The sequence below is a fragment of the Populus trichocarpa genome, chromosome 6, assembly GCF_000002775.5.
Source record: "Populus trichocarpa isolate Nisqually-1 chromosome 6, P.trichocarpa_v4.1, whole genome shotgun sequence".
Lineage (NCBI taxonomy): Eukaryota > Viridiplantae > Streptophyta > Magnoliopsida > Malpighiales > Salicaceae > Populus > Populus trichocarpa.
Genome location: NC_037290.2, coordinates 441,787 through 513,451, shown reverse-complemented (window position 1 = coordinate 513,451; position 71,665 = coordinate 441,787). Strand labels below are relative to the sequence as shown.

Here is a 71,665-nt window from a genome sequence, read left to right as displayed (position 1 = left end):
AACTTTAAAACTTTATCTTCATGTCCCTTTACTTCATAACTCATTTATTGCTCAATATAGACCTCTACTTCAAGAAAGACATTTAGAAAAGCTGATTTGACATCCTTTTGATAGATTTTTCATCTATGTTTGGTAGTTATGACAATGATTAATTGAATGGTTTTCGATCTAGCAGCTAGAGCAAACACTTCATTATAGTTAATCTCATACTTTTGACTATAGTCTTTTGCCTACCTCTCCACTTCTCCTTTGACATTTTCTTTTTCTTTGTAGATCCACTTGACACCTAATGACTTCTTTCCTTTTGGTTTAGGAACCAATTTTCATGTGTCATTTTTCGCAATTGATACAATCTCCTCATCCATAACAATTCTTTATTTTTCATCCTTTATTGCTTCTTCAAATACTACAGGATCACATGTAGCAAGGTAATAATTTAGTGTTACATCATCATCAATATAATTAATTACTTCATACAAGTCAGCAAGGCTTCTCATCTTTCTTGGTGGATTAGATGGGCTGCCACTATTGAAATTAAACTCTTAAAAATATCTAAAAGTAAATACACTTTTAAAAATATCTAAAATAAAAGTTACGGTATTCCAAAACGAGACCTTAGTCGCTACAACTCTTAAAAGTAAAATAATTGGAATTGTATTTCAAATAATGTTTCTTGAAAATTTTAATTTTTTTTGTTTAAAATTAATTTTTTTTATATTTTGAATTATTTTAATGTGTTAATATAAAAAAATAAAAAAATATTAATTTAATATATTTTTAAACAAAAACAATACTTTAAACAACCCCTAGACTCTTCCAAACAATTGTATCCGAGAATAACCACTCAGCAAGATACTCTCTTGCCGTCCGGAGAAAAACAAATTTGACAATTGTCCAAATGTTGTTGGCAGTATATAGTAAGTGGGGGGCATGACAGCAAAGCCATGACCTCACTTTAAGGCTACGTTTGGTAATTAACGGGATCGCACCTTAGCATGACTAACAAATAAAATGCAATGCAAAGCTCAAACCCAGACGTCTCTCACAGCCACAAACAAAAGTAGTATTGTTTGCAAACTCATTGAAGCCTACTGCAAAATGAAGAACGCTGAGCTAGTCTTCATTCCAGCACCAATTATAGGTCACTTTGTATCCGCAGTAGAGGTAGCCAAGCTCCTTTTAGAACGTGATGAGAGGCTTTCAATCACCTTCCTCGTCATGAAATCAAGTTTAAGCACCAAGATTGCTCGTAGCTACAATGATTCAGTGATTGCAGCCTGCGGTCGTATCCGGTTCATTCACTTGCCTGAAGTTGAGCTTGATCCAAACCTACCCAGCAGGTTTTTCATTTCTTTGATTGAAGCCCAAAAACCTCATGTCAAAGAAGAAGTCTCTAAGCTTGTGATTGAGTCCGAGTCAAGCCCTGACTCGCCTCGAATTGCTGGGTTTGTTCTTGATATGTTTTCTACATCAATCATAGATGTGGCCAATGAATTTGGTGTTCCCTCTTATATTTTCTTTACATCTGCAGCAGCTTTTCTTGGTACTACGTTCTATATTCAGGCTCTCCATGATGAGCAGAAAGTTGACCCTACCGAGTTCAAGAACTCGGATGTTGAATTGGCCATGCCGTGTTTGGCGAGTCCCTTTCCAGCAAAGGTTTTACCATCTTCGGTACTTGGCAAAGATTTCCTGCCTCTTTTTCTTCGCCTGTTTAGAAGGTTGAGAGAAGCCAAGGGAATTATGGTAAATACATTTTACGAGTTGGAATCTCATGCGATCAACTCATTCTCTGATGGTAATTATCCTCCTGTTTATCCAGTTGGTCCCCTTTTGAACCTCAATGGCCATGAGCATGATGTGGTGTCAGATATTAGAAAAGATATTCACAGGGATATCATGCAATGGCTTGACCATCAGCCTTCATCTTCTGTAGTCTACCTGTGTTTTGGGAGTATGGGAAGTTTCGGTGTGGAGCAAGTGAAAGAGATCGCATGTGGATTGGAGCAAAGTGGACACCGATTCTTATGGTCTCTACGTCAACCTCCACCAAATGGCAAGATGGAAGCTCCGAGTGATTATGTGAATCCTGCAGAAGTCTTGCCTGAAGGGTTCTTAGATCGAACATCCGAGATCGGAAAAATAATAGGATGGGCCCCACAGGTAGATATCTTGGCTCACCCATCTATAGGAGGATTTGTATCGCATTGTGGGTGGAATTCTACACTGGAAAGCATATGGTTTGATGTTCCAATTGCTACATGGCCAATGCATGCTGAGCAGCAATTTAATGCTTTCCTAATGATTGTTGAATTCGGCTTAGCAATAGAAATTCAAATGAATTATAGAAAAGAATTTAATATGGATGCTTGTGAAATTGTTAGTGCCGAGGAAATAGAGAAAGGAATAAGGTGTTTAATGGAGATTGATATTAAGAAAAAGGAGAAGTTGAAGGAAATAAGCGAAAAGAGTAGGAAAGCTTTGATGAAAGATGGATCCTCATACACTTGGTTAGATCGTGTGGTTCAAGATATGATAGACAACATGCCATAAAAAGATAATGGTTCTCATCAAATTAAGAGATGGTCACCCACTCAATAATTAGTCATCAAATCAATAGTTTTGAATTTAGTTTATAAAAGAAGGCATTTACTATACATTTAGATATCTTGGTTTTCAGATTAAGATCACTCTTTTTTTTTTTTTTGTATTTTGTAATATTCAAGTTTTATTTCATGTTATATTAATCTCTTATTTATGTTTTTCATTTCCTTTCCTTTACTTAGTTAACTGATATCATGTTTATGTTCTTATATTGTTTATTTATGTTTTTCTTCTTCATTATGTTTAGCTAAGTTAATTTTGTCAAGGTGAAAAAGGTACACTAATGGTGTAAAAATAAGTATAATATAAACTCAACAGGGACTTTAATGTTTCTAACATGCTTTGTATTAATTTGTTATCTTACTTACTCATAATACCTTGCTTGTTAAATGGTTAATCTAGATTTGTGTTGTACAACCCTTGGTACAACAAATACTTGACACTTTCATAGCCTATTGTATGGTATAACCGACACTTGTGCTATGAAAGGAACTTGATTTGTTGTTAACATAAGTTCTCACCATGAATACCTGACCACATTTACAATTATTTGCATTACTAAAAAATAATAATTAATATAATCATGTTAATAATTTATAATCCGATTGTAATCTTCTTTGTGTGTGGTTTCCAGTTGAGTAATAAAAAAAGTTTATACTATACTTATTTCAAATACTATTAGTGGATCCTCTAACCTTGACAATTATTTCATCCTTGTTTAATTCTTACATCAATATCACATCTCAAAAGTTCTCTTCAACTCCTTATCATTTGTTGTTTATAATTTTATATAGTTCATCTCCTTGTTGTTCGACCCCGGTTTTGCCGGGTTATTTATTACTTCGACACTCTTGCACTTGGGATAAAACATCAATTTTTTGATCGTGTCAAGTTTTTGGCGCCGTTGCCGGGGAGGTAAGTTACTTTAAATTATATATTATATTTTTCTTTTCACTTTTATTGTCTTTCTAATTTTTGTTTCTTCCTTTTCTTTTCTTTTTGCACTTGCATGAGAGTTTGGTCACACATATTAAATGATAGACTTTCTAGGAAATCCTCATCATTTTTAGAAAATATGGCCGAAGAGGATAATCAGTCGCTCCATAATGAGAATAATCGAGTTAGAACACTTAGAGACCACATGAATCCTACAATAACAAGTGCACCATCATGTATAATTTTCTCTCCTGATGCATCTCACTTCAATTTTAAGCCAGACATTATTCACATAACAAACAAAAACACTCTTATGACCTTTGGGTTCTAATTTTGTTCTTTAAGGATCATAAACTTTATTATACGTGCCCGTGCGGCGTTCAATGATGTTTTTCATCGTTGTTTGTTCGATTTGAAAGTCACCACTTAGTATTTGATTGAAGGTTACTAGGAAACCCGGATATACTAGTTTTTGTCAGAGAATCACGGGTAAGAGACTAGTTGTGGCTATGGAAGGTATTAGCACCCCTAGCACACTCTACCTGAGGTAAGCTGCTTCGTGATTTTGATATGTTAAAGAAATTGTAAAGGTTTTGTCTTTTCATCGGATATCAGGAATACATCTTACATATAAACTCATAATCCTTATCCATGAGCAAATCCAAACATTAAATTCTTCTTTTATCTTTTTTAATCAATTTTTGTCCTTTTGGTTTTATAATTAAAAACACATATAAAAAAAGAGTACAAACACCTACACACCACTTTTCACTATTTTTACTCACACACACTTAGAATTACATGTTACAAAATATCAAAAGTTCAAAATAAATCAAACAACAGTAATCTAAATATACACATCAACGTTTGAAAATTACAAAAAAAAGCCTCGGGAACAGTGCTGGAAGGTTTCTGGACACGTGAACAGTGGCGGCGCGTCTTCTCCACGCGTGGCCGCCACTGGCGGCGCGTTGGTTCATGCGCCACCGTGAGGAAAAAGCCGGGAGACAATGGGATGTTGCTAGGTTTAGGGTTTCTTCCTCTTTCTTTTTATTTTAGAAATTTTTCCTCCCCCCTTTGTTTTGTGTAGACATATATTTATAGTAAAATGTTGCTAGGTTTCCAAATTGGTCCCTCAACTTTTTCTTCTTCTTCTTCTTTTTTTTTTGCAAATTTTGATTTTTTTTTTGTATTTTGATTTTTTAAAAAACCAAGCATTATCAACGTCGACTCAAATGAGGAAAATCAATAACTTTGAAAATGACGCGTTAAAAGTCGAACGCATTCAAAAGACTTTTAAAATTTAAATTCTTTTGAGACGGCGTTGAAAATGCTGAAAACGATGCAAATATATCAAGAATGCATGTTTTTGGGGTTTTCATTGTTTTTTGCTATTTTTGTTTTTTTTTTTCTCAAAAATTTATCAAAAAACTAGATAAAAAATTAGGTAGCAACAAACTTTATAAAAAACTACACAACCCCAAACTTTATAAGGAGAAACATTTAATTTTTAGATGATACTCTATTATGATTGTGACATATAGTAAGTAAAGCTTTACCCCATAAATTGTGTGGTAATTTAGCATTAAAAAACATGGCATTGATTATATCCATTAAGGTCCTATTTTTTCTGACAACAAGTCCATTATGTTGTGGTGTATAGGGTGTTGTCATTTGATAAATTATTCTGTTTTCCTCATAAAATGTTGAAAACTCCCTAGAAAAGCATTCCTCCTATCACTTTTTAAGAATTTTAATTTTCCTTTTCTTTTTATTTTCTACCATTTTCTTGAATTCTTTGAATTTTTCAAAAGCTTCATCTTTAGTCCTTAACAAGTGACATATATAAACAAGAATAATCATCAATGAAAGTTATGAAATATTTTTTCCCACCCCTTGTTAACATACCATTTATTTCAAATATATCAAAATAAACTACCCAAGTAATTGAGAATTTCTTTCAACTTTAGAAAAAGGTTTTTTTGTCATCTTTGCTTGAATACATACTTTATATTTGTCATTATTATCATGCTGATATGAAATATAATCATACTTGTCATCACCCAATTTTGGGTGATTCCCCAAAATTCATTTCTTTCCCAAAAAAATAAAAAAAAATAAATAAAAAATAAAAAATAAAATAAAGGCTGGCAATGAGGAGAAAGCCGACCAAGAAAGGCTGCAAAATAGGCGAAAATCAAGCTGTAATTTTCAGAAGAATTTCAAGGCCCAAGTGTACGCTGTTATGCCCAAAAATAGAAAAATACAAATTCAAAGGTCAAATTAAATGATTATTGGACGAATTTGCATAAGAATTAAGTCCAATGACATAATTAAATTTTTAATGGGCCAATTTGATTTAATCATGGGCCAAATTGAATTTTAATTATGTTCAAGAATTAATTTGGGTCCAATTGAAGGATTTAATTAAGTGCAAGGGCTTAATTATACTTTAAGCGGGTCAAATTAATTTGAGGGCTTAATTGGTGAAAAATTAAGTTTGGGAGCTTAATTTGGACTTAATTGAAAAATCAGAATTTTAAGAGACCCAATTTAATTTTTACCAAGTGAATTGATTGAAATTAGGGGCCAAACACAAAACTTGAGGGACCAATTTGGAAGCCCGAAAAAAACTATTTTGCCTATAAATAGCCTTCATTTTCAGCTAAGTAGGGGGGGCAATTTTGACAACATCAGAGAAAAATACAAAAAACCTAACCCTAAACCTATCTTTTTCTCTAGAGCCGCCGCCCCCAGCCGGCTTTGATTTTCTTTCTCAGAAACCGGCCGCTCAACCCATTTTTGCTGGCTGCCTCTCCATCTCCTCCACCAAGAGCAGCGGCAGCAGCACTCAGCAACAAGGCCAACCACCGCGGCCACACCTGGAGAAACCCACACCTGTAGCAGCTCCTTCCACTCCGCTCCAGCTCCAGCTCCAGCAAGCACCACAACAGCAGCAGTGTCTCCTCATCACAGCGGCGCTGTCTCCAGCTCCTCCCCCCAGCGGTGGCAGCAACAACCCACAGCCGGGTCTCTCTCAACCGACCCCCCACTTCCCTCCGGGTCAACGGACAGACCGACTCCATCAACGCCGGCTCTACAAGGTCACACGGCAGCAAGCCACCTCGCCATCTCCCTCAACCTTTCCCCACAGACCAGCAGCTCCATGGTCCAGCGACCGACCACCTGAAGAAGAAGAAACCGGATCTGCAGTGAAGCAAAACAGACCGTTGCTTGCGTTTTTTGTGTGTTTTGCAGGTGACGGTGACTCTCACCGCCGGCGGAGGAAGACAGGGAAGAAGAAGACGTTCCCGATCCACTGATTTTTGGTCTCCATCAACGGCGGCGCGTGAGCCCACGCGCCGCCAGCTGTTCCTGCCTCCAATTCCTGTGCAAAAGGGTTCCTGTGCAATTTCTGGAGTTTTGGGGGACTGATTTGTAAATTTCGGATTATTTAATGTAATTTAGTATAATGTGTATTGTGGATGTAAAAAGGGAGAAAAAGAAAAAAGAAGAAAAATAAAAAAAAAGAAAAAGAAAAAAGAAAACAAAAGAAGAAAAAATATAATAAAAAATGTGTGTTTGTGCTTGTTTTTTTTATTATGTTATAAAAAATAAAAAAAGGGCAAAAAAAAAAAAGAAAACAAAAAGAAAACAAAAAATGCATGTTTGTGTTTATTTCAGGGATCCTTTTATAATGAGACGACAAAAGAATAAAGAAGGATTTAATATTTTGATCGGATCACGGTGTAGAAGTACAAACTTGTACGAAAGTTGTATTTCTAAATTCCGATGAAAAGACAAAATTTTTAAAACTTCTTTAACACATCACATTCACGAAGCAGCTTACCTTAGGTAGGGTGCGTTAGGGGTGCTAACACCTTCCCTAACCACAATCAGTCCCTTACCCGCAAATCTCTGACAAGACCAGTCAACCTGGGTTTCCTAGTAACCCTCAATTAAATACTAGGTGGCGACTCCCAACAAAACCAATTCCAATAACAGAGAGAGAAACCGCCATCGCCAGGAAGTGGACGCCGCGCGCGGGGTTTTTCCGACGTGCGACAATACTTACACATATATTTCAAATATCTATAATTTAGATGTTCTAATCTAGCATGTCAAAGAAAAGAAGTAGATTCAACCATATAAGTAGAAATAACATTGATTTTATTAATACTGAATTTAAACATGTCATCACAAGAATAACCGTTTTTTATAAACATACCACTCTTAGTTACAATAACCTTATCAGATTCTAAAACAATCTCGAACCCTTTCTTGCTCAAAAGACTAGCAAATACAAGGTTTTTTTTTCTAATTTTTGAAAAATGAAACACATTGACTATAGATAATTTTTGCTAATGAAATATTTTAAGTTAAATTGAATAATTGTTATTCAGTCTTATCCTAACAATCATAAATATTAAAATTAATTATGAAAATTAAAGAAATAAATTCAAAAAACAAATTAATCTCACTGGTGACACGATCAAAAGATTTGATGTCTTCTCCCAAGTGTAGGAGTGTCGAAGTAATAAATAACCCGGTAAGACCGAGGTCGAACCACAAGGAGATGAACTATATATAATTATAAAGAAAAGAAAAGATTTGAAGAGAGCTTTGAGATGTGATAATGATGTAAGGATTTAAACAAAGATAAAACAATTGTTAAGATTAGAGGATCCACTAATGGTATTTCAAACAAGTATAGTATAAACTCTTTTTATTACTCAACTGGAAACCACACACAAAGGAGGTTCCAATCGGATTATAAATTGTTAATGACACGACCAAAAGATTGATGTCTTCTTCCAAGTGTAGGAGTGTCGAAGTAATAAATAACCCGGCAAGACCGGGGTCGAACCACAGGGAGGTTAATTATATAAATTACAAATAACAACAACAACAACAACAACAATAAGTTGAAGAGAGCTTGGAGATGTGAGATTGATGTAAGGATTAAACAAGGATAAAACAATTGTCAAGGTTAGAGGATCCATTAATGGTATTTCAAATAAGTATAGTATAAACTCATTTTATTACTCAACTAGAAAACACACACAAAGGAGGTTCCAATCGGATTATAAATTGTTAACATGATTACATTAGTTATCTTATTCGAATAATGCTAATACTTGTAAATGTTGTCAGGCATTCATGATTATAACTTATGTTAACAACAAATCAAGTTCCTTTCATAGCACAGGTGTCGGTTATACCATACGGTTGGGCTATGAAAGTGCCAAGTATTTGTTGTACCAAGGGTTATACAACATAAATCTAGATTAACCATTTAACAAGCAAAGTATTAAAAGTGAACAAGATAACAAATATAAAACATGTTAGTATCAAACATTAAGGTCCATGTTGAGTTTATATTATACTTATTCTTACACCATTAGTGTAACCTTTTCACCTTGACATGATAAACTTAGCTCAACATAATGAAAGAGAGAAACATAAATAAACAAGGAAAGGAAATGAAAAGCATAAGTAAGAGATTAATATAAGCAAAACTTATGCATCACAAAATATAAAGAGAGAGCAAGAGCATGATCTTGATCTGAAAACCAAGATGCCTAAATACATGGCAAATGCCTCCTTTTATAGGCCAAAATTCAGAACTATTGATTTGTTGACTAATTGTTAAGTTGGTGGCCACATCTTGACTTGGTAACAATCTTTATCTTCTTGTCTGCCAAAAACGTCATTGATAACGTCATAATTTGAACAGACTTAAATCATGAAAGTTATAGGAAATTGTCTCAGCTTTCTAGGGCAAAAAAGTTGAGGTCATTTGGACTTCTAGAACTTGAGATATGGGCTCAACACTGAACAGTATCTGGGCTGCAGGACAGATTTGAACTTCTCCGTTGTTGCTACAATTTGGACTTGAAAACGGCCTTTTTAAATCTTGGACTCCCATGAAAATTTTAGGCTTATGTCTTAGCTTTCCATCCATATAAGGCAAACCTAAATCCAAGATCTACAGAAACAGATATGACCCAATGACCGAACAGTGTTCTAGTTTGGACTGAACCAACATCTCTTTTCTAAGTTTGGCCCTCTCTTTGTCCTTTCAATTTTCGTACTTAAACTCATCAATCAATCCTTTAATTTATGTGATAGGCCTGCATTTAAGATGAACATTTACCATAAATTAAAGGTGTCTTATATTATTAGACATGTTATTATAAAACATGCTCTAGTTAAGGAGTTATTAATACTTTAAGTGCAAGATGATGATATAAAACCTTGATAAAAATACACTTTTAAGTACTAATCAACTGGCATATATAAAATATACATATTAGGCTTTAAGTATTAAATGAAATTGATAAAGAAAGTAATTGAAAATGTAACAGATGCTTTAGACCTAATTAATAAATTTATAGGCTTGGAATATAATTGAAAATGAGTAAATATGTTTGGGATTAAACTGAGATTTCTTCAATTAAATTTGATTGAAGTCATGGAAGAACAAAGAAAGCCCTATATTTTATTATAGTCAGATTAGATTATTCAAAAATTGCATAACATGAATTGTTTTTTAACCGGGGGCCACTTATCGAGTGGCAATTGATTTGATAAGGTAAATTAAGAAATAAGAGTGAATAATTATAAAAATATTTTTTTAAAAAAGTAAATGTTAGGTTTTAAATATATGATGACGTGTTAATAAACTAAAGGATAAATTATTAGTGAAGAGAAGAGAGAAAGTAATAGAATAGATATGATAGAAGCGAAAGTAGAACCCATCTTTTGCTTGATTTTGAAGAGCATTAATCAACTTACTGTAAACAAGTATCCATGTATATACTATTTGAAATTAAATTCCTAAGAGATAAGGATTATGATAAGGTTGTAGGTTGATAAGATTGTAGTAGAGTTAAACTCTACTTGCTGTAACTGACTGCAAATTCTCTACAACATATATATACACTGCTTGTAGTTAATTGACTACGCAGTGCTTCACACAAACCCTACAATATCTTATATGGTATCAGAGCAATCTCATTAAGTTTTTTTTTTCTTCTTCTATCATTGCTTTCAATCACAATGAGTGATTCCTTAACCACAAATCTGGTGACTATCAATGTCACAGCACAAGCTCCTCTCAAACTAAACAGTTCCAATTACCTGTCATGGAAACTACAGTTTCAAACACTTTTTGTTGGCTATGATTTACACGGGTACATAGATGGTACCAAGCCATGTCCATCAGAACACCTTACCACCAGCAACAACAACATCACAACCGAACAATTGAATCCAGAATATATCACCTGGATACATCAAGATCAGCTTATCCTCAATGCTATCATTGGATCCATTACACCTACAATCATCCCATTTATTGCTAGAGCAAAATCTTCTCGTGAAGCATGAAGCATTCTTGCTGCCACATATGCTACTCCATCCAGAGGACGAATCAAACAAGTGAAATTGCAACTCAGATTGCTAACCAAAGGCACTCTCAGTATAACAAATTTTCTACAATCTGTCAAAGCCAAAGCTAATGAACTTGCAGTATTAGGTGCGCCAATTGACAATGAAGACCTGACAGATAAAATTCTTGACGAACTTGGTGATGAGTACCGAGAACTGGTAAGGGTTGTGCAAGCCAGGGAGAATGCCATAAGCTTTGATGAGCTTCATGAAAAGCTCTTGATGTTTGAAGCCTCTCTGCATGCAACTCCCAAAGCTGTTAACTTTTTCCCACCAACAGCCTTACAAGCCATTCGCAACCAGCGCTCTCCCTTTCCCAATGTCAATCGCAGTCTGCCTAATCACTCAAGTTATGGTGGAAACTGGCGTTCATATGGCAACTAGCACTCACGCCACACAGGTCCAAATCAGTTTCATTATGCTCTACCCATACATAACAGCAGTCGACCGACACCAAGGCCATACCTTGGTTATTGCCAAATCTGTGGCATTCAAGGTCATACAGCAAAAAAGTGCCTTTCCTTCCGACTTGCTCCTCTCAACAATCCAAATCCAACCACCACTTCGTGGCCACCACAAGCCAACATGGCAACCTGTACCCCTTCAGTTTCTTCTCCGTGGATGATGGACAGTGGGGCATCCCACCATATTACATCTGATCTTCAAAACCTTGCTCACCATCTACCATATACAGGCACTGATGATGTTTTGATAGGGGATGGTAAAGGTTTAAAAATTACGCACCTGGGGTCCAATCAACTTTCCTCCTCCACTCACTCATTTCATTTAAATAACATCCTTTGTGTTCCTGACATTAAACGCAATTTAATTTCCATATATCAATTCTGTGTTGATAATAATGTCTCAATTGAGTTCTTACCATGGTGTTTTCTTATGAAGGATCTATTGACGGGGGAAATTCGCGCAAAGGGCAAAACCAATGAAGGTGTGTACGAATGGTCATGTGTTGTCGCTCCTCATGCTTTTCCAAGTGTCAAACTCGCTCCAATAAATTGGCATTTTAGATTAGGCCATCCTGCATTTTCTATTTTAAATACCATTTTTTCAAAGCATCATTTAAATTCACATTTAATTTCTAAAGATTTTGTTTGCAATGCATGTCAATGTAATAAAAGTCACAAATTACCGTTTTCTATCTCCAGCTTAGTGTCTCATAATCCTCTTGAATTAATATTTTCTGATGTATGGACCTCTCCTCTATATTCTCTCGATGCATTTAAATATTATGTTATTTTTGTGGATCACTTCACTAAATACATATGGTTTTATCCACTACGAAAAAAATCTGAGGTCAAACCAATATTCATCCGTTTCAAAGCTCTTGTGGAAAATTATTTCAAGACAAAAATTATGACTATATACTCTGACAATGGGGGTGAATACATTGCGTTTAAAGAATTCTTTGCTACACATGGCATCTCTCATTTAACAACAACCTCGCACACTCCTAAACATAATGGTTTTGCTGAGCGTCGTCATAGACATATTGTGGAAACTGGTCTCACGCTTTTAACTCATGCATCATTACCACTTTCTTTTTGGTCATATGCCTTTGCCACCGCAGTTTATCTAATTAATCGCATGCCCACTCCAACGTTAAATACTCATTCACCTTATGATGTTATTTTTCAACGCTCACCACATTATGAAAAACTTAGAGTTTTTGGTTGCTTATGTTATCCTTGGATTCGTCCTTACAATGCATATAAGTTAGAACCCCGGTCCAAACCATGCATTTTCCTCGGTTATTCTTTGTCGCAAAGTGTATATTTGTGCTATGAACCCACCTCCTCCAAAATTATGGTGTCTAGGCATGTAACATTTCTAAGCATATTTTTCCTTATAATTCTTTACATACTACAGACACTACATTGAAATCCACTGCCATAGACATATGGATTCCACCGAAAATCTCAGTTCAAACGACACCTCATGCGCCTTCTACACACTCTTCATCGGCTGCGCCTGATATCTGCACTATCAATGCCACATTTCCTCCGCCAATTATCATTCCACCAACACCAATACCTGCAACCCAATCAACCACATCCTCCCTGCCTACCGTGTCCACTGTCATTCCTCAACCCCAAACTTCCACCCAAACACTGCCTATCTCCTCACAAACTAATACTTTATCCAGTCATTCTATGTCTACCCGATCCAAAAACAACATTCGTAAACCAATCCAAAAACTCACATTCACCACCCAACTCACCCATGACATCACAGAACCAACCACCCTTGCCTAAGCCACTCGTGACCCCAAGTGGTGCTCTGTCATGGTTGAGGAATATAGTGCTTTGATCAGTAATGGAACTTGAACTTTAGTCCCTCCTGCTTGTGCTTTTAATGTGGTTGGTTGTAAATGGATTTTCAGGCTCAAAAGACACAATGATAGAACCGTGGCTCGCTACAAAGCCAAACTCGTGGCGAAAGGATTTAATCAACGTCCTGGCCTTGACTACCACGAGACTTTTAGCCCTGTGGTAAAACCAACAACAATTCGCCTTGTTCTGAGCATTGCTGTCAGCAATGGTTGGCAGTTTCACCAACTAGACATCAACAACGCCTTCCTTCAAGACACCCTTACTGAAGATGTTTACATGGCCCAACCTCCAGGTTTTTCTGATCCAGACAAAGCTGACTTTGTCTGCAAGCTTCAAAAGGCTATCTATGGGCTAAAGCAGGCGCCTCGTGCATGGTATGAAGAGTTAAAGGGGTTTCTGACTGCCTCTGGTTTTTCCAACTCCCTCGCAGATACTTCACTCTTCATCTACAAGCACAGCTCATGTCTTATTTATATGTTGGTGTATGTTGACGACATCATAGTTACAGGAAATCATGCTCACAATGTTAACCAGTTCATCAAAAGTCTAGCAGCTCGCTTCTCGTTAAAAGACTTGGGTTCGCTCACTCATTTCTTAGGCATTGAGGTTCAGACTCATTCTACAAGTGGTTTGCTCCTTTCTAAAAAAAGATATATTATGGACCTCCTACAACGCAACAATATGGCTCTTGCAAAACCTACTTCTACACCTCTGCCTCCTGGCTGCACCTTGACATTGCACATGGGTGTTCCGATGGATGACCCGACCACCTATCATGCCACACTTGAAAGTCTTCAGTATCTATCTCTCACTCGGCCAGACATCTGTTTCGCTGTCAACAAACTTTCATAATTCATGCATAAGCCAACAGACATTCATTGGCAGATGGTGAAACGTGTCTTACGCTATCTGCAGGGCACTGTACAAGAATGTCTGCTACTACATCGTCATTCACCACCTTCACTCCATGCCTTCTCTGATGCAGACTGGGGGGGGGGGAACAAGGATGACTTATCTTCCACCAATGCCTACATAATTTATCTTGGTCGAAATCCCATCTCCTGGTCGTCCAAAAAGCAACACACAACCGCCCGCTCTTCCACTGAAGCAGAATACCGAGCGGTAGCTGACACAACAGCAGAAATCAGCTGGATTTGCTCTCTCCTAACAGAGCTATATTTTCCAGTAAATAATGCTCCAGTAATCTATTATGACAACATTGATGCCACCCAGCTGAGCTCAAATCTTGTGTTCCACTCAAGGATGAAACATGTTGCTATTGATTTTCACTTCATTCGTCAGAGAGTACAATTGGGTACCCTAAGAGTGTCTCATGTGTCTTCACAAGATCAATTAGTTGATGCGCTGACAAAATCCTTACCTCGCTCACTGTTCTGGCTGCTCAAAGACAAGATTGGACTCATCAATCCCCGTCCATCTTGAGGGGGCATGTAAGCAAGTATCCATGTATATACTATTTGAATTTAAATTCCTAAGAGATAAGGATTAGGATAAGGTTGTAGGTTGATAAGATTGTAGTAGAGTTAAACTCTACTTGCTGTAACTGACTGCAAATTCTCTGCAACATATATATATACATTGCTTGTAGTTAATTGACTACGCAATGCTTCACACAAACCCTACAATATCTTATACTTACCGTATGCTAGGGCTTCAATCTTTCATATGCTGAACTTATAGATTATGGACGAGTTGATATTTTATAATTAATTAGGGCTATTTCCCGGGCCATTATTCCTAGCTTGTAGAATGACTTGATGATCATCTCTGTTAGGCATATAAATTGTGGTGTTGTTGAAATACAATTACTTTCTAACAAGTTTCGTACATTGCAAGAAGCCGAGGGCTCAACCTGGTGCCACTATCTGGTGTGTGTATGTTGGGGCTCGGAGGTCTTCTTTCCTTTTACTAGCCTTCTTCCCATTGATTTTATATCCTCTCAAGAGTCAAGACATGTGATCTTGCCTTAATTCCTTTTTTTAAAAAAAATAATATAAATCATATTTTCAAACCTTACCTAACAATTTAAATTATTGGGTTAAAATGATTCCTTGACATGGTATCAAAACCTTAATAATCAAGCAGTCATGAGTTCGAATCTCACTATCCAAATTTATTTGATAAAAATTAAACACAAGGTAGCATGGGCCTGTGCAAATTTCAAGTATATAAATTATATCTTGGAACCTCACCTAACAATTTGAGCTATTGGATTGAATTGGTTCTTTGACACTTTTCATGCTTATAAAATATATTAATCTCTTCTATCGATTTAATTTATTTCCAAAACTTATCTTCTTTTAACAACACTAAAAGAATTGACAGGAGAACATCATTTTTTTCATATGAACTTTGTATTCCTATTGATATGAATAGTGCGATCATGTCTTTTTTATTAATTTTATTATTTAATAATTAATTGATTTTAAATTGGCTTTTCTATTTTGTTTTGGTTTGTTTTCTATAAGGTTATCACAATCTCAAATAAACATCTTAGTATTTGATTGATGGTCGATTTATAAACATTTATTTTTATTATCATATAATAAAATAAATAATAATTTAAAGAACAAAGCTATTAAATTGTGAAGTCTAGAGCAATTTAATATGTCGTTGTTTTAATATTAAAAAAAATATCATCTTAAAAAAAAATTTAAAATCAATTCACATTTTTAAATGTTGTACAGTTAGTTTCTAGAGAATCATGTTGAAATATCTTTAATATAATTTAATTTAAAATATTAACTAAACAAAGAAAAAAATATCAAGTGATTTTTAGATTAAAAGATTTTTTAATATCAAAGATTTGGAGATATTTTTAGCTTAACTTCTTTTTTATATTCAAAAGATTTTTGTCTGATACATGACGTATCGCGTCTAATAAACTAGTATTATTAATGGAATTGTTTCTTGACCTTGTCATGTGCCTCAATTTTTTATACTTGTTTAATCTTTGAGCGTTAAAATCAGTTATAAGATACTCTCTTTCCGTAGAAAAAAAAAGGTTTGACTATCGTCCATGACAGCAAAGCCATGACCTCACTCTAAGATATGTTTACTATTTTGCTATATTTAATTTTTTATATTTAAAATTAATTTTTTATATTTTTATATGTATAGGTTGATATTAAAAATATTGTTAATAAAATTAAAAATATTTTTTTAATCTATTTTTAAAAAAATATTATTTTTTTTTAACTAATAAAATGCAATGCAAAGCTCTAACTCAGACGTCTCTCACTGTCAAGATATCAAAGGCCTACTTCAGCCAAATGTAAAAAAAAATAGAGAATAACATGGTTAGAAGGTTGTTAATATTGTTAAACAGTTAAGAAAATCTGTTACTGTTGGTTAGATTACATAAACAATCTTCTAATCATGGTTGATATAAAAGAAATATAATAGTGTTAGTAAACAGTGAATAAAAAAAGAATACAGAAGCCTTTCTTCTTCCTCTGCACTGCAAAATTTCTCTTTGCTTCTATTCATCTCTATTCTCTGTTTTTCTTCATTTCTCTGTTCATCGTGAAAATCTTGCTGGCTTATCATGGTATCAGAACTTAGGATTCTTGATCTTGTGATCTTCTGCTTCTACATTCTCTGTTTCTGTTTCTAGCATTATTATCTCCTTATCCAAACAATTCTTTCATCATAATCCATCTGTCTATTATATATTTGATATATTCTCAAACTGAAAAATACATCAGCCAATGAATTTGGTGTTCCCTCTTATATTTTCTTTACATCTGCAGCAGCTTTTCTTGGTACTACGTTCTATATTCAGGCTCTCCATGATGAGCAGAAAGTTGACCCTACTGAGTTCAAGAACTCGGATGTTGAATTGGTCATGCCGTGTTTGGCGAGTCCCTTTCCAGCAAAGGTTTTACCATCTTTGGTACTTGGCAAAGATTTGCTGCCTCTTTTTCTTCGCTTGTTTAGAAGGTTCAGAGAAGCCAAGGGAATTATGGTAAATACATTTTACGAGCTGGAATCTCATGCGATCAACTCTTTCTCTGATGGTAATTATCCTCCTGTTTATCCAGTTGGTCCCATTTTGAACCTCAATGGCCATGAACATGATGTGGTGTCAGATAGAAAAGATACTCACAGGGATATCATGCAATGGCTTGACCATCAGCCTTCATCTTCTGTAGTCTACCTGTGTTTTGGGAGTATGGGAAGTTTCGGTGTGGAGCAAGTGAAAGAGATCGCATGTGGATTGGAGCAAAGTGGACACCGATTCTTATGGTCTCTACGTCAACCTCCACCAAATGGCAAGATGGAAGCTCCGAGTGATTATGTGAATTCTGCAGAAGTCTTGCCTGAAGGGTTCTTGGATCGAACATCCGAGATCGGAAAAATAATAGGATGGGCCCCACAGGTGGATATCTTGGCTCACCCATCTATAGGAGGATTTGTATCGCATTGTGGGTGGAATTCTATGCTGGAAAGCATCTGGTTTGATGTTCCAATTGCTACATGGCCATTGTATGCTGAGCAGCAATTTAATGCTTTCCTAATGATTGTTGAATTCGGCTTAGCAATAGAAATTCAAGTGAATTATAGAATGGATGATTGTGAAATTGTTAGGGCTGAGGAAATAGAGAAAAGAATAAGGGGTTTAATGGAGTTTGATATCAAGAAAAGGGAGAAGTTGAAGGAAATAAGCGAAAATAGTAGGAAGGCTTTGATGAAAGATGGATCCTCGTACACTTGGTTAGGTCGTCTGATTCAAGATATGATAGACAACATGGCATGAGTGAAATGTACTTGCTTTTCACATTATCTAATAAACAACATTTGTTGATCTAGTTTGGTCGCCTGTTTCTTTATTAGCATACGCGAGTTTATATATATATAAAATATGAGAGATTTATTAATGCCATTAAAAATATAGCTTAACAGAGAACAGAGTACTAAAAAAATTTAAAGGAGTAAGAAAATTTACTTATAAAACTAAACCCATAACATAATCAAGCATAATGGACCTTGAACAAGAAAAAAAAACTATAATCAGACACCCAAATCATCATTTTTAAGAACTCATTGCTTGGCCAAATGATCTGTTACATGATTATTCTTTCCATGAACATGTTCAAACACACAGAAGAAAGCTTATTTCATGCTTCGGTAATATCATTAAACTCAGTTTGCAAGTGTCAAGGCAACATAACATTTTTTTCTCCTTTAATCCAAGTAATGATATTGTAAGAATCTTACTCCATATCCCATTGATTTGTAGAAGCATAGCATTAGTCAATACTTAAAAGCATAGCTTTTTGAATTGCCCAGACATTGGCTTTATTAGATTTGTTGTTATCCATTTTGAAACCCCACATAAATATACAAAATACAAAAAAATTAGAAATTTTTGGAAAAAAAAATAAAAAACAGTATATCAATAAGAAGAATATATTGGAACACCCAAGAAATTGCCAAAAACTAGTTAAAGAGGATCAAAATACCAAAAGTTGAGAATGTGACTAATGAAGGCTTTGTTAGCTAGGCAATATCAATTTAAGAAGTCAATTAGAATTGAATGTTTAAGGACTCAAATAGAATTTTTCAAGGTTTAATTGAATTTATTGAGGGATTAATTAGAAGAAGGGTTGATTTTTTAAGTCAATTTAGGCTTTAATTGGAAGAAATTGAAGTCTGAATGTCGAATTGCAATTTTAAAGAGTCAATTTGGTCAAATCAGAAACTTAATTGTATAAATATTGAAGTTTGATGAGTAATTAGGAATTTGATTAAAGAAATCCAAAAGTAAGGACCAAAACAAAAAGGACGCGTGAATATAGGGTTTAAAATTGATCAAATTAAGGGCCAAATTGAAGAGAATTGAAAGGTTGATAGTCACTTGAGGGTCAAAATGGACAAATCAGAAACTAAAGGCCAAGATGAAAAAGACATTGAACTTTGGGGCTGATAATTGAGTTTAGCAGGGGTGAAGTTGCATGAAATTAAAAGTTTGAGAGGCAATTATGGGTACAATTAAAAACAATTGAACTAATAAGGACTAAAATGAAGGTTTTCAAATATGAAATTAAAAAAACTCTAATTTTAGGGTTTAATTATGATGACATGTAGTTCGACCACTGTTTAGCTTTTTATTCGGTAGTTTTGGCTGATCGAGTAGGTACCTTTAGGCGAATGGAAGTGACGTTCCCAAACCAGTTCTGGGGCTGTAACCACCACTATTCAACTAAGAAACACATTTTCTCCAAAAATCAGTTACTCCCATCAAACATCTACATCTTATTTTCTTCAACGAACTCGATAACATTTTGTCCCCAATTAGCCATCACTGTATTTTAAGATTCTAGACTGATCGAGTTGACAATTTTAAACGAATGAAAGTGAAGCTACATACCTCCAAATTGATCAAGGTTGGATCCAAATGAAAGGTATGCACCTCCTCTACCAACTTTAAGTGGTCTTCAATGATGATGATGTCGAAGTTGCTCTAATGAAGCCTTGAAAGTGAGTAACTCAGTTATCAATGGTTGTGATACTCATTTCTCAAAACCACTAATATTTTTCATGTGTTCACATTGTTGCGATGTCGCGGTCGCACAAATTAATTACCCTAGCTTAAAACACACAAGATAGTATAGAGCAAGCAAGGGGTCGATCCCACGAGGAAGGTTTAGTTCAGATTTTTATGCTATACATTATGCAATTGGGGGGTTTTGATTTGTGATGATGAAAGAAATTAAACTAGCAAACAAAATCAATTGAAACTGAAATATATCAAGAAAACAAACCTTGGTCGCAAGCACATATCCACCTACAGAAATCAAAACCGATCCTTGAAATGAAACTTCAGTTTATATTCTAAATTTTTTATCTTTTCTTAATGTTGGTTAATTAACGGATCCGCCGTATAACTAACCCTAACCAACAAATAATCACAGTGTCCGCACTAATAATTTAATCCAATGGTAGCCTTAAGATCTAGATAAATTCATTAATCTTAACAACCAAGTTGTTAGCTTGTGTTGCTTTGATCGAATGTTCTGCCTAAGTTTAATAACGTAGTTCCGCTACAATTATCAAGCTTAGTTGCTTCACAAGTTTATATACCACAACTCCGGTTTTGATATCAAACTTAGCAATAGATTGTTCACAATAATAACTCAGAGTCCGCTCTAGCAATTAAGATAAATAATCATAGGAAATATGCATAGGAAAACAAACATACTCATTCATAATACAAACTAAAAATAAATGGAAGAATAAATCTCACAGTTCTTGAAATTTGAAGGTTTTTGCGTCCTTGCAACCAAGAAAACAAGTTTAGCCTTGCATATCTATTAAACAACTACTCCTAAAGATGAAAGAATACATGATTTCTGATTTGTAAAGGGGAGAGTTTGTGTTTCTTCTCTTATGGCTGCCACCCTTCTTTCTTTGATTCTACTGCACTCCCTCTCCCTCTCTCCTGGCTCTCTTAGCTCTCTTTCCTTCCCTCTTGGCTCCCTTAATAACATAAACTTAGCTGTCTATTTATACATAAATTGTAAGTAAGAAAAATCAAAGTTCAAGTGTGAACATCAATAGATGGTGGTAGTGTGAAGGCGGCTGGTGGTTGGCAGTTGGTTTGTGGTTGGTGATTTGAGGTTGGTGGCTTGAGGTTGGTGGCTGCCTTCCTTGACCTTCTAGATTGATTTACTAGAGGAGCTAAATTGCTGAAATTAAAACTTGGATGTCGGTTTGGATGTTTCGGGATGTAATTTGGATTCGTTTCTTCACGAAACCTGTTTGCTAGCAGAATTCAGTTGTTATCTTTGAAAACTCATATCTCCCTCATATGACATTACTGCAATTTGGAGTGTTTGTAGGCCTTTGAGTCAGGAATCCAAAACAATTGAGTTTGCATCAATTGGATGTCTACAAATCCAGATATTCAATTTGGAATGGACAAAGGTTAACACTGGCAGAATGCAAGATTTGATTTTGAAGGATGTGATTTCCATGCTCTTTGTATTTTTATTTTTCTTGACTTAGATTTCCAGAAAGGTATGGATGTTAGCTTTCTAATGCCACTGGAATCACTTCGTTTCGACTTTTAGAGCTCACGCTCTGCACAAAACATCGACTGAGGGTCAAATCTGTCAATTACCTCCAATTTACTCCTTTTTGCATCTTTCATCCAAAAGTGCCTTCAAAACATAAAACAAAGAATATCAAGGCATTTTATATATAAAACATGGACAAAACATTAGGTAGATGTGGGTGAAACTATCAAATAATATGGTTACATCACACACTTCAAGCCTTGTCAGTGGGTTCTTATCAAAGGTTGGTCATGTTTCTCTCAAGATCAAAAGGTCAGAAACAAGCTCATTGGTTTACAAGTTTGGGAAAACCACTAAAATATCCAAAATAAGTTTGTTGCAAAACCACCATTGTAAAACCAGCATTGGTACAGAGTTTACAACTATAAACGTACTTAAAACTCTTCCATTTTAATCAGATAGCCAAACTTTAAGGAAATAGGATCAATTTTTTTTTTTTATTAAATCCATAAAACTCTTAGCTTGAAACCTTATAAATACCCCCTGGAAAATCAAGATAAAAAATAAAAAGAGAGGAACAAAAAGGGGAAGAAAAATATTTGATAATGAAAACCTAAATGTGAAGGTTCAAAGGCCTAGCACTAGGTCTCTTCAACTATGAGAGAAAGGAGCAATCTTGAAAAAGAAAGGACAACAACCATTGTTAAAGCTTGGAGGGTATAAAACATTAACTTAATCTAGTAGATAATGTCCATGAGGCACATCTTTAACTTGTTCATGCATGTTTTATAATGTTTCCAAGCATTTTTTTTTTATTGTATTGATTATGGTTTTGGTTTCAATTAGTACGTAAAATATTGTCATTATTGTTTAAATCTTGCTTGGAGTTATTGATGCTATTACATGCCAAGACAATATGTTTGTGACTGATTTTGATAGAATAAAATGGATTTTGTATTCTGTCAAATATGGCAGTAGGTATTTAATGTCTTTTTAAGGCTTGTTGGTGCATGTTATGGATTCCTAGGTTTTGGTTAAGTTCTATTGAGTGTCAAGATTTCAATTTTGAATTCCACATTGTTAAGCATGTTTGTTGTTTTAATTTGGCACTTTTGGAAAATGAAACTTCATGTATTATATTGATGATTTGATGTTATTTATTAATTCTTTGGATTCAACTACGTTTAGTATTGATAATGTGATTTGTGAGGACCAAAAGCAATATGTTTTAGAAGCCTAAGAGGCTAGTTTTGGGCTTAACAGAAGCTCGGAATTTTTAGGTTGCTGGGTTGAGTTTCTTCATGTTCTTGAAAAAACAGTGTCTTAGCCCTATCATTTGGACCAGCTTTGGTGCACTAAATCATTCAAGTAACTTAATTAGTCAATAACATAGGATTTATTTGCATTAATAACATGTTTTTAGTAATTTTTAATCATAGGCTTTCGGTTTTGAACTGAAACCCTTTTTGATCAAATTGGGACTATTAGTTAATAATCATTGATGTTTAATTTTTTATTATTGTTCAATGATTGACTTATATCCTTTATGTGCTTTTTATTTCATGAAATATTGTCTGGATTAGAATTCATGTTGTTGGATTTAGGATGAATATTCTTCGTGTTTTTCATTTTTCTTTTTGCATTTTGATTCATTTTGTTTAGGATATTTTTTTTTTTTGTGTTTTTTTGGAGTTTAATATGTTTGGCTTTGGTTTTGTTTTTGGTTGTTTTCATATCAACGAGAGTTTTTGGTTCAGTTTAAGGTCGAACCAAAGATTTCGGGTCGATCCAGTCGAGTCACCTCGGTCGGGTCAAAATCAGGTCAGGGTTAAGACCCTATTTCGCTTGCAATCTTTTTGCTAAATGGTTTTTGGTTTACGATTCTATTTGACAAACTCCCTTCTAGGCCTGTTTTGGCAATTTTATTATCAAAAAAACAATTGCCGAACAAAGTAAAAAACAATAAAAAAAATACTCGTTTTTCTTGCATAAGGCCAAAAATCCTTAAATTTATTTGAGCATTTCTTTTAAAAAAATCTAAAATACTTTGGCATGTTTTAAAAAAATGATATTGCATGGATTTTACAACAAGTTTGTAAAATTTTAAAGGATTTTGGCCTATATTTTAAAAATATTAAAAATTTATTTTTGTAAAAAAAATATTATTCACTTTTAATTTAAGGATAAAAAAACCTAAAGGAGGTTAATATCCAAAATATTATTAGAGATCCTAAAGATCCTGAAGTAACCCAAAACTCATATTTTCTCTCTTCTCCTTAGCCTTCAAAGTATAGAGAATTTTGACTCTTACAAATAAGTTTTAACCCTAAAATATAACAACTTTAAACTTTTATATATGGACTAAATACATGAGTATTTTGTTTTCTTGATTGAATCCATAATTTAAGACTACCTCAACATATTGTTTTGCTTGATTTTGAAAGGAATTAATCAATTAACCCTTGTTATAAGTCTACATGCATGATAATGTCATGTTGACTTGAAAAAAAACATCATTTTTATATATATGTTGTCAAGCCAAACATAGTTTGAACTGTATAGATAAGCATACCATTAAATAAATTCATTAAATAGTATGGACATACCCTTCCACGTGCTAGCTAGGGCTAGGACTTTCATACATCATGGGCACATTAATATTTTCTAATTAATATATCATTATGCAAAAGAAAAGAGCTATTTTCGTGGCCTTTATTCCTTGCTCGTAGAATGGCTAGATGATCACTATTAGGCATATAAATTGTGATGGTTGTTGAAATACAATTACTTTCTAACAATTTTTTTTTCATATTGCAATAGTTTATGGCTTTGAATTCGGGGATGAAAAACATAAGAGAGGCCGAAGAAGCTAGGTGAGGGCTCTGCCTGGTGCCACTATCTAGCCTATAGATGTTGGGGCTAATCGGTTTTCTTTACTTTTACTAGCCTTCTTGCCCATTAATTTTAAATCCTCTTGTAACGGCCTATAAAATTGTTACAACGATGAAGGCTTGATTTCATTTCAGTTTTGAATCTAAGTGGTTACTATGGTTTGATTTGGTCTTTATTTCCGGAACCAGTTTTTAAGGTTAGCCTTCCATTATGAGTGGTGTGTTTTGTGATTCTGAAACAAGCTTCTTCCAATTTCCTTGCCACAATTTTGAAGGCTCTAGAAATGGATAATTGCATTGTGGAAAAAAGATGTAAGAACTCTTATTTTAGAAAGAAATTAGAATATTCATTGTTAGATTAATTAAGTTGTTTGATTTAACATTAGGTTTTATTATGCCAACTCACCTTTAATTTTTTTTTTTTCTTATTTGATAATAAAAATTATTTTCAAATCAATTTACATGTCAATTAAAATTAAGTTTTTTTCTCATATGATATTAAAAATATACCATGTAGTCTAATAAATTCAAGATAATAAATTATTTTAAAATTTGAATCCAAAAAATTAAAAAAGTAAGCCAATATCCTTGATCACGCAACCTTGGAAAACAAGATGTTATTACATGAGTTAACATTTTAATTGAAGACAATTAACCCTTTTTTCACATAAACAAAGATTAATAAATTTGATGGATCAATATAGATTTGAAAAACTGACAATTTAACTCAAATTAAAGATCTCAATGTTTCCATATATGTGGTAAGGATCATAACTGAAGCTTAATTAATCTCATAAGTCAGTTTAAAATTAAATCTTAAATAGGATGTGGAGTTTTTTTATGAAGTTTAAGATTAAACATTAACTATATATATGTGGAACTTTACTCTCTATTCGTAACAAAGAGTTCCCCTAATTAAAATCTCTTGTGCTATTGAGCAATGGAAACCCAAGACTATCAAGGTGGAACTCCAAAACCTGAAATGGAGGTAATTCATTTTCAAGCTCTATTTTTCCATGTGTGCGTGGACATGTTTATATATATTCCATAAAGCTAAAAAAACCAATGTTTTACCATCAGTTTTTTTTGGATAATCTTACTATCATTTCTTGTTTGTCCCAAAATACTTGTTTGAATTTACTTATAATTATCAAATCTAGTCCTGCAGGTTGACTCAATATCTAAATCATCATAAAAAAATCCTCATAAATTGGGCCAGGTTTTTTTATAAGAAAATATCATTTCAAAGTTGACCCATGACTTGATCAAAACTGGAATTCATTATTAAAATAATTTTAAAATAATTAAAATAATATCACTTTGATTGACTTGAGTCAATCCAGGTTAACATAGTCAACTTGTGAACCAAGTCATGTACCAGACTGAGTTTAAAGAATAAATCATTTGAGTTATTTATTTATTTTTAAAATAGAATTAATTTATTTTTTTCAATTCTATAAAGATAATTTTGAAGAATTTAGATAAAATATAGATGGTGAGACAAAATATGTATTAACTTCTTGCTTGTTTTTCTATAAACATCACCATAATTATATTCAATCTTTGGATTGAAATCAAATAAGAATCCAACTAAGAGTCCTCTTTATTGTTCTGAATGAAGAGGTCAGAGTTGGTGTTTATACCTTCACCGGGTATCGGCCATGTTACATCAACGGTGGAGTTGGCACGGCTACTTGTCAACCGAGACGACCGATTCGTAGTGACAATCATCTTGATGAAGCTACCCTTTGATGAGAAGTTCACAAGCTACTGCAAATCACTCACTGAGTCAACTATTTCTAACAATATCAAGTTCCTTGACCTCCCTCTTCTTGAACAAGCTTTAGATATGAAGGCAAAAGACGTTTTAGCTTTCTACATGGAAACGTACAAACCTTTAGTCAAAGAAGCTCTGGCTCAGCTCATTGAGTCGTCCACCTCAAGCCCTGATAAGCCGCCTCGGCTCATCGGTCTCCTGGTTGATATGTTCTGTGTAACAATGGTAGATGTGGGCAATGATTTTGGACTGCGCAGCTATGTGTTCTTCACTTCAGGTGTAGGTTATTTGAGTCTCTTGTTTTCTATGCAAACCATGAAAGATGAGCAAAATGTGGACTCAACCCAGTTCAAAGACTCCGATACTGAGTTGGTGATTTCAAGTTTTGCTAAACCAATTCCTGCTAGGGTTTTGCCTTCTATGTTTCTTAACAAAGATGTTGTTCCTGGCTTCTTAAATTTTGCAAGAAAGTATAAGCAAACGAAAGGTATTGTGGTCAACACTTTCTTGGAGCTGGAATCCCATGTAATGAGCTCATTTTTTGATGGCTTGACCCTTCCGATATACCCAGTGGGGCCTATTTTGAAGCTCCAACGTGCTGAAGGTGACAAAGGGTTAGATAGGGCTCGTGAGAAAGAGGAGATCAAGAAGTGGCTTGATGATCAACCTCAATCATCCGTGGTGTTCTTGTGTTTTGGAAGCATGGGAAGCTTTGACGAGGATCAGTTGAAAGAGATTTCAAAGGCATTAGAACATAGTGGCCATCGATTTTTATGGTCCCTACGTCGAGCTCCACCAAAGGGTACGATTGTATTCCCTAGTGGTTATGATAATCCAAAGGAAATATTGACGGATGGATTCTTGGATCGAACGTCTATGGTTGGAAAAATCATTGGATGGGCTCCACAAACAGACATCTTGGCCCATCCAGCAGTTGGAGGATTTGTATCGCATTGTGGATGGAATTCTATACTAGAAAGCCTATGGTTTGGTGTGCCAATTGCTGCCTGGCCAATAGATGGGGAGCAACAATTAAATGCCTTTCAAATGGTGGTTGAGTTAGGATTAGGTGTGGAAATTAAATTAGATTATAGGAAGGATTTTTTGAGTGATGATGAAGTTAAAATTGTGACTGCTGAGGAGATAGAAAGAGGTATAAACAGTTTGATGCAGAGTAATAGTGAAATAAAGAGAAAGGTGAAAGAGATGAGTGAAAAGAGCAAGAAAACCTTGATGGAATGTGGATCTTCACACACTTCATTTGGTCATTTTATTGACAATTTGATGAGCTAGTTCTTCTGCTGCAACATTATATTAGGTCCTCTTAGCAGAGGTTTTTTTTGTTCTTTTCCCTTTATTTTGGATAATAGTCCTCTGAAATTAAGTGTAATTTGAAGTTATGTTTGGTTAATATCTTGAAATAAAAAAAAATATATAAAAGATAGAAACATGTTTAGTTGAAGGATCAAAAATAAAAATATAAAAATAAATTTATTTCTATAATAGTTTTCAAATAAATTATATCATATAAAAAGAGAAGGATAGATGAACATATTGTCTCTTTCTCTTGTCTCTTTTTATCCTGGAAGAATAACTATTCGCTGCCTAGATAAATTAATTTCAATAATAATACCAATGGACGATGATATTTCCCTATTAATTACTCTCTAATAAATCCGTACCATATAATTGGTGTTTTGCAATTATCTTTTGCTGAAATTTTATTCATCTTTATTTCTATTGGCTTCTTGAAAAAAGGAGAGAAGCATGCCAGACATCTGGATCAGTTATCTCAATACATATCGTGTGAATAATCTCCCTGATCAGCTTGCATAATAGGGATCTATACTCGGCGACAAATTAAATCAGAACCTCTGATATATTGGTCTGATGTAATATTTTAACCTGTTTTTTGTATAGATTTAGGTTAAAAACAATCAACTTCAAGGACTTCTGATATGTTCATAGAAAATGTCAAAAGATGATGCAGCACTACTACTGTTAGTCTAGAGGAGAAGGTATGAGGACAGGGATATTGTATTCATTCACACGTTTCTCGAAATCTTTTGATCTGTTTGTCTACCAGCAGCATCCTGTGATCTGCTGTGTCTGTATTTGATCAAGAAGTGACAACAAAATTGCTGATGTTGTTATTGCAGCCCAAGGAAGCTTCAGATTTTGACCTGGCCAGGTAAATCTAACAAAGCAGTCCAATATGTCTGCTAAACATAGATTTGGATGTTTGTTCTGTTTCTTTCAAATGGACGTACACATATGATGCCTAAATTTTCTACCACTGAACAATTACCGATGAGAGCAAGATCCTAGTCTAAAAAACCATTGTTATAAAACATGATCTGACCTTGCTGATCAATTCAGTGATCTGCCGAATAGAATTCTAGCCCAGGTCATGTTTTATATCGATCCAAGTTTTGAGAGTTCACTGTGTAAAACCTGATCAATCTTATCAAAATCATTATTAGGCAGACTAGTCTTGATAATAACACATACAGGTGGCTCATACAAGAGTCTTTATTTTTCATTTTTTTGAGCTTCGGATTAGACTAATTTTGGAGAGATTTAAGTCATAGTGATTATTTTAGATAAAATCAACATTCTATTATACTAAAGGGTGGTCTTCTCCCATTTATATCATTATATCACGCATGCAGTTTGAGGCCACCGAAGAGCAAAAAATGTAGACTTCTCAAGAAAATAAAAGGTCACAGCGAAATAAAAAAAAAAGTGTATTGTCATCACATACAGACTTCATACAACTCTTTTGATTATCAAAATTGGCCAATTTTGTAATCCAAGACAATGAAACGAATGAAAGAGATGACATTTACAACACCAAGAAAGTGGTAGGCAAAGGGACTTTCTGTACCTTCATCAAGCCAAAGCTAAGTCAATCATATCAGTACAAGATTTTAAAGAAAAAACACGAGAAAAAGAGGAGAAAAAGGACTCCAGATAGCTAAAGCTTCAAGCCCATTTGGCAAGGAGAGACATACAACAAACTCCTAGAAGAAGAGAAACATTAACCCCAAATTGAAGTGCTCCATTACTTTGCACTTTTGGATGCATAAAATCAGCTGCCAGAAGATCCACAAGTGCCATGTAGATTAGGATACCAGCTGATGCAGCATTGAAAATTCCTTCAACAATAAGAGCATTAGGACTGCTCTCATTATAGACATTTGATATGCCTATGTCAATTGCAATGCCAACTGGGGTTGTTAGAGAGAAGAAGAGTGCCATTATCACAATAGTTTTGGTCTTGAATTTCGCCTAGAAACATAAATACAAGTGTATCAATTGACACATATTTAGAGAAAATATTCAATTTTAGACTATATAAAAAAATAGGTAGCATATATTGTTAGAAACAAAGCTATGCCTTTACCTGAGTAATGCATCCACCAATTCCCATACCCTCAAACAATTGATGAAAGCTTAGAGCAGCCACTAGAGGTCTTATTGTCTGGGGACTTGCAGAAGCTCCTAACGAAATTCCTGTAATCACAGAGTGCACCACAATTCTCAACTCCAAAACTTACAGAACTTTAGTATATCTTTAAATAAAGAAAACAAAACAATAACAGTTCCAAGTGCATTCATGTCATCTCCTCTAAAAGTTTTTAGGTTCGAGCCTCTCCTTTGTAATTAACAAAAGAGAAACAATTATCTGTGTAATAACCCGATGGAGAATAAGCTGAGATGGACTAGAACCAGAACTATCCCCTGAACCATGAGAATAGCCATGAGTTGCATGAGCATGAACATGAATATGACCCTCATGAGCCTCTACCTCTGCCCTCTCCTCATCCCCACTCTCCTCTAGATGAGCCTTGTTGGGGTGCAACCTAGATAAATAAGAAGTTGCAAGACAATCCACCATTAAAGTCCCAATTTCCGACACCATCGCCACAAACCCCGTGAAGGGAAAATGACCCCAAGGATTTTCAGCAATTGCTTCTATCCTTGCTGCTGGTGCAATTGGAGTTTATCTTCCAGTTTTTGGATAAACTATCCCTGCACTAAGCCCTGAAAATAATGTTTTCTTCATCATCAAAGCTTTTGCGGCCACAAAAGCTTTGATGACGAAGAAAAGATAGTTTTTACAAGAACTGGAAGACAAACTCCAATTGCACGGCAGCAAGGATAGGAGCAATTGTTGTGGCTTCGTATTTCAACACCCCCGATTTATTGCTTTCTTCTTCTCCCCCATCACATGTGCATAGGGAGGCAAAGGAATGTTAAATAAAAGTGGTTAAAATTCAGCATGATAATTGGATGAAGAGAAAAAATGTTAGCAAACTCAAGGAAAAGCTGGGAATGAAGATGAAGGCTGGTTATGTTGATACATATATAGCGGGTTTATGAGCTTTGATTTATGAAACTAGATTAAATTATGTCACTACAAAAGTAATTTGCTCTATCTTTTTTCTTCTTCTTTTTAAAAAATTTATGAAGAGAAAAGCCGTGTTTCATTTCCTTGCACTTTATGTGTGTTTCACCAGCTCCCTATTTGGTGAAACACATGGGAAGTTCGTTCTTTTAACAATATTATCACACAGAATCTGCCTCAAGAACTCCTCTTTATATAACAACACAGCCTGCCTACATCTTCAATCCCTTTTCCTTCACTTTGCTAATAAATCATATTTAACCTTCAAATTGGATCAAGAGAAGATTTGTTAGCAAAGGGAAGGAAAAGGGAGTGAAGGAGATGTAGGAAGGCAATATTGATTTAATGCACAAAGTAGATCGTGGTTTCAACAAGTGAAAAGAGTAGGAAGGCTTTAATGAAAGGTGGATCCTCGTACACAGAGATCGTATGATTCAAGATATGCTAGACAGCATGCCATGAATAAAATGTACTTGCTTTTCACATTATCTAATAGGCAACATGCCATTCTCAATTTGTTGATCTTATGTAGAGCGAACAGGCCTCTTTAAAGTATTAAATATCAAATTAATACTCTTTTTTTTTTTTTTTTTTTTTTGTAAAGAGCTAGATTTTTTTTTTTTTGAAAAAAGACAATATATTAAAAAGATTAACGAGAAGGTAGCTAAAAGAAAAAGATAAGGAAAAGGAAAAACAAATAAGAAAATAGAATAAGACAAAAACATAAAGCATATAGAAAAATAAAAAGTTAAACAGATACAGATCAGAAAAAGGGCATATGTGTCACACTTAAAGCATTTATTTGGTGTTGTTAGACCAATCTATAATACCTCCATGCCCCATAAGTAAATCATTTTCAGTAATTATGAAGAACTTATTTACAGATTTGAGCCAATTTAAGAGACAATATAGCATTAAGGGGAAGTTGTCTTCGAAAGTTACGGTTTCATCATTGAAGATAACCTTGTTTCTCATAAGTCAAATACTTTAGCTAACACAACAAGAAAGTATAGACCAAACCTTACACTGAAATTTTCTAAACACTAGATTGGACTACTAATGTAATAGAACATCCACACGGCAGGGAAGACAACCACTAACACCCCACAAATCCAAGAATTTCATTCTTAATTTCCACATTGGCCTACAATGAAATGAAAGAGAAGATGATTTGAAGTCTCAATCTTATTTTCATAAAAAATACAAACGGCTTGATTAATTAGAATTATATTATAGCAAAATAAGAATTTCTTAGTACATAATTTATTCTAAGAGCTAGCTAAAAAAAAAATTGAACTTTAGGAGGGACTTTTTTTAGGCAGACCGAAGCTTCATGAGAACTAAAATTTCTTATATAAAGTTGTTGTCTTTAGCCGAAAGTGGTATAGAGATGAGAGAAGATACATAGATAACATGTACAGTTTAGAAGAGAAACAATTATCTCCACCAGGATAACTTCCACTTCCATTCCCTTTACTCTTAATTTCCTATATCTGCAATTGTGGCATTTTGTAAATAGCTAAATTAAATCACAAAAACAAACACTACATGAATTTATCGATGAGCATAGATCGTCACCAATGAGCAAGCCCACAAGACTAAAGAAAATAGACATTTTATTAGATAATGTGATTTTGATGTGTTAATATAAAAGAAAAAATTCATTTTTTAATTGAAAAACTCTCTTTGCAACGCGTTATCACACGCTAAATCGGAAGCTCTGATCTATTGATCTAATGTAATATTTTGACCTATTTTTTAGTATAGATTTAGGTTAAAAACAATCGACTCAAGTACTTCTGATATGTTCATAGAAAATGTCAAACAATGATGCAGCACTACTGTTAGACTAGAGAAGGTATGAGGACAGGGATACTGTATTCATTCACACGTTTCTCGAAATCTTATGATCTGTTTGTCTACCAGCAGCATCCTGCGATCTGCTGTGTCTGTATTGATCAAGTGACAATGAAACTGCTCATGTTGTTGTTGCAGCCAAAGGAAGCTTCAAATTTTGATTTTTCGTAGTTATTTCTTCTGTCCTAATACTGACTAAACACAACATAAAAATACTTTTCTGAATTAAGAGTTGCGTATCTAGAGAATTATATATTTAATCTGCAGCTGAAAGATGCATGTTAGAGTCACTCATCATTATAAAAAGAAGGGAAAAAATATAATTGCTGGAATAATTTTGGAAAGATTTTAGATAAAATAAACATTATATTCTACAAGGGTGCTCTTCTCCCATTTAGATCAATATAAAAAGAAATCGCTGGTTAGTCATTGTTTTGTAAATGGTTTGACATGCAGTTTGAGGTCACCGAAGAGCAAGAATTGTAGACTTTTTCATGAAAAGAAATATTCACAATGAAATAAAAAGGTGTATTGTCATCACATACAGACTTCATACAACTCTTTTGATTATCAAAATTGTGCCAATTGTTTCATCCAAGACAATGAAACGAATGAAAGAGATGACATTTACAACACCAAGAAATTGGAAGGCAAAATGACTTTCTCTATCTTCATCAACCAAAAGTAAAGTCAATCATATCATTACAAGATTTTCAAGAAAAAACAAGAGAAAAAGGACTCTAGATAGCTAAAGCTTCAAGCCCATTTGGCAACGAGAGACATACAACCAGCTCCTAGAAGAAGAGAAACATTAACCCCAAATTGAAGTGCTCCATTACTTTGCACTTTTGGATGCATAAAATCAGCTGCCAGAAGATCCACGAGTGCCATGTAGATTAGGATACCAGCTGATGCAGCATTGAAAATTCCTTCAACAATAAGAGCATTAGGACTGCTCTCATTATAGACATTTGATATGCCTATGCCAATTGCAATGCCAACTGGGGTTGTTAGAGAGAAGAAGAGTGCCATTATCACAATAGTTTTGGTCTTGAATTTCGCCTAGAAACATAAATACAAGTGTATCAATTGACACATATTTAGAGAAAATATTCAATTTTAGACTATATAAAAAAAAATAGGTAGCATATATTGTTAGAAACAAGGCTACGCCTTTACCTGAGTAATGCATCCACCAAGTCCCATACCCTCAAAAAATTGGTGAAAGCTTAGGGCAGCCACTAGAGGTCTTATTGTCTTGGGACTTCCAGAAGCTCCTAAAGAAACTCCTATAATCACAGAGTGCACCACAATTCCCAACTCCAAAACCTAAGAAAAACACAAACATAAATTAAGTATCCTACAGTGTAGTAAATCTTTAAATTAAGAAAAAAAAATAGCAATGACAAGTGCATGCATGTCCTCTCCTCTAAAAGTTGTTAGGTTTGAGCCTCTCCTTTGTAACAAAAGCGGGAAACAATTACCTGTGTAATAACCCGATGGCGAATAAGCTGAGATGGACCAGAACCAGAACTATCCACTAAGCCATGAGAATGGCCATGAGTAGCATGAGTATGAACATGACCCTCATGAGCCTCTACTGCTGCCTTCTCCTCATCCCTACTCTCCTCTGGTTGAGCCTTGCTGAGGTGCAACCTAGTATAATAAGAACTTGCAAGACAATCCACCATTAAAGTCCCGATTGCCGACACCATTGCCACAAACCCCGTGAAGGGAAATTTACCCCAAGGATTTTCACCAAGGCATGGCGATGTCAAGCTATCAAAAGCATCAGGAAGCACATGAATAAAGCCTGTCGACAATATAACACCGGCTGCAAAAGCTTTGATGATGAAGAAAATATTCCTTTCAGGGCTTAAAACGGGGATAGTTTTTCCAAGAATTGGAAGACAAACTCCAACTGCACCCGCAAAAAGGATAGAAGCAATTGCTACGGCTTTGTATTTCAAGGCCTCAGATTTATTTTTGCCATCTCCTCCTCCTGCATCACATGTGCATTCTGCTAAAGCAAGAGTAGGGAGTAGTAGAAGCAAGCAAATGAAGGTTAAATAAAATTTGATAAAATTCTGCATGGTGATGGGATCAAGAGAAAATTTGTTAGCAAAGTGAAGGAAAAGGGATCGAAGATGTAGGCAGGCAGATTCTGTGTGAAAATATTGCTATTGTACTTTGATTTATACAGAGAAATGTGATCCCCTCTTACTCTTTATAAATTGATGTACACTATTCATATGGCATCATGAATTTTCGATTTTTTTTTTAAAATTAGGACAAGTATTTACATGGAGGGAGGTAAATTACCAAAAGGGTATTCAGATATATTTTGTTTGGTGTGGTAGGGTGAGTGAATTGATGAGAATTGCAGGGTTAAACAGGTAATTGTCTTGCTCTAATGATCATATAATTAAGAACTATGACAGGTAGCTACGTTACTGACTAATTCTGTGAACTAATAGTGATGGTGTTAAACAGTGAAGAAATAATGAGGACATCCAACGCTCTATTTGTCAAAAAAAGCATCCAATTAAGGATTAAATAAGGAAATATGGTAATATAATGCTGTACATGACACCATTTCTCAATTATATCCTTATATTAAAAACTCAATTATTTTCCCTTAAATTACTTTCTATATATATTTTCGTAATTAACAATTAAAAAAATGTAAGAAATTAATGTTTGTTGTTGACTTTGTATTTTTCGAAAGAGATGTTTATGAATGGACAAGTCTATGTGTTGGAAGAATGTCGACATTTTAAGTAATAAGAAATTAGATCCAAAGGATTTCCATTTATTAAAATTGAGGTCTCTCTTACAGTTACCATAGTCAACTCACAATTATGAGGACATTGTGTGCCTCTGCCGACTTACTTTACTGTACTAGTTTACTTCACTCCGCTCAGCAGTTTACAACTGTCCACGTAGGTTTCCTTGTCGGATTGATTAAATATTTGTGGAGATTTTCATGATCTTTTTTCGCATGCTTTGAATATTATATTGGAATCTAGTCTCGAGTTTTTTACTTTTTTCATTAAAAAAACAATGCTTCATTAAAAAAACATAATGAAATAATATTGTTTTATGTTTTAGAGTTGAGCAGGCTAACTAACACATGATCATGACCTTAGATTGGATTAGATATTTAGATCTGATAAATATGGTTTTTTTAATCAAATTCGGGCCAGTCTAGCTCAAAGCCGGGTCAAATCCCGGATTAGATCTGTTCTATATATATATATATATATATATATCGAATCCAGGCCAATCTAGCTGAAGGATCCGAGAACTCGAAGGCTATATGATCATGACCCTCTACTTTCTCTTCTTTGGTACACCTGAATTACCTTCGATGTTTAAGGAATTTTATAACCATAGTTCTTTTTAAACCACTATTGGGTTATTGTTTTTAAGGAATCAAGAATCATTTGGTTATATGCAGTAAAACATCATACTTGTTAATGTTGGTTCAGACATATTAGCCAGATTTCATACTTAATGTTGAACAACATTAGGAATAGTTTTGGTGTCAAACATGGACTGTAATTATCTTGTCCAAATCCACAACCACCCTCCTCACGACAAGGTAGGCCTAGTTAGATTAGGGAAGCCTAACACTACAACCTTTTCATGTACAGCAGTATTTGGTTCGGAGTGAATGATGATCTCTTGCTTTCAACAAACTAAAGACGAAGACTAGAAAGTTTCAACTGAAACCAAGCTCCCTTGATAGAAAAGTAATAAAATTACAAAAACAAGACTCAAATCCAGACTCCCTATAGCAAAACCAAGCAACAAACCTTACTTGCCACGACCATTATACAAGCACCTTACAAAAGCACCCAAAACAAGTAATCATCAAGGCACGTTTCTGATTGGAACTCTTACCAGTAAAGCATGAATAAGGCAATCTACTTCTTACTTTTCGCATCTTTGTCATATGTCTCGGTATAATATTCTTCATCGTCATCGTCATCATAATCATCATCATCATAATAATACTCTTCATCATCGTCTTCACTGTTTGCCTTACCATTTTCCAGCAGCCCATTTGACAGCTGCCCTCTCAATCGCTCTTGAATTCGATCCCTGATGGCTGTGCCCTGAAAGACATCCAATTCAATGGTAAAAGATCAAACTTCTAGTCCAACTCACCAATTTACTTGATACCCAACAGATAGACAATCAAACTTACCATTTTATGGCAACCTTCTTCAAACATCTCAAGGAATCCAGCAACCCAACGATCAGCATTTTCCACCCATTCATTACGATGCATTGCAACAATTTGAAACTGTAAAAGGAAACAGAAACAACCATGAAACATGTACAAAGCATGGAAAGGGAGCAAACTGAATATTTCATAAATATAATAAGCACAGAAATTCTAGAAGCAGCAAAAACAAAACAGCAAGCAAGTGAAGTTAGTTTTCATCAGAATGGCATAAAACAAAACCCACAATATAAGAAACATTTGGCTTCGCTTTGTTTGTCCATTCTATGCTACAATAAAGTAAAAGGGCTGTCTTTGACAAACTTCCAAATACCTAGAACTAGCACCTGACACCTGATACACTGCATTCTTAACACTGAATTTTACACTATCTAAGGGTCTAGTCGGTGGAACCGGTGAACCACGCGAGCTGGCAACCAATATGTCCTTTTGACGATGCGAGTCATAGAGAACCTTAAAACTTGTAGGCATTACTCCTTCTCCAAGAGTAAAGTTATCAATCCTTTTCTCCGGTTGGAGAGTTTTTAACAGATAATTCTTCACAAGCTCAGGATATGGTGATTTGAGCAGATTTTCTTTTAAAGAACTAAAAAAACCTTTTCATGTTACGAAATTGGATATTTCTTTGTTTTCTGATGTGAAAAAAGCTTTTCATCCGTCCCGACCAGTCCTTCTCTCTTTTAAGATTGGAGAGGGCTACTATTGAAAAATCTACCTGTGCCAGCAAACAAAGAAAAAAGACTTTAAATAAAATAAAAAAAGGGTAGGTGTCCATGCCACCAACCAACTTAATTGCCTTTCTGTTTATTTTCCGAATCCGAGTGGAGAACTGAGACACTGATATCAGAAAAGTCGATATTCTAATGTGCAGGTCGAGTCCGTATCACCGCGGAGCAACAGCCGCGTCCGGATCTGATCTATCTACTCGGCAATTCATCCGGTGACTTCACGGTCTATGCGGGAGGGAGTTAAGGCTTCGCCGTTTGAGAACACCCTGCTGAGGCGCAAGTCAAATCCGAATAAGCGGCTTTATCTCTTGATCTACGATATTGGACTATCGGGAGTTTGACACAGCCTTTAGAGGGGCATGACAGCAGATAGGGACTACCCGCATGGATGAGTTATCACATTATTCACCCGCCATGAAAAATAAGCCAGCAGTTTACCGGATAAATTGATAAGTCGGGCATTCCCGGCCCACGGCTCTGTGACAGGGAGGGGCCTCGCTTCAGTCGCTCGCAATATTACCCAACTTAAAACACTTTTGCACGCACAGAGTCTTTGACAGTTCAAAAATTAAAAAAAGATGCATTGCTTTGCCTAAATAGAAACATTGCCATAGCAAATGGAGGACAACACTAACTTTTCACAATTTATGCTGGACTGTATTAGTCATGTGAAGAAAGGATATATATCTGAAATTTCTATATGGAGTTGATGTTGTTCCTTAGTTCAATACATCAAACGAAACGAAATGTGCTAGATAGTGAGCACTAACATTACTAAAACTGGTAATTTGGGGGGTATATTTCAAGGGTATAACTGCAGAATCAAGTCACAATAACTTACAGTACATGCTCCACCTAATTAAGAGAATATATTTAAGTTTTCAGGAGGAAAAAAATGAATGACTGGAAGAAATGATATGTTTCCAGAATAAGTGAAGAATCATTTAACATACTAAATGTTAACCATAAAATTTAAATGATACTTGTAAGCAAAACAGAAAAAAGTTGGTGAAACACAACAATGTTTAGGCATAGGATGTAAGCAAAACAGAAAAGAAGAAGATGGTAAAACACAACAATGTTTCTGCATAAGATGCAAATAAAACAGAAAAAAGGAAGTTGGTGAAACACATCAATGTTCAGGCATATGATAGAACAGACCTTTTCTCCAACTTTTTCTTGATGTTCCTTCACTTTCTCTTGTAGTTTCTTCAACCTCATGTTCACCCTCAGTCGCTTTTCCTATTTATCATTGCACAAAACCAGCAAAAGATAAGGAAGTAATGCATAAAGAAGTCCACACAAAAACAAATTTCGGTGCAGTATCATCCAATCAATTCCAGAAACAATATAAGAACATGCCTTTACGTAGCTAACACCAAGCTCTTTTCTCGAATATCCTCGATCCAAATTACGTAAGACATACTGGTTATAGTCTTTGACAATCCTCATTATAATGTCCGACGTAGAAATGCCATCAGTTCTTCTTGTTTCTTTGAACCTTCCAACTTTTTTTACCTGAAATGAAAGCTCACTTACCATAATTATATACTACCACAAGGATAAATGGAAACACAAGCAATATGTTGCTCAAACTTACAAATTCATAGACATCCTTTCCTGCTCCACTGGCATCAGCATAGCTACAGATAAAGTGCAAGGCCAAATGTAAGAGATTGCTGATGTATTTACAACTTGACTCACTCAAATGAACATTACCTGACAGATTCCATTGGTATTAAATTTAGAATTAAAATAAATAGAAATAATTCTGTAACACTTAGCGTTTCTTTGTGTAACTATAAACTATTGCTGAGTACTTACATCCGAACAAATTAGATACTAAACTTGAGATATGAGAAAGATATTTTCTTCACTATCCTAAAACTACTTAATTCTGATGCATATCATTACAATTAAGCACCAAGATATGCCTTTGAATTGGATTTCTTACGGTAGAGAATCATGAGCGACGTAGTCAATATTGTGCTTGTCAAGAAATTCTTGATCAATCACCCAAGGCGCACCAGGAATGACTTCATCCACCCACCTGAAAAAAAACAAGGTTTTGTGCTATCAATAACACCAAAATTGCTAATCCCAAGCCATTATATATCCTATCGAAGCAAATACCTTCAAAAAGTTACGTCCTACACAAGAAAACTCTGATGCTGGAAAAGAGAAGCTATTCATAAGTTTGAAAATAAACAAAAATCATACTTGCAATGGCGAAGAGATTCATAACGCTCTTCCTCTGTCATGACAGTTTTTCCCTTGTATTTGTGTGTGATTTCATCATTGCAACATCCGACAAGCAAGTAGGTGTTCGGAAACCTAAATTCACAAAGCAATCAATTAAAAAGCTGAGCCAAAATCCTTTTTCAAGCAAAATTATCAACTAAAAGGGAAAATATAATCATATACTGCAAATAACATCAAATATTTTAGAAGTAAATAACATGGACCAATCAAAACCACCTTAATGAACTCAACATCTAAACGCAAGTATGACAATTTCAACAATCTAACAATACGAATTAACATTCAAAAGCAAAAGGAAAAATGGTACTTAAGTAAACTTCATCCATAGTTGAACAGATTAATCAGTCTAGATTAATATACAGAATAAACAGCTCTAAAAAATCACAAAAACACTTCAATTACGAGAGAAAAAAAATTAAAAAAGAGAAAAAACAGCAGAAAAATACCTATCAGTGGCGAAACAAGTTTCAAAAACATGATTTACAGCACAGAAAAACCAGTAAAAACAATCGAAACCCAGAAAAGCAAATCTCATAAAAGTTCCAAAAATTCACAAAATTCAGCATCCAATCAAATTCCCACAAAACAAGAAAACCCCAGAAAACGAAACAGATCAAAACACAAAACACAAAACAAACAAAAAAAGACAAAAACTTTAGCACAAAAAACACATACAATTAAAGAAAACGTACGCTTTTTTAGCTTGTTCAAGGGAGCGAGCGTGGCCAAAGTGGAAGAGATCATAGATCCCATCAGCATAAACACGAACAGGACGATCAGACGGTGGTGGTGTTGAAGGATCAGGATTCGAATGACAAGATACTTCGCAGCTATTTCCATTCACCATCTTCTCTTTCTGTTGTGTCTCCGCCATTCGAATTGGAATGGAATTTACAATGTACTCTGTTCTTCTTTTTGTTTCTCTTTTTTTTTTTTTTTGAAGAATCCTGTTTTTTCCTACTCTTTCAAGGAACATACGCTTTTATTCGTCCTTCCTTTCCTTTTATAGGCCACAAGAAAAAATAATTAATAGTAAGAAATAATTGTACTAATTAATTTAATATATTGGTGATTTTGTAGTAATTGTGTTAGATTTAAATATTTAGTAACAAAATTAGATTTTCAGATTTTAAAAAAAATTAATTATATTATCAACTGTCTTAAATGATGAACAGGACATGTGAAAAGTCATGTTGATTGATAAAATTCAACTGTTCTTGGAAAGCTCACGTTATGCTGACAAATTTTGAAATTAATGGCCATCAATGTTATTATTTGATTTAGAGCAAGTTAATGTAAAAATCCTATGATTTAGAGCTAGTTAAATTAATTTTGATATTGATAAGATTAATCTATTATTTGATTAATATTATAATTAAATTTATATCCGACCAGAATAGTATTAAAAAATAAACTTGAAACCTTATTCAAACTACTATAATTTGATATTGGATTAACTTAAATATAATAAACTCAATTTAAATTTGACTAAGGCCACGTTTGTTTGCAGGAAAGTAGTTTCCTTTTGGAAAGTGAATTTCGGAGAAAGTGAATTCCGGAAAAGTGAATTCCGGGAAAGTATTTTCCGATGTTTGGTAGTGTAATGGAAAATAAGTTGGAAAACACTTTCCAGTGTTTGGTTATGTTATGGAAAATGAGCTGGAAAATAACTTATTAATGTTTTATTTTTTCAAGTTTATTAAAATAATAAGGAACAAATCATACAAATTAAAAAGTTGAATGAGAATGAAATTGAAAAAAAATATAATTTCATAAATTATCTTAAATAAAATAAATAATAATCAAAATAATAGAGATCAAATCTAAAAAATTAAAAAAAATAAAAGGTGAAGAAATTAAAATAATAATAATTAACATTTCATAAATTATTTCAAATAAAATAAGTAAAAATCAAAAGAATGAGGACCAAATTTGATAGATAAAAAATTTCAATAAAAAAATGATAAGGAAAAGCAAATAGCAATTATAAAAATAAGGACCAAAATTAATATAAAAATTAAATTTTAAGAGATGAAATTGAAAAATAAATATTCAAAACAAATTATATATAGCAATCAAAAGTTTGAGGATCAAATTTGATATAATCAGCAAATAATGACATTTCTAAATTTTTCACAACTTCCGGAAAGTGTTTTCCGCCCAAATTTTTCAGGAAAACACTTTCCTGAAAACTAAGCCAAATTTTCCTTTGACTGGAAAGTGTTTTCCGTTGACCAACTTTTCCAATGGCAAACAAACACAAGAAAGTTTGGAAAGTGGTTTCCCGGAAACCACTTTCCGGAAAACAAACACAGCCAAAAAGGAAAACACTTTCCTAGAAATCAAACCAAATTTTTTTTTTACTGGAAAGTGTTTTCCGTTGACCGAAAAGTGTTTCCGTTGACCAGAAAGTGTTTTTCGTTGACCGGAAAGTGTTTTCCGTTGACCAACTTTCCTAATGGCAAACAAACACAGGAAAGTTTGGAAAGTGGTTTCCCAGAAAATGAATTCCGGGAAACAAACATGGCCTAAGTAAATATTAAAAAATTCAAAACTAGGGGTGTTATTTATTTGTACATAGGGAATTTTTATGTACTTAGACACCGTTTGGGAACGCGGTGCGCGTTCCCAAAAAATTCAAAAAAAATATTTTTTTTTTGCTAAAATTTAATATGTTTTGGATCGTTTTGATGTGCTGATGTCAAAAATGATTTTTAAAAAATAAAAAAAATCATTGGCATGCATTTCGGCACGAAAAGTTATTTGAAAAACAACCGCAACCACACTGCCAAACATACCCGTCCATCTGCAATGTTTTTTTTTTTTTAGATTAATGTGGTTATCCGGGTCAGCTTACGCGTACCTCGACTAATCTCACGAGTCTTAAAATTAACGACCATGTATGTTTCTAGTAGCAATCATATTAGCAACCACATGACTCGAACTTGATACCACAAGTAGAGCAAACTCCTTAGTCTCAAGTTCTTATCACTGGACCACCAACTAGATAGTTCATCTACAATGTTCATTTACATAAAGGTAGGATTCATCATGATAATTATTTGAGTTTTAGATTTTTGTGAATAAAAAAAACACTAAATTCGATTATTTTTTTATTTTCTATGGTGAAAGGTTATTTCTTTCCGTTTTTCATTTGATTTCAATCTTGAAAGAAAACCGAAACCCACACACGCATCAACTCTCAAGTATTCCAATTTTAGATAATTGAAAAAAATATAAAGAAGATAATACTACAACAATCTTATCGACATTTTTGTACCAAGAGAAAAACAAGATAATCTTTGTCAAGCAATAATTATTATTTTTTGAGAAATAAAATTATTTTGTCTATATAATGATTGGTGTAATTAAATTGCTATTTGTATTTAAGATTCAACGATCTCATTTCTTTTATCCTAAATGAAAACAAAAACTCTAGAAAATAGTATTTAGTTATTATCTTGAAATAAAAAAGAAAGAAATAAAAACCAAAAAAATAAAACAAAAAATAACATGATTTTTTAAAAAATACAGAAATAATAACCTTTATGTAGTATAATCAGCTTAATATAATGTCTTAGTTCTTTCAATAGAGAAAAAAATGTAGAAATTCACATTTTCAACATTTCACCCTTTATGGGTATTTTTCCAATAAAAACAAATTAGAGCATTTGTACGTAGTGTGAAGGCAAGTAAAATACGCAAGTTGCATGTGCTAATTAATTTGTTTATAATGGAAAATTGAATCAGGAATAGGGAATAAATGCATCGGATAGAGGATAAATTAGAAATTTAATTAACCAATCAAATTAGATCTAAAAATTTTTATATTCAAGTTAATTTTGTAGTTTTTTATTTTAGATTTTTTTAATTTTCTTAAGACTCCTTTTTAATTTATTTATGGAGCTGTAATTATCTCTTAGAAAAAAATATTACTTGAAAAGAAAATAACCATTACTAAAATTTCGAATTAAAATTCTATTATTATTTTTCTTGTATTATTTCCTTCTATAAAATATTACATGAACCCTAAATTTCAAGATATATTACTCCATTAATAAAAAATCAAGATGTCAATTTTATAATGATCATAAACAAATATCGAACTTGAAACTTGATAAAAGTTATAAGATCTCACATCGAATTACCTCTTGTCGTTAATATCTATGGATTTATGGTAATAAAACACAATAAGAAATAAATAAACACGCAGTATTAAAAAAAAAAATAGAATTAACGGCATCCTGACAAAAAGAAAAAAAAAAGAAAAGTATTGTCCAAAAGCACGCCAAAATTGAAAACCTTATAGTTGAAGCATCCAAAATAACAATTTGGACACTTCCTACAAAAATAATTAATTTTAATATTTTTTTAAAAATAAACTATTCATTAATATGAACTGACATTTTCTTAATTTTTAATGAATACTTTGTCCAAAAGCTAGCAAAGTGCATGAATTAATATGCCCAAATGATTAAACATCACAATTAATTCAATAGAATTAATAAAACACAATAATAAATAAATAAACAGGCAGAATTAAAAAATAATAATAGAACGGCATCCTTGGCAATGAATTTAAGCTTTTAACTAAATTTATTTGCCCTTTTCACTCTCTTTTCTTCTTTGTGCTCAGCTCCTCCTTCGCCATCTCAACTGCGTCTCCATTCTCTTGCTCGCCGCCAGCTCCATTTGCTGTGCATTTAGATTATTTTTTCTTTGATAAAAAAGAGAGAGTATATTTCCATATAAAATATAGTCCGTAAATTCAAAAATTCAAAAATATTAGTTGATTACCAAATTAACAAAAAGTAGTTAGTAGAAGGTTGATACCTTTGCCATATTCTTCTTGTGCCTCCGCCAGTGTTCTCATCCTTGGAAGTTCTACCGTGTGCAGTTACTGCTCCATTTGTGCCTTTGGCTCCTAGAGCCACTGGATTATTTGCCATAAAAATCAGCTGGCAATTCTGTAGAAATCCTTGTTGAAGTTTAATATCAACTAGGATTTAGGTTAATAAAATTTAAAGTTTGCAGGAGTTTTAATATTAGATAAAGGAGGAATATTCAACATGTGATAATTTCTTGTCAGATTAATCACATATTTTGTTCTTTTTACTCCTGATATTTTCTCAAGGTGACTTTTCTACTCTTTATTTTATTTATCTAAAACTTTTATTTTGGATTTTTTTTTTTTTTGTTTTTTTGCAGTCCCTCTGTTATGATTCTATCACATGTTAACAATATAGAATTTTACGTGCGTTCAACTCAGTATATTGCAAGACCACCCCTTTTATCTTTCTTTGACTTTGAGCATGGTGATTAATCTCTCATAATTATATATTAGGGAGTGTAATTTCTCAACTCATCAGTTTCATAGCATGCATATGCATGCTTAAGAATCTTATGCTAGTGAAATCAAGAATGAAATAGCATGATCAGTCCTGCTTCAGATGGAAATTAGGTCACCTCATACGGTGACCTTGCATTGCCAAAGATGAAATCAATAGAACCTTGGATATAACAATCCTTAAAGTAATGGCGACCTTCTATATATCATCGTGTATAGGGTCCCTGTCTTGTGCTCCGAAGAATCCACAGCCCAAGAAAACAGCTTGGTCTCCAGATATTCTAATTGCCACTGCTTGCGCTCCAATATCATCAGGGCTTGGAATTATTGGTGCAACATTGTAGCTTGAAAAAGGAAAACGTTACTACTTCTTCTCATGACACAATGTGATTTTTAATGTTGCTGAGCCATGTCGTACCATGAAGCTTATGTTCTTAGCAACGAATTAGTTGTTAGAAAAAAAACTTGAACAGAACCGCTATAAAATGTTCCATAATTGGAAGATTTTGCAGTGTCATTCCATACAATTGCAGTTGGTCCTTGAAATGTAATGTTCTGTTTGTATTTGGGAATAGCGACTTTCTCACTAAAACAAGCCAACACAATCAAAGTTCAGAAACTTCAAGGAAAGTATTTAGAAAAAATAATAGTTGTGATTGTATTTTCTCATGAATTCTCTTAATTTTAAGGTGTGCAAAACACCCTGTCCCTGTGCATTCTTGGGACAATTTCCAAGCTACCAAAACTTGATGCGGATGAGGCTTGGATTACATATATATACTACATTTCGCAAAGCACAAAAATGCACTGCAGGGTAATGGAAAATGAATATCATTCATGTATCACCATTGTAACATTGCTCTTGACTGGAGCATGTTTGGCGTAATCTCCTCTTGCTGAACAATTTCAATTTTAGACTATTTAAAAAAATAGGTAGGTAGCATATATTGTTAGGAACAAAGCTATGCCTTTTCTAGGATCTGCCTCAAAAACTCCTCTATATATAACAACACAGCCTGCCTACATCTTCAATCCCTTTTCCTTCACTGTGCTAATAAATTATATTTAACCTTCAAATTGGATCGAGAAAAGATTTGTTAGCGAAGGGAATTAGGAGAAGGGAGTGGAGGAGATGTAGGAAGACAACATTGATTTAATGCCCAAAGTAGATCTTAATTGGTTTCAACAAGTCATGAAAAGATCTGTAGGAAGGCTTTAATGAAGGGTACTGGATCCTCGTACACAGAGATCGTATGATTCAAGATATGCTAGACAGCACGCCATGAATAAAATGTACTTGCTTTTCACATTATCTAATAGGCAACATTCCATTCTCAATTTGTTGATCTTGTGTAGAGCGAACATGCCTCTTTAAATCATTAAATATCAATTTAACATTTTTTTTTATTTTAATTAAATCACAAAAACAAACACTCCATGAATTCATGGATGATCGAGCATAGATCGTCACCAATGAGCAAGCCCACAAGACTAAAGAAAGCCTTTTTTTAATTGAAAAACTCTTTTGTAAAACAAGTTGCAACGCAATCATATCAGTACAAGATTTTCAAGACAATGAAAATCACATACAACTCTTTCGATTATGAAAATTGGCCAAATTTTTAATCCAAGACAATGAAAAGAATGAAAGAGAGATGACATTTACAACACCAAGAAATTGGTGGGCAAAGGGACTTTCTCTATCTTCATCGAGCCAAAGCTAAGTCAATCATATCAGTACAAGATTTTAAAGGGAAAAAAACAAGAGAAAAGCAGGAGAAAAGGGACTCTAGATAGCTAAAGCTTCAAGCCCATTTGGCAACGAGAGACATACAACCAGCTCCTAGAAGAAGAGAAACATTAACCCCAAATTGAAGTGCTCCATTACTTTGCACTTTTGGATGCATAAAATCAGCTGCCAGAAGATCCACAAGTGCCATGTAGATTAGGATACCAGCTGATGCAGCATTGAAAATTCCTTCGACAATAAGAGCATTAGGACTGCTCTCATTATAGACATTTGTTATGCCTATGCCAGTTGCAATGCCAACTGGGGTTGTTAGAGAGAAGAAGAGTGTCATTATCACAATAGATTTGGTCTTGAATTTCGCCTAGAAACATAAAAACAAGTGTATCGATTGACACTTATTTAGAGAAAATATTCAATTTTAGACTATATAAAAAAGGTAGCATATATAGTTAGAAACAAGGCTATGCCTTTACCTGAGTAATGCATCCACCGAGTCCCATACCCTCAAAAAATTGGTGAAAGCTTAGGGCAGCCACTAGAGGTCTTATTGTCTTGGGACTTTCAGAAGCTCCTAAAGAAACTCCTATAATCACAGAGTGCACCACAATTCCCAACTCCAAAACCTAAGAAAAACACAAACATGAATTAAGTATCCTACAGTGTAGTAAATCTTTAAATTAAGAAGAAAAAAAATAACAATGACAAGTGCATGCATGTCCTCTCCTCTAAAAGTTGTTAGGTTTGAGCCTCTCCTTTGTAACGAAAGAGAAAAACAATTACCTGTGTAATAACGCGATGGCGAATAAGCTGAGATGGACCAGAACCTGAACTATCCACTATGCCATGAGAATGGCCATGAGTTGCATGAGTATGAACATGACCCTCATGAGCCTCTACTGCTGCCTTCTCCTTATCCCCACTCTCCTCTGATTGAGCCTTGATGAGGTGAAACCTAGTAAAATAAGAAGTTGCAAGACAATCCACCATTAAAGTCCCAATCGCCGACACCATTGCCACGAACCCCGTGAAGGGAAAGTTACCCCAAGGATTTTCACCAAGGCATGGCGATGTCAAGCTATCAAAAGCATCAGGAAGCACGTGAATAAAGCCTGTCGACAATATAACACCGGCTGCAAAAGCTTTGATGATGAAGAAAATATTCTTTTCAGGGCTAAGAGCAGGGATAGACGTTTTTCCAAGAATTGGAAGACAAACTCCAACTGCACCAGCAAAAAGGATAGAAGCAATTGCTACGGCTTTGTATTTCAAGGCCTCAGATTTATTTCTGTCTCCTCCTCCTCCTCCTGCATCACATGTGCATTCTCCTAAAGCAAAGAGCAGGGAGTAGTAGAAGCAAGCAAATGAAGGTTAAATAAAATGTGATAAAATTCTGCATGGTGATGGGATCAAGAGAAGAATTGTTAGCAAAGTGAAGGAAAAGGGATCGAAGATGTAGGCAGGCAGTTCTTGAGGCAGATTCTGTGTGAAAATATTGCTATTGTACTTTGATTCATACAGAGTAATGTGATTCCCTCTCTTACTCTTTATAAATTGCTGTACACTATTCGGATGGAATCATGAATTTTCGATTTTGTTTTTTAAATTAGGACAATTATTTACATAGAGGGAGGTGAATTACCAAGGGGGTATGAAAATATATCTTGTTTGTTATGGTAGGGTGAGTGAATTGATGAGAAATGCAGGGTTAAACAGGTAATTGTCTTGTCCTAATGATCACGTAATGAAATGTTTTAATTCACTACAGTCGGCAGCTTACATATCTGCGCACGATTAAATATTTAAAATATAAGAGATTTCCATGATCTTTTATCGCATGCATTCGCAAGCAAGCAAGCTGATTATTCCCATTGATATCATTATATTGGAATCTAGTCTTGAGTTTTTTTCTTTTTTAACTAGGATGGATGTTGACTTTATTAAGTGATTTTTATTTTTTATTTTTTTTTATCTAGGATGGATGTTGACCTTATTAATTAAGTGATTCAGTCGTCCGACTCGCGCCCGAGTAATTAAACCTTATCATATCTAATTTCAATATAGTGAGGCGATATTATATCTCTGTTCGTTGTTTTATATATATATATATATATATATAGAGGAGTAGCAGTCCTCTCTCCATTACTCTCTCATCACCAAGAAAATAAAGAAAGAAAAGAAAAGAAACTAAGCAGTCAAGTGGGAGAAAAAGAAAAATCATAATCCAGCAAATATAACGTGCGTGCTAGGCTCGTGATTTGTTTCTTAATTCGAAGTCGAAACTCATTTGAAATTTATTTTTTAATTAAGGCCTTCGAGAGTCTAACGCCAAGTGGATATATAATCGAACATTTGGTAAATAAAAACAAATTATGTGGAAATAATTTTATTGAAGTGTCTTCCACATGGGCCAGCTGTAAGATGGCATAAAATAGGAATTGTTTTGGAACGTATTGGAATTCTACCACGTGCTGTTACTGCTCCGAAGAAACCTTGGATAGAACAATCCTTAAAGTAACGGACCTTGCATTGCCAAAGATAAAATCAATAGAACCTTGGATACAACAATCCTTAAACTGATGGCGACCCTCTATATATCATCATGTAGGGTCCCTGTCATGTGCTCCGAAGAATCTCAATCTTTGGTCAGTTGTGTTTATTTTTTTAATAATTATATATTTGAATCTCATTAAAATTATTAAAAATTTACATGATTATTAATTTTAAAATCTATAAAATTAATCGAGATCAACCTATCCAGCCACCAACATTAATAAAAATAAAAATAAAAATCCACGCCCAAGAAAACAGCTTGGTCTCCAGATATTCTAAGTGCCTCTGCCTGGGCTCCAATATCACCAGGGCTTGTTGGGAATAACGACTTTGTCACTAATATAAACAAGCCAGCACAATCAAGGTTGGGTGAGTTGGTTCGCAAGTGTCACCTTACTATCGAATTTATATACTAAAATAAATTATCTAGAAGAAAACTTAACTATTTAGTAGTAAATGCCAGAGTGGATCGATCCAAATTATGGTCCTTGTTTGGCTATAATTCGCAACAAAATCAATAGCTGATTGAATTCTTGTGAAATTACAACATCCGTTTCGATCAACGCAAATGGTTGTGGTAATAAAATATAGTTATACCTTTATAAATTAAAAGTACCATAAATAACATCAAAATGTATTAATTTATCGAGATATTATTTAAACTTCAAATTTAAATCCAACACAACTATTATTAAATCAAGGGTATTGATTTACCTAATATTGATTTATCTAATATTTACTTTGATTTTTTATACATATAAAAAAAAACATTTATTAACAAAAACTAAAATATATAGATAAATTATTGTAGTGTTTTTTACTATTCACCATTCTCACAATTCACTATGGTTTGTAGCAAAGGAGTTTTTTAAATTTTCAATTTGATCATCGAATTTATTTTCCACAATTAAGCACTTTTGAGCCTAAATCAGAGTTAGATTGCATATTTTTTTGGGAGTGAGGATTGAATTGAAAAACAGAGGACTGAAGTGATAAAAATGGATAACTTAGGCAGCATGTTTGGAATTTATTTGAAAAGTTCATTTACATCCCTCATCTTTTTAATCTATTAAGTAATCGGTCCCTATAATTAAAAAAAAATACATTTTAACACTAAACATCATTTTCCTCTTTTCTTAGTTCTTTTTTTGGTGGAGGAGAGGTGGAAGAGAAAGATGAGGTCACCGGATTCCGACTTATAGAGAAAATGTTGTTGCTGGGAAAGATTTAGACCACCAAAACAATTAATTTTTATGTCAAATGGCTTCATATGATGATGGGAGTTAAGATTATGTGTTTTTTTACCTTGAAAAAAAAAATATAAACTGAGGAATATTTTTGGTTTCGAGTTGATTTTGGGTTTTCGATCGATTTTTGTGTTTTTGGATAATATAGATTGTTTTAACAAGGTTCCTAAGATGTCTTCTGGGTGTTTTGAGTCAAAATAGGTTAAAAATGAATTTCTAGACAACACATCATCCTTTTGTTTTCCAGCCAGCTGGGGCGAACAACACACCGTCCGCCCTATTAAACTTAAAAAAAAAATTAAAGGCCCACATGTAGCCCTTTTCTTGATTGGACCAGGAGGCGCTAGGTCTGGCTTACCAGGGCTGGCATTGCTTAGCCTCATTCCCTATTTTGTTTTTCAATTTTTATATTAGTTGTTTTTTTATATGTGCTTTTTTAAAATGTTTTTAAAATTTATGTTTTAATTGATACCCCTTCTCTATAATTTTTTTTGGCTTTTTAGCCTTTGTTGAATAACAATTATTGGGTGTGTTTATTTTTTTCAGAGGTTGGTATGATTTATCTGTAATTTTTATATATATTTTATATAGATTAAATATTTATTTTTTTATAATATTTTTAATATGTGCAACCTCGCATAATTTTGTTTCCTTTTTATTGTATTCAATAAATTTTATGTGTGTGTCAATATCTATTACAAATTGATTTTCATAAATAAATTCATTAAACACAACTAGATAAATGACATGTATTGCGATATTAAATATCTTGATTTATATTGGTATTTTAATTTTTCAAACTATGTTTTTATTTATCATTAATTATTTGTTTTCTATTTATTTACATAATTGTTCGTGATTTATTTAATTGGATGCGTGCATAAGTTTTTCAGTTTATATTTATGATTTTTTATGTTAAAAACAGCGTTGAAAAATTCTACATGTTCAAGTTTTTTTTATCATGCATTGATGTTTTCAATTTAATCCTTATTCTTATAAAAAAATTTCTTAACTCTTTTATAAAAAATTTATTGTTTTTAATTTTATTATTAAATCCAGGTTGATAGTGTTTTTTTTATTTTTATTGATCGGTTTTTTATATGTATATTATCTTGTTTGTTATCATTATCTTTTTTTTCCTATATAATTCAAATAGCGTTTTAGTTTATTGGAAATATAATCAAAGTTATTAAATTATTATTTTTAAATACATTTATGATATCTAAATATTTTATTAAAAAATAATACCGACTCACAAGCGAAGTAGAGGCACTAGCCTATAGTTATTATTATAGGCTGAAAAAAGAAGAAGGAGAAGGAGAATGGTGCAATGGACTAAAACATCAAAGCCCATCTCTCAAATTGTTGGGCTAAAGCTCAGTCCATGAAATCTTCACAGCTTGAAGCCGGGCTAGTCCATAGTACTCACCTTATTGCAGAGCTCTTTGCATCTTCCACTGAATTGGCCCTTGTTTCAACACCAAACCAGGACAAAAACACAAACACCTTCTGGGTGCAGTGCCAACACTTCATTGTCCAAAGTGAACAACAAGATTTACATCAAAGTTTGAAACTCTCTTGTCTTAGCAGCAAGATTTGTTTGAGAGTTTGAGACTTTTCAGGCAACAATTGTTATTGGTATGCAAATCTCGCCTCTTCGTGTAATTGGGTTCCATTGGATAATTAGTAATGGTCAGTAGATCATCGACTAGATTCTTGAATATTTGTATAGCTTCTTTTTGCAAAGCCAAGCATTTACAAAGAGCTGAAACTGTGATTATTGATGGTGTAAGACTAGGTGTTTTGCCTGATGTTGTTACTTACAATACATTGATCAATGCTTACTCTCGTTTTGTTAGTTTTGATGCTGCTTATTCAGTACTTGATAGAATGAAAGAAGCCAGTATAAAACCTGATATAGTTACTTACAATTCTTTGATTGCTGGTGCCATGAGGCATTGTTTGTTGTCGAATTGTATGGATTTGTTTGAAGAAATGCTTGAGTTGGGGATAAAACCTGATATTTGGAGTTATAATACTTTGATGCATTGTTTTTTTAAGCTAGAAAGACCTGATGACGCATATCGGGTATTTACGGATATTATACTTTGTTATTTATCACCTTCTCAAGCTACGTATAATACTATGCTTAATGGGCTTTGCAAGTGTGGTTTTGTGGAGAATGCGCTCATGTTGTTTAGGAAATTAAAGAGACATGGGTTTGTTCCTTCATTGGTTACTTATAATATTCTTATTAATGGGTTGTGTAAAGCTTGGAAATTGAAGACAGCTAGGTGGATGCTCAAGGAGCTTGGTGCATCTGGACTTGTTCCAAATGTTATAACGTATACTACAGTCATGAGGTGTTGCTTTAGATCTAGGAGGTTTGAACAAGGGCTTGAGATATTTGAAGAGATGATTGATAAGGGATATACCTTTGACGGTTTTGCATATTGCACAGTTGTTGGTGCTTTGGTCAAGACTTGTAGGATTGAAGAAGCAAGTCATTATATGGAGCGGATGGTGAACACTGACATTGGTCTTGATATGGCATCTTATAATACACTCATTAATTTGTATTGTAAAGGTGGTAAGTTGGAAATGGCACATGGAGTACTTGATAAAATGGAAAAGGAAGGTTTTGAACGTGATGAGTATACAAACACGATTCTGATGAATGGGTTGTGTGAGGAAGGTGATGTTGAGGGGGCCATGGAGTATATGAATGTAGCGGGTTTCAATTCAAACTTGGTTGCTTTAAACACCATGGTTGATAGGTGGTGTAAAGCTGATCAGATTGATTATGCTTTTAAAATCTTTGATTCAATGGATATGAGGGATTCTTTTACCTACTCCTCCTTGATTCACAATCTTTGCAAGGTTGGAAGGTTCCGTTGTGCATCCAAGCTCTTGCTCTCTTGTGTAAGAAGTCGCACGAGAATACTCCCATCTGCTAAGCGTGCAGTTTTTGATTGTCTTCGTCATTCTGGTCATCAAAGAGAAGCAAAGAGACTTAAATCAGAAATTAAATTGGCTCTTTCCGCAGTTGTTTAGGTTCACTATGGAGTTGGAACATTTTTCTGGGGAAACTCATTCAATTTATTGGTCATTTACAAGGTAAATACAAATGCCACTTTTGTTGAAGTAGAAATGTAAACATCCACAGTTATCTTTGGAGCTCCAAGAACACTTTTTTGGCTAATAAGAACTATTGTAAAAAGATACAGATTGGTCAATTGAAGCAGGGTAATGGAAAATGAATATCATTCATATATCACCGTTGTAACATTGTTCTTGACTAGAGCATGTTTGGCCTAATCTACTCTTGCTGAAGAAAGGACATATTACCAACCATGCAAACATTGATGGATGACAGAAGAACAAACACATGACAGTTTTTTGGTGATCTCACAGGTGAAACTCTTTATATGTCAATGATGGTATTGTTGGACTTCTTTTGAGTTCAAGTTTAATGATAAACTTGATTGTATGCTCTATCTGTATGTTGAAAAAACTCGTTTTTTTTTTTTTTTTGCATATATTGTTGGGAACCAGTCTAAAGGAACTGTACCATATCAACTGCTCCCAAGTGAATGTTATTTTAATGTAACTAATGCAGTGATTTCCTTGCAGAACAAAATATGTTCATCTTTTTCGGAAACTTCAAATTTTTCTTGGAATTTTTGTCATTTTTTATAAGTCATTTAGGCTTGAAACTTGCACAGGCCTATATTACTTGTTTTTAATTTTATTAATTAGAATAGAGGTGGTGAGATTTAAATTCATGACCACTGGGTCAACAAGGGTTTTATACCATGTCAAAAAATCAATTCAACGAAATAACTTAAGTTGTTAGTTGAGGTCTTAATATATGATTTATATTATTCTCTAACATATACAAAAAAAATTTCCATTTGCTCATTCAGTGTAATTATTTCTGAAATTTCAGAACACTCTAAACAGTCCACGATTACTTGTGGCAAAATTATGCTCAACATGCATGCTGTGTCTTTTTATTTTTTATTTTTTTGGTGTAGCATTTGATAATCTGTCCGTGTGCTTTCATTGTGAGCTGTTGTTTTTTTGGATTAAGAAGTTACAGACCACAGGGTTCAAAGTTTTAGGATTCAAGTATGGTTAGAGTGAACTTCCATGACAAGGATGAAAATTGATAGAGAATCAGCTCTGTATTTAATGGCAACAATCATCGAGGTTTTCTCATTTTAATGGTGCTAAATATAAAGAATAAAGAAACACGTGGTAATTAAGACTCCTATTATTGTATGAGTATATGGTTGAGGCTTAGGGAACTTCTGATGAATGTACAGTATTCAGGAAACGACAACTCTCAGAGAATGTAAACAAGGAAAGATTACTATCTGGGACCTGTCTAAGAAGTGTTGTCTAATATCACCTCTATAGTCTTATATCACCATGCAGTAGTTCAAACTTCAAAGATGACTTCCTCCTTTGTCACTGATCTACTTTTTCATAGATGGAACTCTTGTGGAATTTTAGATCAGCCAATTTGCTTGCTAACTAAACTAGCCTGCATACAAAGATACATTTACATCCGTGCTTCTCAATTTACTAGTTTCTTTGACATCATGTACCCGGGTTATTCACTGAATAATGCTTGATTACATTTGTGTTTATCTTCCTAATTTCTCATGTCCTATGAATGATTTTATAATATCTCGAGCTGCTTGGTGATGCAGGACTGCCGTCCAATACTTGCATGACTTGAATATGATTTATGGTGTTTATCAATTTGCAGATGGGCTACGTTGATTCAACTTATTGACATGAAGGTACATCAGCACAATTTTCACACGCAGTCTTTCTGTTTTATCAATATTCCATGTCATTCACATTATTTGAACTATGCACCAAACAATCTTGTTCCTCTAGCAATAATTAGGGAAAATTTTCTTAGAGCTGTGAGACTTGGCGGGCTGTGAGAAGTTGAGATGATGTTCATACAGATCTTATGATCAACGTTACCTGGCAAACAGAAAATGCCAAGGCTTAGTTGCAATGGGCCAAATTTTCTTGACTCCTTATACATACACCTTCTGTTCAGATATCAGTATTTGTGGGTCCCATCTGGGATCCCACAGATGTTGCTATCTGGTACGAAATATGTACAACCAGTAGAACTGAGTTTTTACCAGTGGAGATGTCCTTCAGTGAGAAAGAGGGGAGACAACAGTGTGAAGGGTTTTAGTTTCCGTTGGCACTTTTCTGGGCTTCCTCTGATCAAATATTTCTGGAATGGACTTTGGGAGAACATTTTGAGGTCTTAGCTGGTCATCGAACAACAAAGAAGGACTAGCTTTCAATGATGGATGGCCCAATGATCGAATTTTGTACCTTGTTCTTTCTTTCTTCTTTTCTTTGTTAGGGTGCTTGGGGGGTACAAATCTACCTTCCTGTCTTGACATATATTGATTAAGATTCCAAGGATGAGCACTCAGCTGGTGATGCAATATGTGATCTACACTTAATAAAGAAGTTATCTTCAGTTTTGCCAATTTCTACTCTTGGACCTTTTGCATCATTTTTACTCGTTTACTTATTTTCTGGATGACAGGTAGAATATTTGATGAAAAAAGGTTGTGAATCTTTGAAGGAGGAAATGCTATGTGCATGAAAAGTTGTTTCTGATCCATCATAGTTTCATCAGACCTCTGAACTGTTGAGCTTCAATCCCTTTCACCACTGGTTAATGCTGCCGCAACAAACTCCATCACTCCTTTAACACAACAGGTTGATAAAGTAGAAAATATTGTTTGTGCGCTGTTTGTTTTGAGCCATCGTATTCCAGACACCTTTTATATCCCACTCAATCCAGTTATGCGGCCACAGCATACCCTTCTCACTCACTAATCAATTTCCAGGCGAGTCACTTTGATCGGGAATTCTTTTGTAGCATAGTAATTTCACCGTGAACAATAATATTGTCGTCAATATAATTAAAAATCCTTCATTTTTTGTGTTCCCTTTTGTTTTTGTTGCATTTTCTTCCCATAATCGATGCAACAGGAGCTGTAACATTCTGGAAGTCTTGCAAGCTTACTCTTGTTGCCCGCGTAAGCCACTGAAGTGTTCACTAGAATTGTGTTAGTAATATAAAAGATAGATATAGAAAAAAGATAAATGTGTTTGGTTGGATAGATAGGTACATAAAATAAATTTATTTCTTGGATAATTTTAAAATGAATTTTTTTTATTTTCAAAATAAAAAATACAAGAGACATGTTTTCTTTTTATTACCAAGTACTGTCTCTATCTTTTCTATTTCAAGCTTGTCCACGTGGATCAAATCAATTATTAGTATAGGGACTCACTTTAACAGCCAGTAATAATACGAGGACTCGTTGAAATAACCATTTAACAATTTTGTTTGAGGATTTAATAGGGTTTTCATACCTTTGTTATTCAATAAAATATTTTTAAGTAAATAGATCTTTTAAGGAACACTTGCAATAGAATCACACAAAACTTTGCATGTTCATAGAATGAATCCACCTGAATTTTTTATTTTTATTTTTATTTTTAAAAAAAGAAGTTTCACTTATCCAAGAACAGCTTGAGGTTTTTTTTTTTTGTTGTTGTTGGTTTAAATGATTTTAGCTCTCTCATCGTGAAAAAACAAAAGATTCATATATGACCTAAAGCAAAATCCAAATGGAGCAAGAAAAGGCACATTAATTAACTGCCCAGATTCTTGAAAGTGACAAACAAGAATGTTACTTCCAAGTTGTAATTAACCAATAGTGAGAGGAAAAAAGTTGAAGGGACCCTTCGTTCTTGTGCCTAGAAGTGAGAAACATAACTTCATGGAACCCCTCTTGTCGCTTAATTTACTCTCTAATCCAAGACAAACATGTTCATTTTCACCTTCCACTTTAAGCACATTTGGGTCTCCATTCGTCAAGGAATAAAAATAAAAGATAAATTCACATTAATTTATGCCTTTTTGTTTTTGTACATTAATTTATGCCCTTTTGTTTTTGTTAGGCAGCCAGCATATATTCATTTCTTCTTAATGTATCTATCTAAGGACGCCTTGGGTGCTTTCAAATGGTCAATTGTATTAGTCAAATTCAATTGATGATTGAGGCCATGCTCATGTTTATATCATTTTCTCCCATGTGATTGTAGTATTCAATTGTGCTGAATGATCAGATTCCATGGAGGAATCTAATCTTTCCATGAGTATTCAAATTACAAGGGTCAAAAGTGATACCTACTAATATTGAAATTTATAATGTTTTGTACATGTATTTATCAGGTTATATTTGCGAGACAACTCGTATTATTGAATTTGCGGTACAACCTATACTATCGAATATATAAAAAAAACATCATTAAATATTTGTTTGGAAATAGGATTGCACCGCAAGTATAACTGTTTTTTTAATTTGAAATCCCATGTTGCATCATAAATTTAAATATATGTTGTAATAAGGTGCCTAAACCATGATTAAAAAGGAAAGCAAAGCAAAGACAAACACAAAACAAAACAATTTTAGGCATCAAAATTGTGGGAAGTTTGTTTCCTTTGGCTGGTTCCCATATTGTTAAATTACTTGTCTTCCCTCTCTAGAATGGTTGCCAAAGAAGTAACATTTGCACTTGTTTAATATTTAAATATTCACTATAAAACACACCTAACTTATTCAATGAATTACACTAATATCGATGACGAATGAGATGACATAGAATAAGAGCATGTGTATTGACTAAAATAAATGCTTACAAATTTGAAAATAGAATGAGAGCTCCTCTATGTTATTCTCACCAATGGTGTTCCATCAAAACTGATTATTTCATTGCCTTCTAATATCAATCGTAGTAAACAAAATAGCATATATAATATAGTTTTAAAACCAATTCAGGATGAGATCCGGATCATATATCGAGAGGGCGACCCAAGTCAATATAAAAAATTCAAAGAAAAAAGTTAATGGATTAAAAACGTATAAGGTTTTAATTGAGTCAGGCTCTGTTCGACCAGGTCGACCCAGATTTTTAACTGAATTATTTAAGTTATTTTTTTATTTAATCTAAATCAGTGTAGATCTCGAATTAAAGGTCGGCTTGCTAGGACAATCAATGTTTTAAAACAATGATACAAATTTAATGATATCATTACCTTCTAATTCAAAATCAATCCACGTGATTGACATACGTAATAATTGTAATTAGGTTGAAAACTATGGTGGTTTAGATAATAATGTTCATTTAGTCAAATTAGGGATTGATGTAATGTCAGTGAATCATAAGGCACCCATATCAATTCAAATTAGGAAGGATTAGGGTGTAAATTTGACTTAGTAAAGTGCATCTTCTCCTTTTCATGTCAATGGACCCCATGATCGCCACATTCAGCCCCTCTTCCCATTTCTCACCCAAATCAATCTCTTTCTGTGAAATTAACTTCATGTGCTAGTGATCCACAAAAAGTTTGTTTGATCAATTTGGAAGAGTATTTATCACATTTATTGCGACATACAGATAAAGTTACATGTTTGTATGAAAAATATAAATATTCCTGGATTTCTCTTTCTAGATTTGATGAAAATTATTGATGTTTCCCTATATATAGAAATCAATAATTTTCAAAAAGTCTCATCTATTTAAAGGTTGGAAATTAATTACAAATGAGTTTCAAGTACTGATCAAAAAAATGAAAAGATTTATTGGAAAAAATATTTTTAATAAAATTACCCTTCATCAAGGCAACTCAAATTAAGTTATAAACTAAATAATATTAGAGACTAGCTAATAAAAAAGAGTAAAGGAGGATTTTTCGAATTATATTATGCGAAAGGCTGTTTTCTTATTTAATAGCCACTATATATATATATATAATGGCTACATCTTGTACACACATGCACGCCCACAATGGCACAAAGATTTTGAAACCACTTTCTAAATTGATTTTGATCACGCCCTCTATGTATTTAAATTAATGAACAAGTGGCCCTTCTAAAATTATAAACATACATCTTTTTTTTTTCTTTCTATTCAACCTTTAATGATGGTCTTAAATATAAACCGTCATTAACTTGAGTTGTGTCGAATTAATTTTATAAGAAATAAAAATATAAAAAAATAAGATAAATTTATCTTCGGAATTGAAGTAAATTCCAGTGCTTTTAAAACAGGAAATACATGAAAATATATCTCTTTCAATTTATTGATTATCACTATTTTTATTTTTTTAATCTTAAGATAGTAATTAAGTATTATAATTTTTATTTATTTTTTGGGGAAGCTTGCGTGTGAACGTATAGCAAATGACAATAAAAGAGGCTATGTTTCTTAATTTCCTTGTATCATACATACTTGGCCCATAGTTTTTGAAAACAAACAGCATGATCGATGCATGCATTGACAAAAAAACATAATTAATTAACAGCATATTCTCACTGGTTGAAGAAAACAACAAAGATTTAAAAAACAAATGCTAAGAAACAAAGCACGTGGCGGACTTGGATAGAATAATAATTGCCACATTTTAGAACCTAGAAAAGAAAAAAAAATATGAAAGAAAAAAAAAAGGCAATATTGCTATAATTAAAGTGTGAGCTAGTAACATGGTATTTACGTTGGTCAATGGTTGTCTCATAGGACAAGTCAGTGCCTAACTTTTATCTTTATGTCCCTCTCAGAATAAGAAAGTATTGCTTCTATTCTCATTGGAGCTGGAAGATGGAGGCCTAGAAGGAGGAGCCACCAGGGAAGAAATGACAGCTCCTTCTGTTGAACCAAACCCTTGATCAGAAACTTCCATGCTTGTAGTAGGTACTCTAGGGTTTCCAAGTCTCTGGAAAAACATATCACCAGGGGTGGTGGTGGTGGTGGTAGTGCTAGTACCGATATTACTGTTGCCCAATGAAAACATGTATGATGATGGATGCTGGCTTTGCTGCTGGAATTGCTGCTGCTGCTGCTGCTGATATTGCAAATTATACCCTGCAGGTGGCATCATGACTGGACTAGGTTGATTAACATGATGAGCTTGACGATAAGCACCTAATGCAAAACCAAAATTTGTTGCATTAATTTGTGACCCTGATGCAAATGGTGCACTAGGACCACCAGTGAATTGTTGCACCATGGCTCGGAAATTTGTGGTGTCTGTATTGAGTAATGTTGTAGGGGTTCTTCTTGAAGCCCTAGACCTCTTACGAATAGGCTTGGCGACACGACCTTCGGGACTCAATTGACGTCCAGCACTTGAGCTGGAATTGCTCGAACCCATGGGGTTCGGGACACCAGACGTATTGATGGTGGTGGTGGTGACAGTAGTGGAATCGGCGACTCGATCCCGGAACATGGGTCGAATAGGGGGTAAGACTTGGTTAGAAAGGTTTTGTTGGTAGAATTGGGACCAATCGGTAGGATTATCGGACATGATTCCGCTCATGACCCCAACTAAAGCACAAGAAAACGCTCAAGCATACAGACCTACAAACTATATTGTATGTTTAATTAGAGCATACAATGACACACATATAAACTATGAATATGCGTGTGTGTTTTCCTTGGCAAAGTTTGAAATGGAAGAAAATGAGCTTAAGCCGATGGTATTTATGGAGGTTCAGCATGGTCAAAGAAAGACTGAAGGAGAGATCTCGGCCATTCATTCTTGCTAAGAGGATATTCCCAGATTGATGTGGCGCGTGAGTTTTGGCAGCTTTCTAGAAAATCTCCATGCTTTACAAGGGCATGAATGACTACCTGATAATACTTTTGAGGTTGCATGGTTCCTCGAAGCAGCATTCTTAGGGTTCTATCAAGAATACGATGAGATCATCTCTTCAAGGTGGCCACGAAGGCTGAAGACTTTGCGCGCGGTAGGTGACATTGGGTGTGATGAGTTGGAGTCTTCAAAGAAGCAAATTTTGTTTTTATGGTCAGAGGGGAAATAGCTATGTACCTTCTTAATTAATTCCAAGTTAATAAATATATATTTTCTATTGCCTTCACAATTACATCGCTAATTATAACAGTATATAGTTGAGATTAACTTCCCTCTCTCAATGATTATATATAAGAATTCGTCTTAATTCATTAGTTATAGATCGATTTTGGGCAATTAATAAATTAAAGACAGAACTAATTCAAAAAAACATGCTGTAAGTTTCTCCATATACAGCACTCTCATGGGCGGAGGAAATTTCCCTAAAAAAAAAAAAAAAAAAACCTCTTAAATTATTAAAAATAATTTTATATTATCCTCTAATAACCTTGATATCTTATATGTCTCCCGTCTTACAAACAAAAATCAAACTTAAATTAAATGAAGTGTGAATGGTCGTTGTTGAACATCTCCTGTGTGTCCCGTAAAATTGACAGGTTAGAATTTTTACCTTTGAATTTTACAAAGAGGCCAACGGGTCTAACACATCTCCTGCCCTTAATTAACTAGTAGAAATGTTGCCGATTGGATGCACATGTTTTCTCAAGTCAACAATGGTTTATACAGCCAACAGCTATATCACCTCAGAGAAATAGTTTTTTTATAAATAATTTTGTGTCATCGGATGTTTTTTACCGAGAATAAACCTGTTTTTTTATTAAAATTTAATTCAATTTTTTACTTTAAATTAATATTTTTTAGTATTTCTAGATCTTTTTTATGTGCTGATGTCAAAAATAATTTTTAAAAAATATTATTTCAATACATTTTTAAGTAAAAAAATACTCTGAAAAACAATCTTTACCGTGCTCCCAAACACCCTTACAGTGATTAAAAGCAAAATTTATTTTTATTTTATTTTCTTAAACATTACACCGTTTGTTTTTCAATGGAATGAAGGTTAACTAAGAATGATTCAATGGTTTCAATATTAAAAACATTTATTATGTAATATTTAATAAATTATGTGTTAATTATGACTTAGAGCCAGATTTATTTATTTTCTTCTTTCTTTTTTATTAAACTTTACACCAGTCTCTCATGGGATGGTATCACTGTTGACAGATCTGGTTTCCATTTACAAAATAAATTGTCGACATGAACCTGTTAATAATTAGCATGCCTTTGAATTGAATATGATTTTTTTTCCCCTTTTTTTTGAGAGGGGTAGATAAGATCTCAGCTATATATCTATATTTCATCTACTCAGGTTGGTACAAGAAATTAATTTGATGGGATAGAAGTAAAGAAGACTACAAAATTATCTTCTCTGTTTTTCTACATAGCAAATTAACGAACCCATTGTCTTCTTCTTCGTCAACCAAAAAGAGGGGCAGGTGGGAAATTCTTCTTGGGGTTAGATACGCTTTAATTTGAGTTTTCTTCTCTGATGGAGCTTGTCAACTACGTACACACACACACACACACACACACACACACACACACATATATATATTGATGGGTTGGTAAAAACATTATATATAGAGAGATTATGTTCTTCTCAATTTGTTTCTCAAGATTAATTGTAAGATTGTGATGAATTGAGAGGCGTAGACTTGAGTATCTAGAACACCTGCAGAGCTAGTTTTTTGTTTTTTTTAAAAAAAAAAGATTCAAGGGGATTATTTGATCATGTTTAAGTTAGCATTAGTGGTGAAGAAAAAGAATATTACGAGGCTGCATGTGTTGTGTGTATTAGCAGAGTAAGACTTGAAAAGGAAGAGGAGGAGGAAGAAGAAGAAGAAGAGTTTTTTTTGCCCCTCTAGGGAGAGAAGATTTGTTGCCTCGGGATGCAAGACTATTCATGGAGCTTTGAACCCCCATAAGTTTATTTATAATGTAAGATCGATCAATAATAGGATAATTTTAGACTATTAATTTAGGGTTTTGTGAAGAACAAAAACAGGATGAATTAAATATTAATATCTAATTCAATTCTTTCGTCTTCTTTGAAGAAAGATTGCAGCCAGCCAAGCCAGGCCAAAAGTTTCATGCCGAAAGGGAAGAGAAGTGTTTCAGCAAAATCATTTACTCTTTGACTCATCACATTAAAAGACAACTTGCTGCTTCTATATTATATATTATCTTCAAATACTTCCACTTCAAAAGCAAGCATGGTGTACGGTTTTTTTAAATTTCCTTCTTTGAATGTGAGAGCACATGTTCTGTGCAGCGCTTCCACGAGGTTTTTAATTAAAGAATGAGGCAACGAGGATCAGCCGTGATTCGGGTGACCGGATTATAATAATTTTTTAGAAGAATAAATAAAAAAATTATACAATTTAATTTTTAATTAATTTAATGTTAAAAAATTAAATTTAGAAAAATACCAATTAAAAAAATATCTCAAATCAACAAGAGTTTACCTATTAAAATAACTCCAAGTTCAATTCTCAATCAACCTAATATTAAAGGATAAAATCAAGAAAAAATTAATTAAAAAAACACAAAAAACAACTCGAATCAACCCGAGTTAACTTGTCAAACTCGGATTATAAAACTGAAAAAACCTCACATAAAATAAATCAAAATAAATTATAAAATTCAATAATATTAAACTCCATATTAAAGAATCAAAACCCTGAGTATCAAAGTAGTATATGTTAGTGTTTATTAAGTTTAAAATTAAGTTTTTTTTATTGAGTCTACTTGCTGTATAGTGAGCCGCAGCCCGCAAGGCTTGGTCTCCTCCATCTATATTCACATCAGTATTTAAACAACCATTGGCCTCAACGGGTCGCCTGGTCACGTGTTGTTCTAGGAACTGACAATTTTACCCCTAGCATACATAAGAGAAAATAGGTCAGGCTCCGTTTTTTATCAACTACGCCTAACAGCCCATGTAAGCACCAATAAGAGAAAATATGCTCGTCACGTTAATTTCCTCTCCAATCACAGACATGTAGAGAATTTGGCACAACGTCGTTTCAACCAATAAGCCATTTTATTAGTCAATAAAAATGCATCGTTAATCGACTTTATTATTATATAAAAAAATAAATCATAAGATAATATATATATATATATATATATATATATATATATAAAAATAAATAAAAGAGGTAGATCCCGATAATAACTACTAAACATCAATAACTCTCACTCTCTTGTGAATATATTTGGTAAGTAGAAAAAGAAAAGTGAAGGCTAAACCAGATACGCATACAACATACCCTCACGTTTCTTTTTCTATACAGCATCTTCTTCTCCACCAGTACTAATTTATGATATATTATTATTAGGAGTGAGTGGAAATAAAAAAAACTGATTAAACTGAGAAAATTAAAAAAAAATAACTGAAAAAACAAAACCGTGAAAAAAAATGATTAAACCGATTAAAATTTTGAAAAAACCGACCAGTTCGGTTTCGGTTTTATAAGCCTGAAATCGAAACAACCGAACCGAAATCAAACCGAAAAAAACAAAAAAAAATCAAGCCAAACCGGTATTTGTCAAAAAAAACCGAACCGAATCGAAACCGGTTTTGGTTTTTTTAAAAAAATTCGGTTTAGTTACTTTTTTTTTTATAAAAACCGAACCGAACTGAAAATGATTATCCCTAATTATTATTATTATTAAATAATAATAATTAATGTATTGTTATTCAATGTCTAAATTTAACTTATTTAGATAAATAAATTTTTTTAGAATTAACTATTGTTTTTTTCGTTAATCTTACCTAATATATTTATAAGAGTGAGAGTTATTAATGCTTAATAGTTATTGTCGTGATATAACTCTTGTTGTTTTTCCAAATATCATCTTAGGATCATAGAAGACTAAAATTCATTTTTTTCCCTTTATATAATAATAGAGTCAATTAATGATGCATTTGATTTTTACTGTTTTTTTCTTAATACAATTTCAATCCTCTCATATATATATATATATATATATATATATATATATATATATATATATATATATATATATATTCCAAATCTTATTAATAATTTTAAATTCAATGATAATGCCCGCCGTGTTAGGTCAAGGCAGAGCTCATGTGGTCACCACACCACCTATTTGATTGTGTTTAGTATTAGTTATCCTGACAAGGTATCAGCTAGTGTCAGTGTCATTACAATTCTCAGAAAAATAAAAACAATGTCTTTAACAGCAACTTCCACTTCTCCCTTACAGCTCCCCTTCACTACCAGCAATGGCAATTACTTGCAAAGAAATGATTTTGGAGCTGTGGGCATCTCAAGATTTCTCAGCTCCAAGACTAAAGGGTCTCCTCTTATCAGGTATTCCATTCAGTATTTTGTGTTGTGCGTGTTAAGTTTATCAAAGATTGATTGGATACTGAGGAATTTGTGGGAAGTGGTGACCGGGTTTAGAAATTTGAGGCAGATTACAAGAGGGAGTGAAAGAAAGACTTGAACTTTCCTTTCTCTGCCTAGCAAATTCCATGGTAAAACAGTGAGGTGTCTGTCAAGTTTTTGTATTCTCTTGAAGCTTTAGCTTTTCCACTGTTTCTTTTAATTCTCTTTATGTCTGAAGTTTGAAGCAGACATGTCTGAATCAAAACTTTCATCTTTTTCATTGCTTGGCTTGGTTGTTATTTGAGAGACTTCTGTAGATTATAAGGAGAATGGAAATGGGACCTATTTAAAAAAATATATATGAAATTGGATATTTTGATTTTTCAAATTTTAGAAGCATTAGCCAGTTGAATTCATGTTTTTCTTCTTTTTGTTGTATCAAAGCAATTTATTAAACTGATTGTGTCCATGGTGAATTTGTTATGTGTTATTGTAATATAGATGCCAGTCGACCAGCACTGAAGAGCCGAAAACCAGGAACCCTTTGGACAAAGCTAGCAACCTGCTTACCAATTTGTTAAGTGGGGGAAATCTAGGGTCAATGCCTATAGCTGAAGGTGCAGTATCTGATTTGTTCAGTCGTCCCCTCTTCTTCTCACTGTTTGATTGGTTCATAGAGGTACTCAGCTACTTTCCGTTTCATGAGATTGTCTGTGGATGATTCTTCAATTTGAATATTGATCCTTTAATGAGCCAAGAAAAAAATAATTGCGATCTTTTCTCATGTTTCTGTTATTGGCTGCTGGTAATACTTGTTTCTCACTATATGATTGGTTCATAGAGGTACTCGACTACTTTCCATTTCATGAGCATGTTTGTGGATGGTTCTTCAATTTGAATATTAATTCTTTAATTAGCCAAGGAAAAAGAATTTTGATCTTTTCTGATGTTTCTGTTATTGGGCTTCCGGTAATACTTGTAGCCGCACAATGACTGCATTGTTCAATGAGACAACAGCACATTGTTAAGGATTTTTTGTCTTTGGTCATGCATTGCTTATTCATATCTGATGTCCTAACTTATTATTCTAATTCATGTGGCAGCATGGATCTGTGTATAAACTTGCCTTTGGGCCAAAAGCATTTGTTGTTGTATCAGACCCCATTGTAGCAAGACATATTCTTCGAGAAAACGCATTCTCTTATGACAAGGTATTGTTTTATATTTTGCTGGCTGGAATAGACCCTGTCCTGTAAATTATTTTAGTTTTCTTGCTTCCTTTTGAATTTACAGTGACAAAGGTCATGCATGAAAAAATTTCAATTGAGACATGAATCCATCGGTGAGATATATGACCAAGAAAAGAAATCCATTATAACATTGGAAACTTAAATGATGAGATTTATATGCCTTTGGGTACATATAGAGGTTTGAAAGAAAATTGGTGCTTCTAAAGTAGCTGGTATGTGATATGATCTGGAAATGAACCTCATGGGGTTCACCTAGCGGAGAAGAACTGGGACTTGGCAGTGTGCTCCTGTCCAAGATCCCAAGTTCGACTCTTGCCAAGTGCAAACGATTCCATGGGGCCATCGGACTTGGGCAAAACCCATGAACTAACCGTGGTGCACTTGTGAGAAACTCCTTGCCGAGGGCCTGTGCACCCCTAGGATTAGTCGGGTCTCGGCTCGGATACCTAGTGCTAATCCAAAACAAAAAAAAGATCTGGAAATATTTGTTTCCACGAATCTTTGGGGAGAATGATGGTGCATTTGTCTACCTATAGTTAGGCTTCAATAATGCTTTTGTCGTTTTGGATTTTTCAATCTTCTTATTAAATCACGTTCTAGCACTTGATTACTTTTTGTTATATTGTTTGTTTTTGAGACTTTAATGTTTTAATTAGGGAATTCTCGCCGATATCCTAGAACCAATAATGGGAAAAGGACTTATACCTGCTGACTTTGACACATGGAAGCTAAGGAGAAAAGGTGAGCAAGTTGTCACTCTTGTATTTGGACTGTTTACCTCTGCTAGTCATTGAGTCCCAAATGGATTTTGAGCTCGTGTTAGTTAGTCTTTCTGATAATTGTTAGTCAATTCCAGTTTTGCCTCTGGTAAGTCATCTGTTAATTTAGTAGAATTGTTGTGTTGAACTGATAATCAGATATATTGTGCCAAGTTGTTCTTCAGCAATGACGTCGGTTTTTTTAGTGGGAAGAACAATAATAGTAAAAGAATAATGGTGTCAGCTAGAATCCTGATGTCCAATGCACTGCCTAAAATTGGTGTCTTGAATTAATTTTTAGTTGATTGGTATTTCTTGGCTATTCATGATCTAATTCCGCTTTTGTTACCACTATAAATATCCCCCTTCTTTCAAAGAACTGGAAGATTCTTTATTATTCTTAAAACTCAATATGTGAGGAGTCGACAACAACCTCAATCAAACAAAGGCAGATTCTCAGACATTTAGTTAAAGTAAAAATTGGATCAAAAGACATCAAACTTAAAATAACATATATTTTGAGAATAGAATTTGGCTCATCTCCATTAAAATAACTTTCCTAAATAACAAATAAAATTAGATCAAGCCCGTAACTTCCATTATTGCCCCAGTTTTTCCTAAATAATTAGGACTGTTGCTGTGCCAATTCTGCCATAACTTCCATTATTGCCTCAGTTTTTCCTAAATAATGAGAACAGATTTTGGCTTGTATTCATTCTCGTTAGTCCTTGTCACCTGAAATGTTGAATTTAGTCCTTAAACTCCAAAAACTTGTCAATTTGGCTTAATTGCTGAAGTCAATTGGAAAATGTTTATTTTGAGCTACAACCGCCTTTAATGAGTTTCATAATGAAGTCAGTATAAGTATTTCTAATTAAAGCTTCTTCTTTTGCTTATTTAGTAATTGCTCCTGGGTTTCATGCCTTGTACTTGGAAGCTATGGTCAAGGTATTCACTCAATGTTCAGAAAGATCAGTATTGAAAATTGACGAACTTCTTGAAGGAGAGGACTTGCATGGCAAGAAGACAGTTGAGTTGGATCTTGAAGCAGAGTTTTCAAGTTTAGCTCTTGATATTATTGGCCTTGGTGTCTTCAACTATGACTTTGGTTCAGTTACAAAGGAATCACCCGTGATTAAGGTTGGTGAAAATATTATCATAATGATGCATTTTCAACCTGCTATCTTTTACATATTTGTTTGTTGTGCCAGTGTTGATCTGGTGACAAAAAAATTAGTTTTAAGATAGTTTCGTTGACTTATTTCAACTGAAGTATTGAAGTTATAATTTTTAAATTGGCTATAGTTTATCATGATTTTTTCCACTAGCAATGTAATGATTTTGCGTTGATGTCAGCGACATTGGATGCTGAAGTTTTATGATTAACCCTTTTAAAACTTATCACAGGCAGTGTATGGTGCTCTTTTTGAAGCTGAGCATAGATCCACTTTCTACGTTCCTTACTGGAAATTTCCTCTAGCAAGGTGGTTAGTCCCCAGACAAAGGAAGTTTCAGAAAGATCTCAAAGTTATCAATGAGTGCCTTGATGGACTCATACGAAATGCGAAAGAGACCAGACAGGTAAGAAACAATCCAACTGCATGATAAATAAAGATGAAGATTAATATGATTTGTGCTGGATGCTTGTGGGCTTTAGGATGAGCTAAAACAATATGGAGAAAAATATTGTGCTTCTATCTTGATCTTTGTTGCCTTGTTTGATAGGAAACAGATGTTGAGAAACTGCAGCAAAGGGACTACTCAAATCTGAAGGTGGGCATATTCTACAGAGCTGTATCAAACAGATGCTAGTTGCATTTATTTGATTTAAAGAAAGATGGGTAGTTATTTTGCCAAATTTTGAAGAAAAAAAATTATTTGAGTCCTGCATTGTAACTGTAAAGTTTGCAGGATGCAAGTCTTCTACGATTTCTAGTTGATATGCGGGGAGCTGATGTTGATGACCGTCAGGTGAATATTTTCTTGTTCTGATGTTGATAACCACAAAATTAATTTGATTGGGGTATCTATATCGTTCACATCCTCATGAATCCAAATTGTTTTATGCATTTATGATCGATTGTAGATGGCCAGTTCTGGGATTGTATCCCCTTTTGTGCATGTGTACAATATTTGGAATTTGACGTAGTCATGAAATTCATACAACTATCCATGGTTTACCAACTTTTATTCCTTTTCTTTCTTACAGCTAAGAGATGACTTGATGACAATGCTCATCGCGGGGCATGAAACAACAGCTGCAGTGCTTACTTGGGCTGTTTTCCTTCTTGCACAGGTATGACTCTTCCCAAACAAATTTTGTGCAGTGTCTCGTACTGTTTCAGTGAAGTAATGCCTTATCTCTTATGGGTTTTGCTTCATAATTTCTTTCATCCACTACAAGCTGCTGTCTGTCTGATTTACACTATTTCTGAAATTGCAGAATCCCTCCAAAATGAAGAAAGCTCAAGCAGAGATTGATCAAGTGCTGGGTCAGGGGAGGCTGACTTTCGAGTTGATTAAACAGTTGAAGTGAGTCTTCCTTTATACGTGCTCATGCAAACTTGTTTATATTCACTAGTGGCTGTGTTCCAAAAACCAGGTTGTGCATTTTCCTGTATAGTTTTTAAAAATTAATAGACATTCATATCAAATGAATATACACATAATTTTTTCGCAATACTTTTCTTCCATGCTTTCAGGTACATTCGACTTATTGTGGTGGAGTCTCTTCGTTTGTATCCTCAGCCACCATTGCTGATTAGACGCTCCCTCAAACCAGATGTTTTGCCAGGTATTTCTTACTGGTAACCATAGGATAAATAGTAGCCAGACTGATTCCTGAAAATTAATATGCAACATTTGAATTAAGCAAGAGACTTAAATTGCACAGGAGGATACAAAGGAGACAAAGACGGTTATGCAATTCCTGCTGGGACTGATATCTTTGTATCGGTAAGTTGAAGCATTTCTATTGCCATCTGTTTTGGTTCCATTGTCATTAACGCTTTAGAATTCATTGCACTGTGAAACTTCAGTATTTTACTTCCTTCTTCTACTTTAGCATGCTCTATGTAAGTTTACTGGTACGTACTTGTTCATTTAGGTCTATAATCTCCATAGATCTCCATATTTTTGGGACAATCCTAACGAATTTGAACCAGAAAGGTTCTTAGTGACAAGAAATAATGATGGGATTGAAGGATGGAGCGGCTTCGATCCATCTCGAAGCCCAGGAGCTCTATATCCAAATGAGGTCTGCTCACAACATTTTTCTGGTTTCCGAACATAACATACAACTTTGCCTTTCCTAACATATATTATGGTTGCCATTGTCAGATTATATCAGATTTTGCCTTCTTACCCTTTGGAGGAGGCCCAAGAAAATGCGTTGGGGATCAATTTGCGCTCATGGAATCAACCATAGCTTTGACTTTATTGTTACAGAAATTCGACGTAGAGCTAAGAGGTTCCCCAGAGGAGGTAGAATTAGTAACAGGTGCAACAATCCATACCAAGAATGGACTGTGGTGTAGATTGAAGAAAAGATCTGATGTCCATTAACATGCCATTAGCAACATTATCCCTAGGGGGTGTCCTTGAATAGAAACATGAACCATGGCAGCCGTGGTTGCTTTCACTTGGCTTAAGCCCGGGGTATGAAGAGAAAGCCTCATTTATCCGATATCAAGTGTATAGTTCAAGCTCAATGCTGACAAGCTATGGACTGACATTTTTATGAATGGATTAAAGAGAAATCTTGAATTCCATTTTCATAAAATAGAGTTATTTTCTACATCTGATCGTAACTAAGATTGTGTTTTTTTCTTCTTTGAACATGGTTTTGGGTATTCCCATGGTGTTTGAGATTTATGCCTTGTTTGTTTTCAGGAATTTATTTTCTTGAAAACTATTTTTTCATGTTTGATAAACATAAAGAAAATTGGTCAAAGAAATTGAATTCTAGTCAATAAAAAAAATACGTTTTATACAAGGAAAGGG

At 34.0% G+C, this 71,665-nt stretch overlaps 6 protein-coding genes and 1 pseudogene across 13 annotated transcripts; 4 read left to right on the top strand and 3 right to left on the bottom strand.

Annotated features, from left to right (window-relative positions):
- Positions 1 to 1,000: 1,000 nt before the first annotated feature.
- Positions 1,001 to 18,172, top strand: LOC18099735 (anthocyanidin 3-O-glucosyltransferase 6). 3 transcript variants are annotated; one of them, XM_052454220.1, is made up of 2 exons: positions 1,001 to 1,721; positions 17,304 to 18,172. In XM_052454220.1, exons 1-2 carry the CDS (start codon positions 1,012 to 1,014, stop codon positions 18,118 to 18,120), a joined length of 1,527 nt encoding a protein of 508 aa, XP_052310180.1. In that variant the 5' UTR covers positions 1,001 to 1,011; the 3' UTR covers positions 18,121 to 18,172. The 3 variants fall into 3 exon arrangements, with proteins under 3 accessions (XP_052310180.1, XP_052310181.1, XP_002308769.3); XM_052454221.1 differs by having other exon boundaries at positions 1,001 to 1,839; positions 17,422 to 18,172; XM_002308733.4 differs by having other exon boundaries at positions 1,005 to 2,163; positions 17,743 to 18,172.
- Positions 18,173 to 25,770: 7,598 nt separating this feature from the next.
- Positions 25,771 to 27,443, top strand: LOC7458482 (anthocyanidin 3-O-glucosyltransferase 2). Its single transcript, XM_024603655.2, has one exon. It carries the CDS (start codon positions 25,889 to 25,891, stop codon positions 27,341 to 27,343), a length of 1,455 nt encoding a protein of 484 aa, XP_024459423.2. The 5' UTR covers positions 25,771 to 25,888; the 3' UTR covers positions 27,344 to 27,443.
- Positions 27,444 to 28,762: 1,319 nt separating this feature from the next.
- LOC7458481 (zinc transporter 8-like) lies at positions 28,763 to 30,291 on the bottom strand (annotated as a pseudogene).
- A 2,515-nt stretch (positions 30,292 to 32,806) lies between these two features.
- Positions 32,807 to 48,163, bottom strand: LOC7458480 (zinc transporter 8). Its single transcript, XM_002307824.4, has 4 exons — positions 48,025 to 48,163; positions 33,803 to 34,382; positions 33,498 to 33,647; positions 32,807 to 33,380 (listed from the first exon to the last, which is right to left on the bottom strand). Exons 1-4 carry the CDS (start codon positions 48,051 to 48,053, stop codon positions 33,075 to 33,077), a joined length of 1,065 nt encoding a protein of 354 aa, XP_002307860.4. The 5' UTR covers positions 48,054 to 48,163; the 3' UTR covers positions 32,807 to 33,074.
- Positions 36,041 to 40,527, bottom strand: LOC7458479 (choline-phosphate cytidylyltransferase 1). Its single transcript, XM_002307823.4, has 8 exons — positions 40,253 to 40,527; positions 39,519 to 39,632; positions 39,253 to 39,348; positions 38,899 to 38,941; positions 38,661 to 38,816; positions 38,460 to 38,540; positions 36,532 to 36,630; positions 36,041 to 36,439 (listed from the first exon to the last, which is right to left on the bottom strand). Exons 1-8 carry the CDS (start codon positions 40,432 to 40,434, stop codon positions 36,248 to 36,250), a joined length of 963 nt encoding a protein of 320 aa, XP_002307859.4. The 5' UTR covers positions 40,435 to 40,527; the 3' UTR covers positions 36,041 to 36,247.
- Positions 48,164 to 51,866: 3,703 nt separating the features above from the next.
- LOC7458478 (putative pentatricopeptide repeat-containing protein At4g17915) lies at positions 51,867 to 56,443 on the top strand. 6 transcript variants are annotated; one of them, XM_024603063.2, is made up of 3 exons: positions 51,867 to 53,868; positions 55,232 to 55,265; positions 56,048 to 56,443. In XM_024603063.2, exon 1 carries the CDS (start codon positions 52,144 to 52,146, stop codon positions 53,506 to 53,508), a length of 1,365 nt encoding a protein of 454 aa, XP_024458831.2. In that variant the 5' UTR covers positions 51,867 to 52,143; the 3' UTR covers positions 53,509 to 53,868; positions 55,232 to 55,265; positions 56,048 to 56,443. The 6 variants fall into 6 exon arrangements, with proteins under 6 accessions (XP_024458831.2, XP_024458830.2, XP_052309452.1 ...); XM_024603062.2 differs by having other exon boundaries at positions 55,173 to 55,265; XM_052453492.1 differs by lacking the exon at positions 56,048 to 56,443 and adding an exon at positions 55,391 to 55,982.
- Positions 56,444 to 65,431: 8,988 nt separating this feature from the next.
- On the top strand, positions 65,432 to 71,459 carry LOC7463654 (cytochrome P450 97B2, chloroplastic). The gene is made up of 14 exons (XM_002308730.3): positions 65,432 to 65,637; positions 66,157 to 66,334; positions 66,759 to 66,866; positions 67,562 to 67,646; positions 68,565 to 68,803; positions 69,071 to 69,244; positions 69,389 to 69,436; positions 69,575 to 69,634; positions 69,873 to 69,959; positions 70,107 to 70,195; positions 70,366 to 70,457; positions 70,557 to 70,618; positions 70,770 to 70,919; positions 71,003 to 71,459. Exons 1-14 carry the CDS (start codon positions 65,495 to 65,497, stop codon positions 71,225 to 71,227), a joined length of 1,740 nt encoding a protein of 579 aa, XP_002308766.1. The 5' UTR covers positions 65,432 to 65,494; the 3' UTR covers positions 71,228 to 71,459.
- The last annotated feature ends 206 nt before the right edge of the window (positions 71,460 to 71,665 follow it).

Coding starts and splice junctions, on each gene's coding strand:
- LOC7458479 (XM_002307823.4), bottom strand. CDS start 40,434: ATGGCGGAGACACAACAGAAAGAGAAGATGGTGAATGGAAATAGCTGC. Junction 39,633..40,252: donor CTTGAACAAGCTAAAAAAGC/GTACGTTTTCTT, acceptor TTGTGAATTTAG/GTTTCCGAACACCTACTTGC. Junction 38,541..38,660: donor TTGGTGTTAGCTACGTAAAG/GCATGTTCTTAT, acceptor AATGATAAATAG/GAAAAGCGACTGAGGGTGAA.
- LOC7458480 (XM_002307824.4), bottom strand. CDS start 48,053: ATGCAGAATTTTATCACATTTTATTTAAC. Junction 34,383..48,024: donor TTTATCACATTTTATTTAAC/CTTCATTTGCTT, acceptor ATTTTATTTAAC/CTTCATTTGCTTGCTTCTAC. Junction 33,648..33,802: donor GCCATCGGGTTATTACACAG/GTAATTGTTTCC, acceptor TGTTTTTCTTAG/GTTTTGGAGTTGGGAATTGT.
- LOC7463654 (XM_002308730.3), top strand. CDS start 65,495: ATGTCTTTAACAGCAACTTCCACTTCTCCCTTACAGCTCCCCTTCACT. Junction 66,867..67,561: donor ACGCATTCTCTTATGACAAG/GTATTGTTTTAT, acceptor TGTTTTAATTAG/GGAATTCTCGCCGATATCCT. Junction 70,920..71,002: donor GAGCTCTATATCCAAATGAG/GTCTGCTCACAA, acceptor TGCCATTGTCAG/ATTATATCAGATTTTGCCTT.
- LOC7458478 (XM_024603063.2), top strand. CDS start 52,144: ATGGTCAGTAGATCATCGACTAGATTCTTGAATATTTGTATAGCTTCT.
- LOC18099735 (XM_002308733.4), top strand. CDS start 1,012: ATGCAATGCAAAGCTCAAACCCAGACGTCTCTCACAGCCACAAACAAA. Junction 2,164..17,742: donor TAATAGGATGGGCCCCACAG/GTAGATATCTTG, acceptor TGGGCCCCACAG/GTGGATATCTTGGCTCACCC.
- LOC7458482 (XM_024603655.2), top strand. CDS start 25,889: ATGAAGAGGTCAGAGTTGGTGTTTATACCTTCACCGGGTATCGGCCAT.